This window comes from Anguilla anguilla, chromosome 15 (assembly GCF_013347855.1).
Source record: "Anguilla anguilla isolate fAngAng1 chromosome 15, fAngAng1.pri, whole genome shotgun sequence".
Lineage (NCBI taxonomy): Eukaryota > Metazoa > Chordata > Actinopteri > Anguilliformes > Anguillidae > Anguilla > Anguilla anguilla.
In genome coordinates, this window is record NC_049215.1 from 27,490,238 (window position 1) to 27,562,326 (window position 72,089).

Sequence of the window (72,089 nt, forward strand, 5' to 3'; positions counted from 1 at the left end):
ATGGACACATTAATTAATTGGGGAGGGGGAGGGGTGTATTGAATATGGACACATTCATAGTGAAGTTTGAGAAGGTAATGAATGGGAGGAGATCAGGGACGCTCTCAGGAAGTAGGGAAGCGATGCCTTTATTGAAGCGAGGGATACTTAGGAAATACTGCACATTTTCAGATGTTCCAGGTAATGAAGCTAATAATGGACCAGTGGGAAAAGAGACAACAGCCTTTGATTGTGTTGATCATGTTTGTAAAGCAAGTCTATGAGCCCCTGCCAAAAATTGAAAATGGGGTTCCTCCCTCATTAGTTAACTACGAAAGCACTGCAAAGCAATTAAAAAGCATCACAAAAATATTGTTTCTCTTTCGCAATGTCTGTTCTCGAGGCATATTTTCCTCTTGTAGTGATAGTTTAACACATAAATATTTTAACAGTGAAATCTTCCAAGGTGCTGAGAGCTTGGCAACAATGTTATGTTCTCATAAACTGATGCCTGCTACATGCTGCATTATTTCAATGTGAAAGAGCTTGTTGACATTTAAATTGGCTTGTGAATGTTCGCTTCATATTTATCCCTGGGGCTTTCAGAACTGTCTAACATTGTCAAATACAGCTGTAATGTGTTTAGCAGGCAGCCCTTTGGACAAGAGGTGCACAATGGCTCTAGGAGAGAGAGAGAGAGAGAGAGAGAGAGAGAAAGAGGGATATGAATTCATATTTTTTATTATTTATTCTATTTACAAGTATTGGTTGTCTATTGTATATTATACAATGCATTGGGTAAATACTCGATTGGCTGGGAGGTAAATGTTTAGAGTAACGTTAGCTAGTTTAGTTACTGTAGCCTATAGCTTGATTTAGGGTTCCTGTAATCTGAGAGTAGAAGAGGCGTATTGACCTTATACATGACTCATTTTGTTCTGTATCTTTGCGAAAAAAATTGCATTTATAGCTTAAACAAGTTTTGAATATATTTCAACAGTTGGCTAGCTTGCTATCCGGGATAACAAGCATGCTTCGAGACTATTTGGACCTAAAACCCAACTGAATTTTGGTATTAGCTAGGTAATGTAAGTGAATGTGTGTTCTATCCTGGTTGAGAGGGAATAGAAAGGCACTATGTCTACACTACGTCAACAAACCATTTTAAAATAGCAAGACAGAGGGAGATAAATTAGAGTTATAGTTTAATTAAATTTTTAAAAATAAGGGAATGACGAAAATCGCGAAAAATAGTCCTAATTGCATGGTATGAAAACAAGAAGGAACTATTTTTTTCCCCTGATAGAATCATCAAGAGAACTATCAACCAGAGATTTGCTAGACAACACTAAAACAATACACTCAAAGGGCCATGAAAGAATATTTCAGTTTCAGCTGATTAAGTTGATAAAAGATAAAAATAGAAAATATAATCATTGTTTGGTATCCATTGTATAGGCAGAAAATAATGCACTTTGGGGGTGGTAAGCTAACTCAGCTGTGCCTCAGGCCACATCACCACCCCCATCATGCATTGTTTTCCAATAATGGGACAACCCAGAGTGGTTTATTCCTTTCTTGTATATTGTGTTACCTTGGCAACAATGGTTGTTATCTATTCCATTGATTGTCAATAAGGCAATTTGAGAGAGATTGAGAAAGAGAGCGAGAGAGAGAGATGTAAAACCACCTTTATTTTCACAATTCTGCCACAAATACTAGTGATGATCAAAATATACTCACAAGATCACCCGATACCCCAGCACGGAAAACCTGTCTCCAGCCTCTAATTCTTCCTGCTGAACTACATACCCAGCTTGGCCTGCCAAAAATTTAATTGAGCAAGCACACTCTCCCCTTCTCTGACATCCTGCCCCCCCGCCCTATGTACACCTGCCACCCGAGTTCCCAAGCTTTGTACACCAACACCTTATTACCCCCAGCAGACCCTTCAACTTACCACACTCAAGAAACAGGTACTCTCCTGTTCCTGGCAGAACAAACGACCCTCCCTCCACAGTTGGATCAAGGTGTGCCACATGTCTATTTGTTTCAATGGCCCCGTGAATAATTCTGTACTGTAGATCAGCAGTTTGCTTCTGTATAGGAGGCTTGTACAGGGAGCACCAGTGTCCACTCAGTGAAAAGTCAGGCCCCTAAATCCCCTGGCCACCCTGATGGTCTCACCACCACGCCACCCCCCCCCCCCCCCCACCCACCCCAATCCCCCCCGCCCACAACCCCCGACTAAATTGGTCTGAAAGATTCCCACCAACCCAGCCGGCTCAACGGACCTCCATCCTCTTCCATTCACAATGTGACCCTGGCACCAAGCAGAGCATAAAGGAGAAAAACTCCAGTTTAGTTTCAAGAGGAGATATGATCACAGCACTATGAGCAAAGCCTGAAAAATGCAAGGACATAGAAACACATGCAATGCCTTTCTTTGCTCTGTGAAATCAATTCTACCACCCCCTCCTCATTCATGTACAAATAGCTATTGCAACATCATATTTTCTCCCTTCGAACATTTCCAAGTAACAGTAACCCACTTAAGCATCCCTGTCTCACGATTCTGATGTTTGCTTGTCTGTGGCAGGGCTCCTCTGACAAAGAGACCTCTGACTCAGAAGGACCTCCCTGTGTAAATAAAGGTTAAATAAAAAATTTAACCTTTCAAATTTCAAACCTCCCATTCTATCAGAAATCCTTGAGAAATGTGTAGCTCAAGAGCTTTCTTCTTTTATCCAGGCTAACAATATGTATGAGAAGTTTCGGTCTGGTTTAAGAAGCGCATTGAGACAGCCCATCCTTTAGTGTTGAATGATTTGTTGCTCTCACTGGATTGTGGCTGTATCTCCTTATTCGCACTACTTGATTTAAGTGGTGCCTTTGATACAATAGTCCATCATATTCTCCTCTGCAGACTCAAAAAATCAATTGGTCTCACTGGGTGTGCTCTTTTGTGTTTTAAATCCTATCTCTTTGAAAGATATTAGTTTGTGAGGGCATATATATACGGAGTTCTGAAGTGGAAACTTTGGAGTACCGCAAGGATGTGTTCTAGGTCCTTTGCTCTTCTTCTTTGTACATACTTCCCCTTGGGGACATCCAACTTTATATATCAGTTTATATATCAGTTAACCCAGCATACTAGAGGCCCATCTTAAATACATAAGCTTTCCTCTTATTGAATTCAGATAAGACTGGGATATTAGTAATATGCCTCAAATATCTGAGAGAGAAATTCTTAAACATAGACTTCAAATATAGCTGGCTCCCCCATCTCTTTTTTTTAACCTCATGTCTGCTTTTGGGAGGTTCAGACCTTTTTCATCCAATTTTTCTTTCTTCTGTATAGCATCTTGGTGACAATGTCTGTAAAAAACATTATGCAAATAATACAAATTGATTGAAACTGAAATTATACAAATTCATATTAATCATATCTTATTGAAATGCAACAAAAGTACTATGTGCATAACATAGCATGCAAGTTTTTCGCAAGTTGTGTAGACAGCGTTTTAGTACCCAAGGTATTACATCCACTGGGCTTGTAATAATAATCACTTGTATCAAATATGCACAGGTTCCTGCACTCACGGCACACAGAATAATAGTAAATAAATAAATAAATAAATAAAAGCTAGAACAGAGAGCAAATTGGCATTCACACAGTGCATCCATTTATTGACCTCACTGTAGTTTGTCCCACAGCTGTTTCCCCACTGTGCCATTTTCAGCTTTCCCAGTGCTGGCTTTTGCCTTTGCCCCGAGCGATCAGCTAAGGTTCCCCTCATTTCCCTATTAGCCTACACCTACCTACCAGCTAATCACCCAGGGCAATAAACCACTGCTGCTTTAATTCAGCAGGGCCCCAATACATTTTATTGCCCTGGGCAATTAGCTTAATTTTTTAACCCTTTGAAGAGTAGGTTTTTTTTATTAAAAATATTTTTTTCAAAATTCAGTGTTCTTGAACTCCATTGGTTTCAATTTGCCATAGTAATTTTACATCAGAATTAGAATATCCAATTAAGAAGATTCTAATCACATCTTTGCGTTCACACTCCTTAAAGGTTTAATTAATCACGAAGATGGTGTTACTACGAAACTGTGAGTGAAAGGTTTGCATTTGCCGAAAGCCTCAAAAGACAGTAGTTGCAATTGATCAGCCCTAACACTGACATCAGCCCAGCCTGCTCTCCATCAAGGTGTATCGGCACAGATCTTTGACAACTGCTACAACCCCATATATATCTACTGTACTTCAAACAACATGTACTCACCACTGGGCAGATTGCTTAGGATTCAGAGAGCCTAATTCATACTACCATGCTCAGTGTAATATACAAAAAAGGAATACCTTGTGTATTAAAAAGCATTAGACTTCATTAGAATCAGCAGACAGTAAAAATTAACATCAAATGTTCAAACTTGTTAGGCAGTCTTGCAATAGCTCCTAACATAGAAAATATTTTACTTTTTTTCAGTCAGTATGTTTACATGCACAGTTGAAATCGAGATATATTAATAGCTCGATTAGGCCAAAGATGAGATTTTTGCTGCCTTGTGCAGGGTTATTCCACAAAAACAGAAGTTCACTATCTGAAAAACGTTATTCATATAACCTTTAAAAACTTGGAGAGCAAGAATACAATTATTCTCATACTCGTATAGGTCCAGGTTGGCTACTAATTAAAAGGAAACAACGACAAAAAAAAGTTTTGCACTTCTGATCTAGTATCTTTACAGCTCATAAGATATCAGTGGTACATTGTCATATGAAGCAAACTGCAAAATACCCCTCAAAACTGCAAAAATATACAAAACCTGGTTCAAGGTAGCGTCAGCAGAATTTAATGTATTACTCAGTTAAATGAATTTAACTCCACTTTCTGCCAGCTAAACTAAGTGATTAGGCTGCCCTTCCTTTCATGCAGAAAGAATAAATCTGCAAGAATGGAATTGTACCTGAGCTTTGAATGGCAAAGGTATGATTTATTAATTATAAACTGCCAAGACTGAACCCTATATTTGAGAGAACGTGGCATTCAAGATCGAATAGACTGCATAATTTTCAGGTGACTGAGTTTAAGGAATGGCAAACCAGTACTCTTTCGAGCACCCCTAGTACACCCCTTTGACATAGTGGATGCAATAACACTTAAATTCCACATTGTAAAAGCACTTAAGTTTTCCCCTTTTTCCCATTATTTCTTCACAATGTTTTATCCTTTTCCCATCTATTTCTGTTTCCCTAGTACTGATCAATGTTGATATGTGTATTCTTGGCCACAAAAAATGTCATATTCTCCATTTAGTATTTGCATTTGGGATACGCTCACTCACACACACTCATTTTGATGGGGCTCACGAGCTCTCTCTCTGTCTCTCAAATTCAATTTTAAAATTCTTTATTGGCATGACATATTTTAAAATAAAATCTCTCTCTCTTTCTCTCTCTCAAGATAGTGGGCAGTGTGCTCGCAAATATGTTACTGGGATGCAGGTGATGAACCCATGTTGTATCATGAATATTTGGCTAGGAGGTGTTATTAGGTCTGTATCACTTTATAAAGAGGGGAATTTCGCAGATAGAAAGTAAGATATACGACAAATTTAAATAGGGAATGATGGATGGAGAAGGAGTATATTCCCACAAAGCTGAGTCTTATTAATTTCATGTTTTTTTTTTTATGTTAACAGATACTCTGTTCTTTGCCATCCAATAAATTAAGCATCAGCAACTCATTTAGAAGAATGAAGATGTGAACATTTGGTCATGGAGGGTTCACTGGTTCCAATGGTTTACATATCTAGGACGTTTTTGTTAGTAGAAGGTGCACTGATGATAACAATTATGCATAAACATTGTACTTATCCTTTCTGTATTGTGAACCTTGCTATGAAATTAGGTAGGCCAATTGACATCCAGGACTAAAAATGTCTGCATAATTATTTTTATTATAATGCTGAAAATATTCAGAGATGAGTCTTTCTTCCATTTACACTATGGGTGAGGAATAACTTTCTTACAAATGCAAAAAAGCATCATCTGAAAACTTTTCTCTACCCATAATGAATATGATAATGCTGGCAAGGCTGATGCAGGCAGTTCCATTTGAATCACTTTAAATAGTAAGTGGTGGAAAGACGTGGCACTTAATTACCACCAGTTTTAATTTTACCAATTCAAGAGATTAAAACAACAGCCTCGGCTAATGTGCTAGGTCTAGGAATGCAGAACCATGGGCAGATGGAGGGAAAAAAAGACTCAGTTTCCCATAATGCAGCACAAAAAGGTAGGGGAGAAGACCAAAATAGACCATGGCACAGCATAGACACACATACCTACTGACACCGCTACCATGTATATGAATATAGCCGTGTCTGTAAAGTAAAAATGTTGTAAATGTAAAGTAACATACTTCTCATTTGTCTGAGAAAATGTCAGTATTTCTATAATATGATATTATCTCCCCACTTTTCTGAGCATACAATATATTTTTCTATTTTTTTTACGTTGTATTTCAATAAATCACTGATGTGTCTGTTTTGCGGGCAGCAAATCAGACGTGAAATTGTTCCACACCATGATCACACCATGTCAGACCGCTAAACCTCTCACCTTTCAAAATGACATACTTCATTCCAAAAGGACATTTCTTTCTTTTTATGTTTATACATTTGTATATCCTGTGGTTTTAGAAGGACTTCGAATGCAGGGGATAGAAGTGGTCATGCTTTAAATGATGAAGTAGCTTCCAAAGAAATAACTTACTTAAAATGCTTTCTTGTGGATGCAGGAAAAAGATTAGGCTTTTGACACATTAAAATATGGTTAGGTCTCGCCAGTTATACCGAGAGTAAGACAACACACGGAGCTACGAGCCTTTTGGGGGGGGGGGGGTGTTCTCCTTTAAGCAGCCGGCACCCTAAAAAGAATGAAGTCCAGGCTTTACTGCATGAACAGCCTTTATGATAACGTGACAGAAGCTGTGACGGATGCGGCCGGCCGTCGCTTCATCACGTCGGGCCCCTCTGAGGAACGGCCCGTCGTAATATCTCCTGTGGAAGTGCTTTCCCGTTTACCGCCCGCGCCTGCGACTGCTCGCTCAGCGCCGGCCCTCCCGTGGCCGACGCCCAAATTAAACCGGCACAAACGCCACTGCCGCCGCCGCCGCCGATGGTTTACACGCGCGGCAGAAGCTCGCCGATACGTAGCCTTCGGGTAATAGGGTGGCTTTGGAAAAACCGTTTTCAAACTTTGAAAAGTAAGTTAAAGTGCACCCGTTCTATATATTAATTTTAATCGTGTGCTGTAATGAACTTTTGCATCACCCGCAGAACCCTTTGCACAGGCTTTTATTTCATAGTCGTTAATCATTTTCTGAGTTAATAACCAGCCATCAAACACAAGTCACAAGTGGGATCTCATTAGAACATACATTTTAATGATAATAAACATAATAATAACCTGTATGTAGTTGATATCCACTAGCAGCAAAAACAAACAAACAAAAAAAAAAGAAAACAACAACAGCAAATCCCTGTATATTCCATTCTAAAAAAAATGCAACAAAAAACAAAGAAAAAAGCAAAAACAAATTATATGTTGGAATATAAAGAATGTAAATGGCATCTCATTAGAACATGATTTTTTCTTTTCAGAATCTGCCTTTTGAAAGGCCCAGCGTAATGAGGCACAGCGTAATAATAACCTGTCTGTAGTTGACAGCTGCTATAAAAAATACCACCTGTCTTTCCTACTCTCAAATGAAAAACTTACAAACTGTAATTTTGAACGTCATAAAGAATGTAGTCAATGTGTGTTGATTATAGAGAACAGAAAAGCTACTGATGAATTAAAGCCCTAGCCAGAAGGATGTGCAGGCTGGACTGTGAGTTCAAAGTTACGTGTTACAGCGCTATACACAATCACAGAGCATTGTAAATAGCCATTGTAATGCATAATTTATATATCAGTGTATTATTTTATCATACATGCACACATTCTTGTATATTCTACTTTGTATATTCTACTTCAGGAAGCAAGGGAATTCCCATTTTATTAACACACCATTCTTATGACCAGATACAGAAGTGGAATCCACTGTGGTTTTAGAATTGTGGTGTAATTTTAATGTTTCTGGTGTAACGGTGTCATTTTTAAATAAATATCTTTTCTTCGGCCACACTCTCAGTGGTCTCCAGGCCCATGGCTGGACAAGTGGGTATCACAGAAGGCAAAGGCATTATTATGGGTCCTGAATGTCACTTAAAAAACTTATTTGACTTATGTTGTATTGTTCCTAGACGTGCTATTTTAGGATTTTTATTTTCACCAGGGAATGGATTCTCAGCTATAAGGGCAGGCCTTAATTTGGAAAAGCTAAACTAGGTAATGAATTAAGTAGCTCTCCTCGGCATAGCTTTTTTGGCTAATTTGGTTTAGTTAAAGAACTGAGTCTCAAAAGACAAAAAAGGTTGCAGGTTCAATCCAAGGTACTTAGCCTGAATTGTTTCAGTATATATACAGCTGGACAAAGACATACTATATGAAAGTATTTTTTTTTTAGTCTGAATAAGAGTGTATGCTAAATGCTAGTAATGTCATGTAATGAGTTTACTACTGTATTGTGTGTTTCAGTCTCTCTGTGCAGGTAACTGTATAGAGTCCTTACCATCACATGCTTCAGCTGAAAATGGCTCAACGGTAAAGGGGAAAAGGCGGGTATTAAATCCTATATTACCAGCATGACTGCGAAGCCCAACATAGTCGAGATCAAAGTGAAAGGAGCAAAGGAGCATGCCTATATCTGGGTTTCTTTATCAAAGTTCCATTCATCCATCAACATCAAAGGCCAGACATTCTGGAATCTAATTTAAATGAAAATTTTCCTTGTTAGCATACAGAGCATAAGCCTACAAACAAATATAAATAAATAAATAAATAAAAATGATCCTTGCTATCTCTTTGGCATGACCAAAACAGCCTAAGAGTGGCAGCCTAAGATCACTGTTCTCAGGTCCTGACTGTGTAAATGTAAATGCAAACGCATTGACAAACATGGAGCAGACTGAAAATCATAGGCCGTTTTGCACACTTCATGTTATTTGCCATAGTCTAGTGACAAATACAGGCAAAACTGTCATGAGTTCAGGTGGCTCACGACCATGGGCATACAGACAGCGATAGAGTATTCTTCTGAGTGAAATGGGAAAAAAATATATATTGGTTTAAGGTATTTCTTAAAGCTGCTATTCAACAGAAGACTTTTGCCATTCTAAACTTCTGACGAGCTCCTGCTTTCATGACTTCTGGGCAATTATCTGAGCCTTTGATTCCGATGACACAGGAGATTTAAAAATCAGACTGCGGTTTTGGTTAGATCACACTATAATGAGCACTGGGCTATGTTCTAGTTCATTGTAATGTTAAGAGGACCGTGTGAGATTTTCCTTTTGAGTGCCACTCTCTGGTGCCAACCCTGCAACTCAGCCTCCGCAGGAACGATCGGGGGTTTTTTTTTTTTTAAAAGGAATACACAAAAAAAGAGACACTTTTCCCCTTTCATCTTCCCAAGAACCCCACAAGAGAAAGTTCTTTACGAGAGAAATAAGTCTCCTTTATCACGGTGTTGTTATTTTCTCCTTTGGAAACGCCTCCACTCTGGACTGCCTGGAGGGACGGGGGGGGGGGGGGGGGGGGGGGGTGCTGTGAGTTGACCGCCCCATGCTCCTCACTCACACAAGCCCTGCAGGTCACACGTGTCATAGACATCACTCGCCATGTGATGAGTTTCCACAGCTGCGCAGAGGAGGTCACAGCCGGTGGAATGCATCTCTCCTCTTTGAGGGAGGGAAGTGGGGGAGGGGGGGGGGGAGGAGGGGGGACGGAATCCCAATCCATCTTTGAACGTCGTCACGCGTCACATCGTCCTGCCTGATCTGACGATGGGAAGCTGAAACGTGCTCAGATAAAGAGGCGTCTGAAAAAGGTCTGTAAAATGTCACATTTCCATTTCACACACTGTTCCCTGTGTGGCAGATACATCCCAGTGTTAGTATTCTCCGTAAATACTGGACCGTCACCGATAAACTAAATACGGAAATAGTGGCTAATTAGCAGCGTATCTTGACATCGATAAATAGAGGGATTTTGGTGGGATGTGGGGGAGGACAGACAAAAGCTGTAGACCTGGCTTAGCAGAGGCGTTTGCTGATTTGAGCAAAGTGGTGTGGTGGCAGTGCCCTGAAGTCTTACAGTGATTAAGAAAATTCTGAGTGATACTGTACCAGGGTCGAGACTCTTGTTGCTATGGCTGCACTGTTTATATTACCCTCTCCTTGACTTCTCCATGAGACATTTATCAAGGGAACCTAACTACTTCATGCTGGCCACAGTTTATTTCTGTGGGTTGAAGTTATTAACCCTATTCAGGAGACCGAGCTGAAAATAAATTTTAAAAAGACCCCTCCCCCGCCCCCCAGGGATGAAACTATTTGTGCATACTGTATGTGTACATATTAGAGGAGGAAATGAGGGGCAAGAAGGAATATGCACATGAAAAATTAAACTCAGGATGACAAAAGCATGCATGTTCCTATGAAGATATAGACCGAATACTGTAACTTCATAAATAATATGATGAATGTGACTGTTTTGAGCATGTTTAGCATAAATCCAATGATAACAGAAATGGCAAGGCTGGTATTGTCTGCCAACCAGCAGTAATGAAGTGGTAGTACTTGGTGCTTAATGTTCCGGAATGCTGGCTGTAGTCCGGAGAACGCACTGCAACATTACCCATTGCAGTTCTCATTTATAATCCTTTTCATGAATTGTTGCATCCTTAGACCAGGTACACCGAGAATCTACAATGAGTAACACACAAGTCAAACTTATTTGCGAACGATAATGAATTTTCCTCCTCTCTCCATCTGTCTAAGTCCGGATGTGACCAGGCGCTAGATGGTAATTAATGGCAGTACTGCGGTGATGTGCTTTAATGCATTGTTCAAACAGCATGCAAATCAAAAATATGCTCAGTCAGTTTTCAGTGCTTCTGTTTCTAATGGAAAACATTGCCTAGCCAGCCTCCTGGTATGAGCATTTATGTACCACTAAATGTTGGCTTCCTTTATGTTTGGCATCACTGTGGATAAACATAAAAATAAATTCGATAATATTTCTCTTACTTCACCACTGGAATGTTCGATTAACTCCTTCGCGTGGATGCCAAATCCAGCCAGTCGTTGCCCATTTATGGGGTGTCCTATTTAAAGCTTTATAACTCCATGTGTGAACATCACAGAGACTTAATAAGTGGCTTAAATAAAGAAAGACATTTGTACCATTTTCAATACTAATTTAGATTATTTTATATTCATAATCTAGGTAGAAATAAAGTTCCAAAAATACAACTTGGTGAAAATGCAAAAATGAAGTTCTCTGCATGTAAAACCAATGGTGAGGTTGTATATTTATTCCACTTTTAGTTGCAAATATTGATAGTATAATGACCTGGTATAATTATACAAGAATTCATCTTGTTTATTTGACTATTCAGTGAGCAGCATTTTTCACCACTATTCTGGCATACCTTCCGGCTATTGTTGGCTTTATCTTGTTGCTATGATGCACTACAAAATTTTGGTGGTGAAAGAATAAATTTATGAACTTCCTGATAGGCACTATTGTCCAGTGTGTTACGCTTGGGGCGTACAGTTGCAGATGCGACTGCAGGGAGGGGGTGCTTGTTAAATGGATGACCTACATTACAGTGGTGGCACTTAGAAACTCCGTATTTAACATAGTTGTCCTGTATCATCTACTAACAAAGCTGGAATACAGAGTTTGTTGTGCCTACTTATAGTTTGATTGCAGGAGAATTGACAGTCTGAGTTTAGCAATCTCATGACACCGGCGTCCTGGCCACTAGGGGGCTTGCACGAAGGGTTGAAAATATCTTATTTCCCTCTTTTTAGAGGAATGAAGCTTTAAAGGAACACGCAAAAAGATTCCTGTGTTTCATGCAATTGCTGCTGCGAAATGGCGAGTAAACTTTAAATTTGTGTTAAACCATTAACAACAACCCTAGTAAAAAGATGCTCTCTCAGTCCATGTACGTGATATTCACATCAATAAATCGGCACACAGGTGATAAGTAGCTGATGGAGGCAAACACCACTCCCCACTGACGCTGCAATGCAAGCTCTCTCAGAGGATGCAAAGCTCTGACTACATTAAGAAGCAATTTAGAGAAAAAAAATGTTTATGTTTAAGAGAACCTTCCATTTCTAGTACACTGCCATTAGTAAAATACATGATGAAAAATCTGAATAATGGAAATGATAAGCATGACCTCTCTAAGGAACACAGATGACTAGAAAATGGTCCAGAGAGGGAAGACACTAACATAAAATATAAAAGGGAAGCTGATTTTGGAGCCAGAATTCCAAGTGATGAGGAATAGGAAAATACATGTAATGGGGCTCATTAAAACAACTAACGCTAAATATTGGAGGAGTTTGCATGGACGATCCGTGTAAGATACTTCATGACACCACACATTCAGGCTAAATATGCACTAGTCTGGTCTAACATTGGTGAACCAAATGCAAACCACCCCCATATACTCTACTTGTGTTCGGCTTTATTGTTATTTCTGGGCGAAGGATGGCAGCAATATCTGCATAATTTTCTATCTCAGGTTGGATTTAAAAGCCTTTCTGTAGGAATTAAAAGCCAGAGTTTACACATTTCTATAGGCCGTAAAAGCCTAAGAGATACAGATTTTTATCACATTTTTACACATTTCTATTGGCATTACCTGTAGAAAGAAACTCAAAATTAGACAAATATCTATTTAGAATGTTTATAAATGACAGCCATGAAGAAAATCACTCAAAATCGATTAAAACCAGATATACCATCAATTGGTGTATGGAGCGAGACCTTGTGAAAGAAACATCACTAATGGAGAGGTTGACATTTAGAATAGGAAATTTTGATTCATTTTAGCAAAATATGAAGCGTATAAATATATGCATGCATAAATGTAATAATCGTTTTTTTTTACTTGTTTGTATATTACATAAATTACACATATATACAAAACGTATAAATTACCCCCCCCCCCCCCTTTTATGGCTGTACTGTAAATGAAGAAAATTCCATGATAAGTATAAAACAAGTACGTGTTGCTCTTTTCTTCATGCAGTTCTCTGCCAATGCTAGCCATCCTCTGGAGAGTCCATGGCAATATGAGCATTGTTTACTTGAAGCATTCATATTTGTTTTCATGCGGTGTAATATAACTTGGCCAGCTAACTTGAAAATATAAAATCACAGACAACACAAGTCTTATTTACAAGGAGGAGTGGACCAGGCTGCTTTGTTTGGCTTCCTGGTCAGGTTCCCTGCAGCACACTCAGTGTCAGTTCATGAGATAAAGGTTCTCCTTCGCCTGGCTCTCCCGTGGAGGTCCAGGTGCTGCCTGCGTTTGAGCCAGGGTTCCTCGGCGTCCTCGCTGTGCCTCTAGTGAGACGGATTACTCCCAGGAAGCCACCGGATAAATCAGACAGACGGCGCACTGGCGGGTGAAGTAGCCGGCCGTCTCTGTGTTTCTCTCTCTGCTTGTACAGGCTGCCTGTGGCCATAACAGGAGAGTGCAGCTGTGGGAAGGGGGGCGGGGGGCAGCACAACAGTGCCCCTGCTTTGGGCTGGCTGTGCACCCCGCTGCCACTGTTGCTGGGTACACATCTCCCGCCTGTGCTCTTCCTGCGGTGTGCGGACACTGGGGAGACCAAACGAATCCTCCCCGCACGCCGCCCGTCGGCACCCCACCTGACCAACCCCCCCCCCCATCATGTCCCCATGGTTCTGTAGATTGTACACAACTAAAGTGCGTCTCATTCCAGCTCATAGGGTGTGAATCTGAACCAGCAGTGTGGGTCCAGAGGAACAATTTAATGGGTACACTGAATTTTAGGGATTTTTTTTGTCAGGTTGTTTACATATATGCCGCAGTTGTTGATTTTTGATGTTGTTCCTTGCATACCTATGTAAGGTGTGTCACATTGGAGAATTTGTTTGCGTGTGTTGTTCACACAAATGACTCGACAGGGAAGATTTCATCTTACAGGTGGCTAACCTGTCTCACTCCACGTGTACCGGAATATCCATCCGGTGAGTTACGGCGCGCGTCTCCTTCATTCGGTAAATCAGCCGTCACGCTGCCGTCGATAAATCTGCAACCGACGGCTCTGTGACACTGATCACCGTTCACTTTGTTCCTATCGCTCCTCTAATTTAACCCAGGCGCAGTCAACTTCCTGCTACATCATTTCCTGGGCCAGTGATCTGACTAATGGAAGTGATGGGGGCATAACTATCGGCAGTTTGAGATTTCGGGTCGCCACCTGTTCAGCACCTGTCCCCGTGTCATCTTTCTCGGCTCCATGCATGCATGCAGTTTGCCATTCATTGTCCCATCTGATAAGAAAACTGGTTTCCTGAGCTCTGCTGATCCATGAAGCCTATCTGGCCTCCATGCTGATTAATATTAAAGGCTTGTTCTATTGCATACATATGCAAGGTATCTTGTTTCACATTGTTTCACATGAAAACACACACACACATGCCCATGCACCCGCACACATGCACACACGTGCACTCACAAACACACACACACATTTATGTGTAACAACCAATATTGTTTTGTTATATAAAAATGTATTCCTCGAGCACAATGACGACAATTTCCCTATGATACCATAACAATTTTACAAAACAAAGTGATCGAAAAGAATATAAATCAAACATGTTCCAAATCATATCTGTCTTGCGCTGTCCTTATTGCGAAGCGAGAGGGATATTTCCTCAATATCTTTTGGCCCTGGTGAGATTAAGGATTGCTCTAATAGGATTGTCCATTTCTCTAATAAAACACAGCGAGGCTTAACCATGCCCTGGGTCTCTCTGCCTGGCGAGTTGGGGTGATCACGACAGAATCACACAAAGCTGAGATAATCCCGTCCCCCGTCCCGCCACCCCCCCCCCCCCCTCTCAGGATGAAAGATTAGAGCTCTTTAGACATCAGAGTTTGCCAGAGGGCTGGTGAGGATAAATGTTTTTAATTAACCTAAACGGAATCACACATCCACAAGAAAAATTACAAAACGAAATAAAAATTTTTTTTAAAAATGTTAAAAAAAAAGAACAACGCAGAATAATCACTTTGTAGTGAATGAAATGTTCTCTTTCTTGGGTGGGATCTAGTTTTATGATACACTATTCCGGAAGATTACATTTGGACCCTTACTGAAATACAGCGCCTCCAGGGTCTAACAGCAGTGCATGGCCTATCATTTAGACCAAGAAACGTCCATTAATTAATCCAGTTTTTAATTGCTAGATGACTGCCGATTGCTAGTTTAACTGCAAGACTGCTGAAATGTTTTACCCAGATAAGTGTCACTGATAATGTCTGCACTTCAGTCTAATGAACAGTTACAGAAAAAGGTTAAAAAAAGTTTTTAAAAAGCATCACAATGTGATAAATTAAGCATAATCTCTAGTTAGTAATATATAATTTTATTGTATGAATTAATTTGGCATTCATTTTAATGCCATGGGAAATCCAATTATTACTCTTGGGGTTTATGTGGTCCGTGTATTCTCTCCCTTTTGCTTTTACAGTTTCCTTTAAAATTTACAAAATTGTTATGTTTTGACATACCATAAATTGATATGATGCCATATAAAATAAATAAATAAATAAATCCAACACAAAAATAATAGTTTCTCTCTGGACAATGCACTGACAATGCAAGAAGAAAATTTCTAGCAAAATATTATTTTTTATTTTTTAGTGTTTTTTTTCTCATTTCTCAGACTTCTAATTTTATTGAACCTCTTTTCTGTAAATGTTTTTCAGAAACCTCTTTCATTCTCACACCCTCCAAGGTAGGCCAAAGCACTTCAGAGTCTGCAATTCAAAGCTGCGTTTGTTTTCAAGAACAAAAAAAAAAAATTTGTAATGTAGAATTGCTTTGAGGGTTGGTGCCATGCCACGATAAATGTCTGTGCAGCACACAGAAGTAATAAAGGCCAAGGTTTCAAACAGAGGTAACCAAAACAAGGAATTATACCTTTACAAATATGATGTTAGAGATAAAATGCTTTCCTTACTGCTGTTATACATTCTTTATCACTGGTACACACCAGCAGTTCACATCACATCCGTGAAGCTATTAAAGCCACTAGATATCCCTCTTCTTGTTTAAGCAATTTCAGAGTTCCCACGCACCGCGGCTCAACCCAAGTTTTTATTTTGATCCACAATATGTCGATATATATCACAATGCAGCAGTGCAAGTGTAGTATATCCCATCCCATTAAAGCATCTCTGAGTAAACACATTCCTGTATCTCAGAGTGATGTAGAGGCCCTTGTGCATTTCCATGGTCAGATCAGTTCCTGCAGGCACATTTCTCAAAGCTAGCTGTAAACACTGGCTCGGTGCAGAGGCAACGGACGGCACTGCGTCAAGCAAGGACACGGAGACACTCAGAGAGGAACTGGGAAATTGGAAGAGTTTCTCGCTAAGTGTCAAATCATAGTGCAATCTTTTCTGGCATGGAAGGCGGGAAAAGAGATGCAGAGATAAGAGGGATAAGAGAGGGACTGTCCATATTGCCCTCTACGAGAGGACCAGTTCAGAGGATGGATTTGAGTCAGCTCTTAGATGCTCGGTGACTGGGTTAGCGTTCGAAACAATCTTTTCATCCCTCGCATTGATTCATTTCCATTCTGCAAGATAAAGCCCTCTCATTTATGCATGACAACACATGGCACCATGTCCCATGCATATTTCAGACTTCCCTGCTATGTGATGGGTTAGGCTCCCCCCTATGGACACAACATAAAACCAAACGGACCACTTCTGAGGCACTCTGAATTGGCAGCTGCATCATACTCGCCCGTGAAATGTTTTCTAAACTTGCCTTACACAAATAAGGATTAACGTACATTGAAAAGGGTACGACCAATTTGCGGAGCACAGTGAAACAGCAGTGTTTGAAGATCTGTCTGATAACTGTGTTTATCCATGTAGAAAGCGTGCCCTGTGTTGCAGTATGATGACACGCACACAAAAATGCTAAGAGGGAATTGTGCTATGAAGCTAAACATCAGTAGGTCATTGTTTGCCATTTGAAATGTCTTTGAGTAATTCAATAATTACTGGTGGACATGCGCACATTTGACATACTTTCTCTAAGTGCTGAAAATCTACAGGGTGTATTTGTGCATAATTGGACTGCCAAATACAGGAGGCACTGTAAGATGCTGTACTAGCTGATGGCTACACAGGGAATCTGTGAGAGGTTATACTTGCTCATAGCATTTACTAAATGCAAGAATGCACGATTCAGCATTGGAAAGAAATATTTTATATACAGAAAAATAACACTTTCCCAAATGATGCATTTATTTCCCAAAATAGTAACATAATGTCACAAGTATTCACCCCCTACTTCCAGTACTTTGTGGACCTTCCCTTTACAAGATAACACTGCTGGGTCATCTTATATTGTGTTTTATGAGATTGTAAAACATATTGTGGGGGATCTTAGCTTCTCGATCATAGCATCATGTAGTCTGTCAAGATCCTTCACTTCAGATCCCTTGGTCTGTGCTCGTGGACAAGCCTTTTTAATTCAAACCGCACATTTTCGATTGGCCAGCAGGCCATTGCAAAACGGTAATTTTGTGTTCAGAACATGGAAGTCCGCCAGAGTTAACACAGAGGTGGCAGTACAGGCCTTGGAGAATGAAAGGGTCTACTCTTGCCTACTGCTTCTCAGCAATGGATTTATCAGTTAAAGGAATGGAATTCAAAGCCAAATCGCCTTTACCGGGGGCCTGTACTGTATCACAAAACAAGATTACTGAGTTAGCTGTATAACTACACTGAGTAAAACCCGGAACTCCCAAATCAATCTGCAACATGGACTGAAGTAAAAAGAGCTGTTTCGGGTTTTATACGGCTAACTCAGTAATCCTGCTTTGTGATACAGGTCCCTGGTTTCTTGTGTTTAAATTTGTTTTCTGAAGGTGAAAGCAAACACCAGCAGACATTTGTTTGGGGCAGGGTGGCTGGAGCCTATGCCAGCATGCATTTGGCAGTAGGCAGGACGTGTCCTATTTTTTCCCCTTTATCTTCACTTTTGGAGTGTGCAGACTTGTGCACTACACTCTCTGTGCCATGCTGGAGGAGGACTGCATTTGAGTCAGTGAGACACCGAGATGGGACGTCCCGCCACGGCATGATTAATCAGCCCAGGCAAATCTTTTTGTTCCTGTCTGTTGCTCCCTTGTTCAGGGTCAGGAGGATAACAAGCTCCCAAGATTACTCCACCTGGAAAGATGCGGCTTGTAAATTAATTTCTATTTTTTATGGGCCTTTAGGGAGTGTTGTATGGCTTCACATTCTATTCATTAAAGCCTGGTTACCACGGAAACTAAATGGTTCTGTTAACACCCTGCCCTCTGAAGAGTGTTACATATATTAATCTAATATTTCTTTAACATAAAAAGCACATTATACAGAGTGCTATAATGCAGAGGTGTAATTACATTCACACACAGCACACTTCATCACCTTGCTTTTTATCAGGTGTGTACACACGGGTCACTTTGCCTGTAACTCGCATACAAATGGCCCCTAACTGCCTGGCGTCAAATCAAAGCAAGTTCTGTCTCTGTCTGCCACGTCTCCGTGACATCACGACTGTCACCCGGGCACCTGGGGATGTTTCGGGCACCGTCAGAAATAGAGGAAGTCTAGCCTGGGTTAATTGGGTTACTCTCCCGTGAGGGAGGAAGGGGGTGGGACAGTACGCGCGTGACTTCTGTTTTTGTGCCAGCATTAATGCGAGACGTGCGGCAGAACCGGGGCGATCTGATTGGTCGCTCTCGGTGATGCTCTTTAATGCGCGGTGATTAGCTTTTCTCGCAGCTGCAGCGGCATTCGCTTCGACCCGTTAAGCGGGGAAAAAGCAAAAAAAAAAAAGGCCATCGAGCTCCAATGAGTGAGCCTCTCCTGCTCAGGCTCAGGGTTAATTACACTTTAAGCCCGGAGATCACGATAGCCGGCCTGGCTGAAAGTGTCCTCATAACTCAGCTTGGAGATAAGGGCCTGTGTCTGCACTGGGACCTTATTCCAATTACAGGATAGGCCTTACAGGAAAGGACGGGGGGTCAGGAGCCGAACATAAATCTGAATCATGGAAGGCATGTACTCTAGAGCATTTCCAATACTGCCCCCGGCTAATTCCCTATTACAATCTTTATAACGTTTTAGTGTGGCACTATATTTTAGCAAAAATGTGGCCTGCTCACACCCCCATTTAAAACTGATATAATTCCCAAGACTGTGCTTTTTTCATGTAGCAATGTCATGTCAGTGCTAGAGATCTAAAATATTCTACATTTCATTGGCAGATTATCTATGGAAGCCAAGAGCGGCAATAGTTGCTATTAAAAAAAAAAAAAAAAAAAATCCCATTATCTCAAGATGACAATCTAGTTATCTCATTATCTCAATATCAAACAGTTTTCTCATGACCATAATTCAATTATTTCATATCAAATTAATGGTTTTGTCGAGGTCTCAGTTCCTGCTGTTGTCACATAAGAGGTAAGCCTAATAGTAGCCAAAGTGAAATGTGTAATTTACATTGTCAGAAGGAGAGAGCATCGTTGATCAACACATCAGATTTTATTTAATCACGTTCTGATACAGGTATATAAATTTCATTGTGCCTTTCTATTATAGATAACATTCCAATGAGTCTTCGCCAATTAGGCACCGTTGCAGTATGACAGATTCAAGATCCAAACCTGGATCAGCATACAATAATTAAATGTACTGTAAATGTGGAAAATGAATGTTACTTTGTTAATGAAGTCAAACAACAAGGTACATGAAAAAATTGCTTGAAATCAGTTAAATCTATAATAAATACGATATTTATGGCATAATCGTCAGGGAACTGGGCTTGCAATGCCAAATCTGTGGATTTGATTCCCAGCTAAGGTATTGCCATTGCACCCCTGAGCAAGATACTTAAATTGAATTGCTTCAGTAAATAACCAGCTGTATAAATGGATTATATGTAAAAAGAATGTAATCTGTGTGAGTCACTCAGGGTAAGAGGATAAATGTAATGTAAGTGTGCGTGTGGGGTTGTATGCTTTCAGAGAGCATTGTGATTCCACTATCCAGATAAAAGAACGAGTGATTCATATTCTTTATGTCATTTTCTTTCTTTTCTGGAGGCAAAAGGCATTTAATTCTTGAGTTTCATTCTCTTACACAAGCTCATGCTCAGTTCTGATTGTGGAAAATAGTCACAATAGAAGTGTTATAAAACATGATGAATGTGCAAGTGCATGACATGTTCACAACAGTAACTTGGATAATCATATTATAGAAAGGGAAGAATTATAGCGGCGGTGTAGTATAATGGTTAGGTAACTGTCCTCAAAGGTTGTGGGTTTGATTGCAAGCTAGGGTGCTACCATTCTGACCATTAGCAAGGCAGTTAACCCAAATGATTCTTTTTATTAAAAGATATCTAACAGTATGAATGGATTGCATGAAAAAACAATTGAATCTGTGTACGTCACTAGTACGGAAGCCAAAAGCAGCCGCTGTTGCTCTTTTTTAAATCACATTATCTCGAGATCATGACTTCATTTTCTCGTTATCTCCAGATAACAAAAAATGGCTCTCTCAAGATCATGCATTAATTAGGCTGCCTAACTGATTAAGACAGGTCATGAACCGTTTAACTGTGATGATGTCACACTTCAAGGTGACGTTTCTTATTGGGAGGATATGGCTCACTTAAGTGAACTTGCCTATAAATTTGTAGCCTGGCTAGTCATCTTCTTAAAAAGGAAGAAGTGACAAATTATGTAGCCAATGTTCTACCCTTTCATATGATTTCATGTGTTTCATACAGTAAGTGAAGATCGTGCTGCAAATCTTGGCATTATTTCAGTAAATATAACACCTCACACAAACACTGCCATAGCAAACCCACAAGCTCTGACCTAACAGCAGTGGTGACTACACAAAATGACCATTTATACAGTAAATCTGTAGGACTAATGCTAAATGATGTATGCTAATGCTTGGCAAGAACTATTCTTGATCAGTTCTGATGAATGTCATCTTTGTGTTTCACAATAATGAGACTATTACGTATACTCCAGTGAGGGAAAAATGTAAAAATGACTGAGCACTGTGCAATTAAACTGCAATTTAGGAAGAGCTCCCATTCCACAGGAGGAAGAATACATGGTGTGCCAAATCTGGCTACGTTTTTAAGAATCGTCAAACGAGATCAAATTATTGCAGGGTAACAAATTATTCTGTTTAATTAGTCTTCTTTTTTTACGGCGGCGCCATTTTTCTCTTCCTCTTTCAGAACTCAATCTGCGTTTTCATTTTACCTTTCTTTTTGTTAACGGCAAACAGAACCGTTTCCCGTTTCCCGTGAGCTGGACATTGATGCCGACTCTGATGAGTATTGACTCGTGGCAGTGGGCAGGGAAAGATTGATCTGCTTTGTTTGAGATAATGGCCGCCCTAGAGACACAGAAAATCACATGTTTTTAAGGTTCAGACCGCAGTCTGAGGGGGACCGCTGTGCTGACAGGGTCATTGGTGGGAGATTACGTTGCCATGGCATTGTCAGGGATGTCAGGTGCGGCCATCGTGTTCGAAAGTTGGATCCCCGCTGTGGTGCAGACCTGTACATTTAGGGCTGTACTTTGCTCAAACTTTATTGCATGCTGTGGTCTGGATTCGATCATCATTTGCCATTGACTCTATCTAACAAACAAATACAAGCGTACAGTCTGTAATCAAATAGCTGAATTGTGTTTGTGGAGAGAGAAAAAAATGAACATACTAACACTTATTTAATTGTGAGTTGAAGTTAGGTACAAATGATGCTTGAATTCAGGTCTGTGTTGCTTATAGATTAGTCTGTGTAATATGGTCAGGAGGATTATAAAACAGTTTATGTTATCTGTGAACAATTGCATCAATTTCTTTTAGGGCATGTCCTATGTTGCATGAGTATATCAGTCATTAAGATACCCTAATAAAGCCCACCAGAGCACACCTACTGAATACAGCACATGTTGAACTGTGACTGTGCAGAGCAATAAATACAGAATCCTGTGAACATCTATATGACTCATAATTTTTATGTGATCCATTATTTTTATGATGCAGTTTGAAAATGACAATAATTCATCAATTACCCTTAAATCAGTTTGAATTATTTTAAATGACATGCTTTTGTCATCAACTTACTGTACAAAATAATAATAATAAAATAACCAAAATGTCCAGAAAACGACAGGGCACACAATAATTCTCATACCTTGATTTTATGATAGTTTCATTAAGAGTTTATTAATCATGAACACAAATGAGTCTGGAGCCATTGACACCATACTAACTCAGGGAACGGCACAAAGAAATATCGAGATTAAAAAATAACATTTTTTATCCTAAATGCCATCTCGTCCTGAAAGATTGAATGCAGTTTTACGTTTTAATTGTTCGCACACATTTGCTAGCTTGTGAGAGAACCAGTAATAATAGATGCATTCCATTAATGGGGCGAGATATTACATCTTTCACTATGCCCTTCCGTATTAATGAGAAAACCATAATTGAAGTATGCCCTCCTTTTTCCTTTTGCAGTACAGAAGTGAGGATAATTTTCGGATGACAGCACTACCCATAAGTGATCTTTTTATCAATTTGAGAAAATGTATATTACCTGTAAAGTGTTCAAACATCAGTGCAAAGAAATGTGACTTCAAAATTTAACAGAAAAGAATTAGAGACTATATATCGGTGTTTGTAATGTCAGTTCAGTTTATGGAAAATGTCTTTAAACTAAAAATAAGAAAAAAATTGATTTTTATATCTTCTCGGATGGGAAGAACAAAATTGGCTAAATTGATTTTTGGGAGATGTTATCACGTTTTCATTTTTCATGTCAAAAATAAACGGGAAATTGGATTTGTGGTGCGAGATTTTACATTTTTCAAAAATGAGAGGTTGGGCTATAAAAAGAACATTGTCGATAAGATCTGAACAAGACTCCTGTTTCCATTCTGTCTAGGTATTTAGTGTTCTAGCTTCCATATTAACCTGGAAGACTGTATAAATAAGGCTAGAGAGCTCCACATGACAGATTCTAAATCAGTATTGTGGCTTTTATGGCATTACACGGTGCATTTTGATCTTACACCTTGATTCATTAAACAGAATGAAAGTGATATACAAGTTGTAGTCATTGCAATATGCCCAGGTTTGCGTGGTGTTCAGTGGATAACAATAAACAGGCCTTTCTGTTTGGAGTTTGCATGTTCTCCCCGTGTCTGCGTGGGTTACCTCTGGGTACTCTGGTTTCCTCCCACAGTCTAAAGACATGCAGGTAGGCTAATTGGAGACTCTAAATTGCCCGTAGGTATGAGTGTGTGGGTGAATGTGCGAGTGAATAGTGTGTGTGCCCTGTGATAGATTGGCGGTCTGTCCAGGGTGTATTCCTGCCTCTCGCCCATTGCACGCTGGGATAGGCTCCAGCATACCCTCTGAACCTGCTCAGCATAAACAGATATAGATAATGGATGGATAATCATATGAATCATTAACGATTGGGGCATATTATTATTATTATTATTGTTATTATTGTTATTATTATTATTATTATTATTATTATTATTATTAATACTAATAATAATTATAATAATAATAATAAAAATGACAAAATACAAAGTATAATAAGGTAAACAGATTGAAATGATGTAGTACCTTTCCTCCTACTACAGTGGAGAAGAAATCTCACTTCATCTACTACAGATGTGTAGAAGCCACCTGATGACACACAGTGGCTATTTTTCCCATTTTACATGTCAGCTGAGGTGGATTGAAGGGATCATTAAACCAGTCAAACTGGGCGATGATTAGATGGGCAGAAATAAAAGAGGCCATTAAGATATTTTAAATGGCTTTTCTGAAGTTTTCCAATCTACCAATGGCTTCAATTAGGGTTAAGGGCCCAAACTAGGGTTAGGGTTAGGAAAACCGTAAGTCTGACGGTAAAGGCAAGTTCACGGCTGTGTTCAGCAGCTTGAATAATGGTTAGGACACAGGTTTGTTAATGATTTTGAATGAGTCAAATTTTTTCTACTGTAGCATGGGTACCAATGGCCATAAAAGAATGTTCAATATATTCATATTTCTTCAAGAAATAAAAATGTTTTTAAAAGACCTGAAACATTATTTTTCATTTGTATTATTCTATTTTTGATATTTACCTTGTTTATCAATCAATTTTAAATGGGTTTTCTGAAGTTTTCCAATCTACCAATGGCTTCAATTAGGGTTAAGGGCCCAAACTAGGGTTAGGGTTAGGAAAACCGTAAGTCTGACGGTAAAGGCAAGTTCACGGCTGTGTTCAGCAGCTTGAAAAATGGTTAGGACACAGGTTTGTTAATGATTTTGAATGAGTCAAATATTTTCTACTGCAGCATGGGTACCTATGGCCTTTAACAACATGTGCAATATATTCTTATTTCTTCAAAAACTAAAAATGTTTTTAAATGACCTGAAACATTATTTTGCATTTGTATTATTCTATTCTTGATATTTACCTTGTTTATCAATCAATTTTAAATGGGTTTTCTGAAGTTTTCCAATCTACCAATGGCTTCAATTAGGGTTAAGAACCCAAACTAGGGTTAGGGTTAGGGAAACCGTAAGTCTGAGGGTAAACGCAAGTTCACGGCTGTGTTCAGCAGCTTGAATAATGGTTTGGACACAGGTTTGTTAATGATTTTGAATTAGTCAAATTTTTTCTACTGTAGCATGGGTACCAATGGCCATAAAAGAATGTTCAATATATTCATATTTATTCAAGAAATAAAAATGTTTTTAAATGACCTGAAACATTATTTTGCATTTGTATTATTTTATTCTTGATATTTACCTTGTTTATTAATCAATTTTAAATGGGTTTTCTGAAGTTTTCCAATCTACCAATGGCTTCAATTAGGGTTAAGGGCCCAAACTAGGGTTAGGGTTAGGAAAACCGTAAGTCTGACGGTAAAGGCAAGTTCACGGCTGTGTTCAGCAGCTTGAATAATGGTTAGGACACAGGTTTGTTAATGATTTTGAATGAGTCAAATATTTTCTACTGTAGCATGGGTACCTATGGCCTTTAACAACATGTGCAATATATTCTTATTTCTTCAAAAACTAAAAATGTTTTTAAATGACCTGAAACGTTATTTTGCATTTGTATTATTTTATTCTTGATATTTACCTTGTTTATTAATCAATTTTAAATGGGTTTTCTGAAGTTTTCCAATCTACCAATGGCTTCAATTAGGGTTAAGGGCCCAAACTAGGGTTAGGGTTAGGAAAACTGTAAGTCTGAGGGTAAAGGAAAGTTCACGGCTGTGTTCAGCAGCTTGAATAATGGTTAGGACACAGGTTTGTTAATGATTTTGAATGAGTCAAATATTTTCTACTATAGCATGGGTACCAATGGCTATAAAAGAATGTTCAATATATTCATATTTCTTCAAGAAATAAAAATGTTTTTAAATGACCTGAAACGTTATTTTTCATTTGTATTATTCTATTCTTGATATTTACCTTGTTTATTAATCAATTTTGAATGGGTTTTCTGAAGTTTTCCAATCTACCAATGGCTTCAATTAGGGTTAAGGGCCCAAACTAGGGTTAGGATTAGGAAAACTGTAAGTCTGAGGGTAAAGGCAAGTTCACGGCTGTGTTCAGCAGTTTGAATAATGGTTAGGACACAGGTTTGTTAATGATTTTGAATGAGTCAAATATTTTCTACTGTAGCATGGGTACCAATGGCCATAAAAGAATGTTCAATATATTCATATTTCTTCAAGAAATAAAAATGTTTTTAAATGACCTGAAACGTTATTTTGCATTTGTATTATTTTATTCTTGATATTTACCTTGTTTATTAATCAATTTTAAATGGGTTTTCTGAAGTTTTCCAATCTACCAATGGCTTCAATTAGGGTTAAGGGCCCAAACTAGGGTTAGGGTTAGGAAAACTGTAAGTCTGAGGGTAAAGGAAAGTTCACGGCTGTGTTCAGCAGCTTGAATAATGGTTAGGACACAGGTTTGTTAATGATTTCGAATGAGTCAAATATTTTCTACTGTAGCATGGGTACCTATGGCCTTTAACAACATGTGCAATATATTCTTATTTCTTCAAAAACTAAAAATGTTTTTAAAAGACCTGAAACATTATTTTGCATTTGTATTATTCTATTTTTGATATTTACCTTGTTTATCAATCAATTTTAAATGGGTTTTCTGAAGTTTTCCAATCTACCAATGGCTTCAATTAGTGTTAAGGGCCCAAACTAGGGTTAGGGTTAGGAAAACCGTAAGTCTGACGGTAAGGGCAAGTTCACGGCTGTGTTCAGCAGCTTGAATAATGGTTAGGACACAGGTTTGTTAATGATTTTGAATGAGTCAAATTTTTTCTACTATAGCATGGGTACCAATGGCCATAAAAGAATGTTCAATATATTCATATTTCTTCAAGAAATAAAAATGTTTTTAAATGACCTGAAATGTTATTTTGCATTTGTATTATTCTATTCTTGATATTTACCTTGTTTATTAATCAATTTTAAATGGGTTTTCTGAAGTTTTCCTATCTACCAATGGCTTCAATTAGGGTTAAGGGCCCAAACTAGGGTTAGGGTTAGGAAAACTGTAAGTCTGAGGGTAAAGGAAAGTTCACGGCTGTGTTCAGCAGCTTGAATAATGGTTAGGACACAGGTTTGTTAATGATTTTGAATGAGTCAAATATTTTCTACTGTAGCATGGGTACCTAAGGCCTTTAACAACATGTGCAATATATTCTTATTTCTTCAAAAACTAAAAATGTTTTTAAAAGACCTGAAACATTATTTTGCATTTGTATTATTCTATTCTTGATATTTACCTTGTTTATCAATCAATTTTAAATGGGTTTTCTGAAGTTTTCCAATCTACCAATGGCTTCAATTAGGGTTAAGGGCCCAAACTAGGGTTAGGGTTAGGAAAACCGTAAGTCTGACGGTAAAGGCAAGTTCACGGCTGTGTTCAGCAGCTTGAATAATGGTTAGGACACAGGTTTGTTAATGATTTTGAATGAGTCAAATTTTTTCTACTGTATCATGGGTACCAATGGCCGTAAAAGAATGTTCAATATATTCATATTTCTTCAAGAAATAAAAATGTTTTTAAATGACCTGAAACGTTATTTTGCATTTGTATTATTTTATTCTTGATATTTACCTTGTTTATTAATCAATTTTGAATGGGTTTTCTGAAGTTTTCCAATCTACCAATGGCTTCAATTAGGGTTAAGGGCCCAAACTAGGGTTAGGGTTAGGAAAACTGTAAGTCTGAGGGTAAAGGAAAGTTCACGGCTGTGTTCAGCAGCTTGAATAATGGTTAGGACACAGGTTTGTTAATGATTTTGAATGAGTCAAATATTTTCTACTGTAGCATGGGTACCAATGGCCATAAAAGAATGTTCAATATATTCATATTTCTTCAAGAAATAAAAATGTTTTTAAAAGACCTGAAACATTATTTTGCATTTGTATTATTCTATTCTTGATATTTTCCTTGTTTATCAATCAATTTTAAATGGGTTTTCTGAAGTTTTCCAATCTACCAATGGCTTCAATTAGGGTTAAGGGCCCAAACTAGGGTTAGGGTTAGGAAAACCGTAAGTCTGACAGTAAAGGCAAGTTCACGGCTGTGTTCAGCAGCTTGAATAATGGTTAGGACACAGGTTTGTTAATGATTTTGAATGAGTCAAATATTTTCTACTGTAGCATGGGTACCTATGGCCTTTAACAACATATGCAATATATTCTTATTTCTTCAAAAACTAAAAATGTTTTTAAAAGACCTGAAACATTATTTTGCATTTGTATTATTCTATTCTTGATATTTACCTTGTTTATCAATTAATTTTAAATGCGTTTTCTGACGTTTTCCAATCTACCAATGGCTTCAATTAGGGTTAAGGGCCCAAACTAGGGTTAGGGTTAGGAAAACTGTAAGTCTGAGGGTAAAGGAAAGTTCACGGCTGTGTTCAGCAGCTTGAATAATGGTTAGGACACAGGTTTGTTAATGATTTTGAATGAGTCAAATATTTTCTACTGTAGCATGGGTACCAGTGGCCATAAAAGAATGTTCAATATATTCATATTTCTTCAAGAAATAAAAATGTTTTTAAATGACCAGAATCGTTATTTTTCATTTGTATTATTTTATTCTTGATATTTACCTTGTTTATTAATCAATTTTAAATGGGTTTTCTAAAGTTTTCCAATCTACCAATGGCTTCAATTAGGGTTAAGGGACCAAACTAGGGTTAGCGTTAGGACAACCGTAAGTCTGAGGGTAAAGGAAAGTTCACGGCTGTGTTCAGCAGCTTGAATAATGGTTAGGACACAGGTGTGTTAATGATTTTGAATGAGTCAAATATTTTCTACTGTAGCATGGGTAGTTATGGCCTTTAACAACATGTGCAATATATTCTTATTTCTTCAAAAATTAAAAATGTTTTTAAAAGACCTGAAACATTATTTTGCATTTGTATTATTCTATTCTTGATATTTACCTTGTTTATCAATCAATTTTAAATGGGTTTTCTGAAGTTTTCCAATCTACCAATGGCTTCAATTAGGGTTAAGGGCCCAAACTAGGGTTAGGGTTAGGAAAACCGTAAGTCTTACGGTAAAGGCAAGTTCACGGCTGTGTTCAGCAGCTTGAATAATGGTTAGGACACAGGTTTGTTAATGTATTTGAATGAGTCAAATATTTCCTATTGTAGCATGGGTACCTATGGCCTTTATCAACATATGCAATATATTCTTATTTCTTCAAGAAATAAATATTTTTTTAAAAGACCTGAAACATTATTTTTCATTTGTATTATTCTCTTCTTGATATTTACCTTGTTTATTAAGGAACTTTGCCAGGACACCCGCGAATCCTTGACCCTTCTGCAATTGGCGTGAGCCATGGTCTCCCAGGTTATTTGTGAGGGGTGTGAAAACAACATGAAAAATCAACCGTGCTTAATATAAAGAAGGAGCAAAACAAGATCAGACCGCTCACATAATACAAAGAAGGACCAAAACAAGATCAGACCGCTCACATAATACAAAGAAGTACCAAAACAAAATCAGACAGTTCACATAATACAAAGAAGGACCAAAACAAAATCAGACTGTTCACATAATACGAAGAAGGACCAGAACAAAATCGGACAGTTCACAAATGGGCCAAAAGATAGCATGTCACTGAAAAGGAGATTGGAAGGCAAACACAGTTTTCAGAGCCTGTTTGCTGTTGTTTGTTCGATGCAGTTACTCGAATTGTATTTTCTTGCTTGATTCCACCATCTCCAAAATGCCTCAATAACAGCTCACGCAAAGCTGGCAGATCATCAGAAACAGCAAAAATCTAAAATATCCTTTATGGTACACAAACACTATCTGTGCCAGCACTAAAACTGAAATATTTTTAAAAATGCGAAGAAAGTGATCTATCCTTTAAATGATGATAAAATGTTGCATGTATATTGCACAGTAATCAAGGATGTAATTACTGATTAACTTCTCTAATTACAGCTTTCATGCTTTGTTGTCTTTCATAAAGTTTATTTATATTTGTTATCTTTCAGTCATGGATTTATACGGTTGTATGAAAATTTGTAATGACCTTAGATTACATCCATCTGTACATCACACAGCAAGATTTGATTTGTTGTTTTTGTTTTTAGATGCCATTGTTTCCTCCATTGTCAAAATAATTTTTTCTAATCCGTTCAGATAACTTGTTTCTTTTTTCCAAGACCCATTATTGCTGATTTCTCTATCTGATTAATCATTGTTTAATCACCACAAGCAATTACCATGCCATTAATTCCACTGGAGAAGCTGCAGACTTGTGCAATGGATTTTAACCGATTTTACCGGCTACAGAACTAGGCCTGTGAAAATGCAGGGGCCTCACTGTACAAGATATTGCTTCAGGAAGCCGCACTTGCCCTTAACTGCATTCAACTGTACAGTGGTATTTGTGGGTCTGGCTTTAACTGATTATTGTGCTGGGACAGAATTGCCTGACAATGCCATTACAAAACCACATTCATCATCTAGCTTAGCAAGTCTAGTGAACCTTCTCCTCACCAAACAAACCCCAAAACATAATTTTATGTGTTTGTGTTCGCAGAATGTGGGATTTGGTTTTGACAAATGACAAAATATGATTAACTTGGTCATTTTTTGTCATTGAGGACAATGAATTTGAGTACCTGCCACAGATACAAGATGTCTGTTGTTCCCTCATACCACAGTGGGAGAACATGCTGGAAGATGGAAACAAAGCTGCTTTTGGACAGGGGGTCAGCCAAATGAGGCGAAACATCGATCACGGTGTTTTCATTCCTCAAGAAACAAATGGGGTTTCAAACAGCGATGCGCCTTCGCTGAGACTAAAGCACTCAAAATGTGGAGTTCAAATTTGACCTAATCAATAACGCATTAATCTCATGTGGAGTAGATTAATGCCAGTAACACAAATAAAGCCTCCCTGGTTGCAGGGGTGGTCTTTTCTTGTATCATCTTGGCTTTTCTCTATTCAACTTTCATTTCAGAGTTCTTACACTAATAATGGAATATAATGATAACAGCAGAGGCTTTTCAGGATCTATTCAGTTCCCCAGTCTCACAAGCTCACATGTATTAGATATTTGCAAGGGCCTTTGTCCTCACATAACCACGACAGTAAAAAAAAAAAAAAGATGCTAAGAAACCCTCTATGTAGCATAATTTGCTACACCTGTCAATTCTATGTGCAGGGCAGAGAACGTGGGAGTGGATTAGCATGAATCCTGACCAAATGAAACCAAACTATTTATTTATGTATTTAACCAGATGGATGGGAGCGAGAGTTGGCAGGCTCAGGTCTCTTTTTGGAAGGAACAGGGGTGGGGGGGGGGTGGGGGTGGGGGGGGGGTTTGGGCTCCCCCCAAATTTTTACCTTGTTCTCGACAAAGAGATGAGTGCACATGTGGTGCACATGTAAAGAAGCCTACAGGCCTGAACGGTTGGGCCCAACAGTGAAGGGTTCTGCCAGTTCCAGAATGGTGTGGGGCCAGATTCTCCTGGTACAGTCAATGCTAATCCCAATGAATGATTCTGGGTGATCATCTTCTTCCCATATTGTAGCCTTCATTTCTTTATGGATGGGGTGTCATCCAGGATGAACATGCTCCTGCCTGGAGAGCACATGCAGTCACCAAATTGTTTAATGAGCATGACAGCATGATTCATATGCTATGGCCTTCTCCACCCCCCCCCCCCCCCCCCCAGTCTGAACCCAACTAAGCATTTATGGGAGCTCCTAAAACAATGCGACAACACTTTCCACTTCCATCAACAAGGCAGAATTTGAATGGCTTTCCCATGGAGGAATGATGCTGCATTTCTCTAGCAAACACCTAGATCCGTGTAGATTCCATGCCGTAGCAGATACAAGCTGCTCTGGTGGCCCATTGCCCTGTTAAGTGACTTTATATTCATGTTTACACTTTTTTTTTCTAATTCCTGTATGTCCTTGCTTCTGACTTCTTCAGCACATTGGCAGACTAAATGTCACAGCTGGCATATCCCACTTCATTTTATGCAGTGCTGAACAGCACACCGAGAGAGTCAATTCTCCAGAAACCAAGTTAATTAAAACAAATGTTTTACAAATTGACTCTTCCCATGTCCAATTGATCCCCCATGAATGTGTGCAGAAGAACTGAAGTCATTCTCAAGAGTAATAGGGAGGTACCCAGGATAAGAGATTTTCCACTTCTAAAAATTATCTGTAGACACAACTGAGCCAAGCTGGTAAAAAATATATTTTTGGAACTTTTATGTACATTACTTTATGGTTGTGTGAAAAACAACATTCTTGCAGAATTTTTGTTCTGTTCGTTTCTATCTGGTTTCCTGTTATGTTGTACTAAATAGGTCCACATCTCTCATTTTTTTCTGCAGAGAAATATTTTAAGGGCAAAATCGTGAGAAAATAAAATCAGTCCATTCCAACCTACAATATTTTTGAACATTTTTTACTAGCTAACAATATGGCTATGGGGTATTATTGTAGCTAAGTAGCTTTATGAAAAACACCAAGCAGTCATTACCATGAATCAGCAGGAATGTGCTAACATCTGTCCTGAATACCTTATACGTACACATTAGATGCCCATCTATAAATTAAAGTCTAGTCAGAGTCGGGGCTCTTGCTGCTTATCTCTTCGCAGGCACACTTTGCTTGTGAAATAAGAATGATTTGTCGCAAATACATTGGCATCCTGCCATCCAGCAAAAGACATTTCTCCTCATGAGCAAATTATCGGGCAGCACGATGTTGCTGTGGTCAGCACCGACGCCTCACAAGGAGGAGGTTCTGTGTTCGAGTCCCGCTCGAGGCCCGGGTCCTCTCTTGTATGTTGTCTGCGTGTTTGAGTGGGTTTCCTCTGTGTACTCCTCTGGTTTTCTCTCGCAGTCCAAAGGCTTGTAGCTCAAGGTCTACACGTGAAACTCCCTGGCTAACCCTGGCACATTTTCAGAAATGTTATAAATGTACAATGACCTTGTCAATTTGACGAGTAAATTAAATGAAGATCTCAGCCCCAAGTATTTCATATATAAGCCAACATGATATTTCATGCCAGTAAAGCATTTAGAATTTTAAATTTGAATTTGACAGAGCGAGAGAGAGAGAGAGAGAGAGAGATACTGTAACAGCTTATCTCTTTTTCAGCAGCTGAAGGTTATGTGTAACCACGCCTTCTTGTTGAGGGGAGGGTGATGATGTCACAATGGCCTGTCTTGTCAGAAAGGGTGGCGGAGCACCTCCAGCTGGCGCAGAGTGTCTTCGAGGGGGGACCTGGAAAGCTCGGTTACATCCAGGAACAGCTGGTGCATCCTGCTGCATTACCATGAAGCAGATGTTCCTGTCCTTTCCGCTCCCGTCACCCGTGACGCCCAGACACTCAGCTGCGGGGGCTGAGAGGAGATTGAGAGGGCTGCAAAGGGCCGCGGAGTGTGTCGTGTCACTCATAAAGACAAAAATAACACCACTCAGTAAAGGGTTTTACCGTTATCTCCTGGTTCTCCTGCGTTATTCTCCTGTACCTCCAGCTGAGAGGGCCAGATGCTTTCTGTGAGTCCAGTCGAACGGAAGTTCCAGGTGTTCTGGTATCAAGTCAGAGAGAAGCGTGACATAAGACCAACACAGTTTGATTTTGTTCAACAGCATATAAAAAAGATGAAAAAAAACGTTCATTCATTAAATGACAGATATGTAATTTATGAATCTACTATTTTATTTGTACAGATTTTTCTTCCATTAATTTGGTTTTTGACCATAGCATGCCAATTTTGCACTTTGAGTCTAACACAATCACTGTGATCACTGGACGTGCTCAAAGTTTTGATACAATAAAAGGATCTCAAGTGGAGACAAAGAAACTAAGAAAACAAATCAATACATATTGATGCTCTGTGTCAAACAGCAGGAGATACTCTTGCACTTTAGTATTCACTGAAAAATTACAGCCTAAAAAATGGTATTTATGGGTACTTGTTGAATTTAATTATTGTCAAATGCCATGGCATTCTAATATTACAATCACCAGTTATGATTTTTTTATTTATTTAGCTTGATTTATTTTAGGAAAAAGCTGATTTTCTGATTACAGAATGGGTAATTACTGGGTAATATTGGGGTAGAAATAAGTACCAATTTCCCTTATAGAATCTATTTCACCTTACTAAACCAAGGAATAGCTGTCTGATTTATTAAATACAGGCCTGGCTCAATCATAGAAAGGAGTATCGCTGCTTTGTATTTTATTGTGCTTATTTCCTAAGCCATTATGATTGTCTATATTTTTTGTTGAGCAAGAACAAGCATGAACAACATTTCCAGTCTTGAATATTTCTTGGTGCCAGTTATCAGCAAATTGCCTGACCCGTCTGGAGGAGTAATCTTGCTAAATGCTCAAAGTCAGCATTTGATGAAAGTGGTGGACTACTGGTCTGTAAGACATGTATTGACTTGATAGATTACAAGAGAGAAGCCAGTTGCAACAAATATCTTTGAAAGGACTTTGGATGAATGAGCTTGCCAATTTGGCAGGACAGAGTGATTCAGTGGTGGGTTTGACAACTTTTTTTTTTTTTTTTTAAAGAAAGCCCTAGTGAAAATAGCACTAAAATGGAAATCTGTACAGCTCAATTGATTCTCATACATTTGCTCAACATGCTGGCTGGTTTTGAAAGCGAGTATTTGAGTCTGACAAATCAGGATTAACGTATTGCCACTACAGAACTCAGGGTTGTGTTTTCAACCTATTCAAAAATAGATGCTTGGCAGGACAGTGGCCAAACTAACTAATAGATGTTAATAACTGAATGTTTATATATTTTTATTTTATATTCAGTATGTAACTGGAAAGTGTCCATTGTGAGTTTAAGAGCTGTTAAGAGAGGTGGCCTCAACATACCTGACCCCTCATGGGAAAAACTCAACTGTGCCTGACCGGTGTTGATTCCTGGAACCTAATTTATAACATACGGCTTTCATACCAAATTTTAGCACACATCCAGTTCTTAAATTATGTCTATGCATGATTTATAAAATGTGCTCAAATTTTACTTTTTTCTTTCTTTATTGGTTGCATACATTTAAAAAAATAGCTCAGGTCCAATGAGATAGAAATTGCTTTTCACTAGAACCCTGGCCAAGGGAATGTTTCATTAATAAATCAAAATATAAAAATGTTCAACTCCACATTGTGAACACCCTCAAATAGCTTTATATGTTGGCTTATAATAACTTATGTCAGCATTCAATTTGCTTGGATATGCTTGGTGTGCCTGGTCTCTAAAACCACGCTCATGGTGTTACGCTCCATTTGTGACATCTTATAACAGTGCCAGTGCTGCCATGGTCCCATGAATATGAATAACTTAAATATCTGTTTTTATAGTCTCTTCTGTAATGACTAACATTTCACAACTGTTTGCAATTTTTTTCCTTCATGCTGATAATTCTACCACATGCCAGAGTTTCAATCAAGGTCTCCTGTTGCGCAGTATATTCACATTTTTCTCCTGTGTTGCCTTCAACACAATATTTTAATACATTCGGCTACATTATTCATGTGGATGATAGCTTATAATTCAGTAAGTGGATTTTTATTATTACGCTTTATTTCTGGATGGTAATACAGTCCATATTCAATGCTAGTCGACATTAATGGCATTTTCTGTTAGAATTTCCCCCCAAATGATTCATGTATTGCTGTCAGTTTTTAAAAATGCATTTACAGTGTCCCTTTTGTGCACAGTTTATGCTCTTTCAACATCTCTCCTTTGAGAGATTGGGAAAATATCTTTTCTAGCGTTGCCAACTTTTTCCAATAGCAAGGAACTAATGCATGCTCAAACAATCACTGCTAGTCTCTAAATGAAGTCATACACAAACATGCATATTCATGACATCTCATTTGCATATTAAAAACATGGGTCTCACTGGTGGACGGTCAACTGTAGCTTCTCTCTGCACTCACTAACCAGCCACTGTGAGAAGTGAGCAGTAGAGCAATAGTGAGTGCAGAAAAGAATGCAGGCCCACTAAACAGTGTTGGTAACTGTTTTCCGAGGAAGCAGATGTCTGCTGAAAAAGTTGCTAGATTTGTCACTAGGCTCTTTTTTGAAATAAAGTCACAAAAGGGGTCTGAAATATCATTATCAGAAAAACAGTGTGATCTTCTCATCCCTTCAATGCTGCAGCACAAATACAACATACAGTAGTTTGTATAATTGAATAACACATCCTCACAGCCAGTTCTAGGTTTACAAATATCATGTTTCCATGGATCCAGTTGTACACACAGTTTGTGCTCAAGTCTATATGAACAATTGTCTTATGTTTAGATGCAAACACAGACCTGGTTATAGCTGGCTAATGGCCCATCATAGCTACAAACCTGTAACATATATGGCTGTGCTGATGAAACATATTCACTAATGTTACTGAAAAAAAAGTGTGAACATTTTTTCTTCTGTCCTGAAGATGTGCAGATGACAGATGAAACATAAACAACAGCTGGTGTTGTTGAACAAAAGCAAAGACCCATGAGCAAGGTACTTAACCTGCATTGCTTTCGTATATATATCCAGCTGTATAAATGGATGCTATGTAAAATGTTAAGTAAGTCATTTTGGCCGAATGCCTGTAATGAATAAACCAATGTGTATGATCTGCCTCTTCCTTCCTGCCCCCTTCAGCCAGGTACGAGGACCTTGGAGCCCTCACACCCTGTGGAGCTTTCACTAATCTGTGAAATGTCGTGAAAACAGGTAAAGTCAATCAATCAATCAATCAATCAATCAAATTTTATTTGTATAGCGTATTTTACAGCAGTTGTCACAATATGCTTTACAGACAACCCTGGCCTAAACCCCGACAGGAGCAAGCCTAAGGCAACAGTGGCAAGGAAAAACTCCCTGTGGCAGATGGGAAGAAACCTTGGAAGGAACCAGGCTCAAGGGGGAAACCCATCCTCCTCTGGTCGGCTCAGGTGCCGACTGGTGACCAACATGTCAGACATGTTGCCACTGTAAATGGGCGCCACCGACTTGACTCACATGGAACCTAGAGCAACGCTGACCATAAGAACCATGAAAAACTCCAGAAAAAATAGCTTCTCCGTGCAGAAAGTTCAGCGGACGAGACGGAGGAAGACCCCAGTTTGTGCGTGTCCACAGTTTCGACTCCCCAAGCGTATTCTCCCAACGACCTCACAGCAACAGCTGGAGATGCTACGCAGAGGAAGGACATCCGTAAGACTGACTAATAACCTAGGCAATAGCTATACAGTTAGCTTAGTCTTAACTGAGTTTAGTGTGATTCTGTTGTGTTTCCATTAGCCTTTTTTTAACTGATCATTTGAATGAGTTCTGTTGGCTGGGTGATTAGTGTAATTGGTACTGTATATTATTAAACCTGGTGTCTGTTTTTGATGTTAAATGAACATGAGAGCCCAGTCAAATTAATATTTCCTTATGCATAACTTTTTTCCATCCTTCAGGTTATCCATTAAATCTTTGATTTAATTATATTTGCCTGTTTACAAATTTATGGAAAGATATTTGAGATAATATTGATTTTATGATTACTTATTGCAGTTACACTGCTAAACCTACAGTTGGTGCCATGTGTGAGGACTGTTAAAACAGACACGTTTTAATAATCTATCTCCGTTATTCTATAATTAGGAGCAGTACAGTATATTCCCAACAGTATACATTTCTGTAATTTATTCAATTAAATATGGATATTTCCATGCAATTGCTTGTGCCCTGAACATCACAACTATTAAATATTCATGTGCTAAAACGGTAACCCACAGCATGACAAGGATTTGCTAATGTGTGGTGAGCATTCTGGCGCAACATGGCTGCCATGCATCACCCAGGTGGGTGCTACACATTGGTGGTGGGTGAGGTGAGTTCCCCTTCATCACTCTAAAGCACTGTGAGCGTTCAGAAAAGTGCTATATAAATGCAATGATTCATTCATCTAAAATCAAAATCAGTGTGTAATTCATAACTACAGTATAACCTGTTCGGAATATGAGTTTGTGCTATGGGTCAGGGTCCATATAGAAAAGCATAAGAAGGAAGTAATGGTGGCTTGGTTTCTGATATCCCTCTATGCTATTTGTCTGTGTATGACAAGCTGTCAACTGGGACCCTGAGTGAGATGACAGATCAATTCACAAGGACACAGAGCACATTGAGCTAAACAAAACAACACAAAAAATAAATAATTAATAAATAAAAATAACAAACACGAAGCATCAAACATTCAGAGATGTTATCAATGTCATAAAAGAAATCCTGCTGTGATCAATTATGTTGACTCAAACCAAAAAAGTATGGCAATAAAAATTATTTTGTATTGTTTCTGTAGTTATAGGTAAAAATAATAAATTTGAATATATTCAAATGCCTCAAAATGATATTTTATCTTTCAGATGGATGGGCAATCATGTTTATTCTTCAACCACAGTGAAATGAATGAAGAGAAATGTATTTGAAGACATTTATGATGAAATCACAATTTAAGTGGGAAATGCATACATAAGGCTATGGGCTTATGTCCAAAATGAGAAAATAATGCAAAAAAAATTGCATTATCTTTCAGATGGCTGAAATGAATCAGTAAAATGTATTTAAAGACATTTATGACGAAAAACATTTTAAATGCAAAATCAAAATGTGAAAAAATATCAAAATTCTAAATGTGTTATTTTTTTGTTGATATTAAAGCACAGTCATGTTTATTCAAAGACCCTACTGAAATAAATCAGAAAAAAATGTATTTGAAGGCATTTATGTTTTAAAACATTTTATGTGCAAAATCGTAAAAATACATAAGACTATAATCTTGTCCAAAATGTGAAAACATGTTAAAATTCTAAATATGATTTTTTCTCATTGATACTGAAGCACACTCATGTTTATTCAAAGACCCTGCTGAAATAAATCAGTAAACATGTATTTTAAGGTATTTATGTTTTAAAACATTTTATATGCAAAATTGTAAAAATACATAAGACTATAGCCTTATGTTGAAAATGTGAAGAAAATGTCAAATCTCTAAATATGCTATTTTCTCATTGATATTAAAGCACGATCATGTTTATTCAAAGACCCTGTTGAAATAAATCAGTAAACATGTATTTTAAGGTATTTATGTTTTAAAACATTTTATATGCAAAATTGTAAAAATACATAAGAATATAGTCTTGTCCAAAATGTGAAAAAATGTTAAAATTCGAAATATGATTTTTTCTCATTGATACTGAAGCACACTCATGTTTATTCAAAGACCCTGCTGAAATAAATCAGTAAACATGTATTTTAAGGTATTTATGTTTTAAAACATTTTATATGCAAAATTGTAAAAGTACATAAGACTATAGCCTTATGTTGAAAATGTGAAGAAAATGTCAAAACCCTAAATATGCTGTTTTCTCATTGATATTAAAGCACGATCATGTTTATTCAAAGACCCTGTTGAAATAAATCAGTAAACATGTATTTTAAGGTATTTATGTTTTAAAACATTTTATATGCAAAATTGTAAAAATACATAAGAATATAGTCTTACGTCGAAAATGTGAAAAAAATGTCAAATCTCTAAATATGCTATTTTCTCTTTGAAATTGAAGCACACTCATATTTATTCAAAGACCCTGCTGAAATAAATCAGAAAAAAATGTATTTGAAGGCATTTATGTTTTAAAACATTTTATGTGCAAAATCATAAAAATACATAAGACTATAGTCTTGTCCAAAATGTGAAAACATGTTAAAATTCGAAATATGATTTTTTCTCATTGATACTGAAGCACACTCATGTTTATTCAAAGACCCTGCTGAAATAAATCAGTAAACATGTATTTTAAGGTATTTATGTTTTAAAATATTTTATATGCAAAATTGTAAAAGTACATAAGACTATAGCCTTATGTTGAAAATGTGAAGAAAATGTCAAAACCCTAAATATGCTGTTTTCTCATTGATATTAAAGCACGATCATGTTTATTCAAAGACCCTGTTGAAATGAATCAGTAAAAATGTATTTAAAGACATTTATGATGAAAAAAATGCTAAGTCATAAAAATACGTAAGACTATAGTCTTATGTCCAAAATGTGAAAAAAATGTCAAAGTTCTGAATATGCTATTTTATCTTTCAGAAGGACGGGCAATCATGTTTATTCATCAACCACAGTGAAATGAATGAACAGAAATGTATTTGAAGTCATGAAGAAAACACCATTTCAGTCAATGTATATTCATATACATTTATAAGGTTTCCATACAATTGCACAACAATTAAGAAGTCCTTTTATTCAGACAGATTGGAAAACATGCTTATATATTTAGTAAAGAACATTAAAAGAACACCACAGTGTTTTAAGACATTTATGAAGACAATATGAGGTAATTCACACAAGACCCAAATATGTCCAAGAACTGCACAAAAATGAAAACATCCAAAATATGCTATTTTTTCATACTCAATTGCATACAAGTGAAAGGAGGATTCAGAAGGATGGGAAAACATGTTTATTCATCATCTACAGTGAAATAAATGAATGCAATTATTTTTGAAAGCCTTTATTGAGACATTGTAATTTCATGGGAACATTGAAATACATAAGACTTTAGTCCAAAAAAAACATGACATTGTTTCAATCAGTTGAATGAGAAAACATGTATTTCATTAACCGCAGTGAAATAAATCAATGTTTTTTTGCTCTTTGAACCCCAAGGTGATTTTTATGTTTTTTTTTTTTTTTTACTACCCTCAGTCCGTTACAGATTAAACAGGTTTACCCAATACATAGTACATCATGCAACCCCTAATTTTGTTCATGGGACTTGCATCTATCAAATGACAGACTTGACTATGACAAACATAGGCCTGCACATGATATGGAAGAATTGATAGGCCCTATTATAAGAGTAAAAAATCCTCTTTGATTGCTAGAAAAACAAACCCAAAATTTTGAGCTCAGGTATATCATCTTACATGACAATAATAAGTTGTATAGGAGTAGCCACATCGTAGAGTCATGTCAATAGGACATAACATTGCTTTATAATGTGTAAAAATGTTCTCAGAATACCTGGCGTAAATATGCTTTGGGAACGGAAAAATTAAATAAAACTCTTTTTTTTTTTTTACAATAAATAACCATGTTTAACAATAATAAATTATAAAACAAGAGTATATTTACATTAAACATAATTATGAGATGGCCACTTCCAGCAACAATGTAGTTTTCCCAGGTGGTCTCCCATCCAAGTACTAACCAAGCACACACTTGCTTAGCTTCTGTCATTTAGCAGGAGCAGGGTGCATGGTGTTATGGCTGCTGACTTCTGGTGTATGTGTTTAATGTAACATTCAATGTTTAGCATTTTCTCCTGTATAGATTTTATTTTTTTATTTGAACTGTGCAGTATTTATAATTACTGTAAACCTCTAAACTGTGACATATGTGTGTTGCCCATTTACAGTGCTTTAGTAAACAGTTATGGATACATTTGAGTGTTTTAATAAGCACTGGTAGAGTGGAAAATTATTTCAGTCTTTCAGTATGGTTATCATGGAGTGAGTTGTATTGTTTCTCTCTTTGATATATTCTTTTCACAGTGACTTCTGATGATAAATGACTGTTTCAGCGTAAATTACTCAAGTGCTTTCGGGACACATTGGTTTTGTTGAGGTTAAACTGCTTTAAAACACAACCACTTTGTAAGGAGGTCAAAGGAGTTTGGAAGACAGCCATTTTGTGAAAAGGTTAAAGGAGTCTGGGACTCAGCCATTTTATGAAGAGGCTAAAGTAGCTTGGAATATATCAATTTATGAAAAGGGGTTTTGAAAGAGGATTTTTATTTATGACTGCACCATATTTTTACAGCAATAACAGGCTTGTATTTCCTGCAATTGGACCACTTAGCAGCAGTGATTTCAATTTTTTTTTTTAAACACACATTATTATGCAAATAAACAAAGCATTAAAATCAGTATCCATTAGATGCTGATTTAATCAAACCACATCAACTGTAAAAACGACAAAGAGCGACTTTGTATAGCATGTGTTTGATCAGCTCAGCTGACCCGTGTGTGATTAATGGCAGAATATATTTGAGAAAAGCATGAAAAATAGTTTTTTTTTTTTCACCAGTTCTACAGTCTGTTACCTTTTCAGTAGCACTTCTGTCACATGCTATTCCCCATTCTACTGTAGCATCACCATTGTTAATGCAGATGTATATATTCCAGGAAAATGTAATATAATGTTAATTGAAATCTGCTTTGCCAACATATTAGGGAATATTGCACTGAGATAATTTTCCTCGTGCGCACATTTCCAACCTGTCTGTCACAGGTTTGGGGTAGGAGGTATCTTCTGCCTTATGAAGCATTGGGGAGTGTGGTATCTTTTGTCTGTGACAGGACTATGGGGTGCAATACTTACTGTTGGGTCCTCAAAGACTTCAGGGAAGTGGTATCATCAATCTGTGACAGGATTAGGAGATATTTGTCTGTGAGAGGGTTGGAAGATGTGGGGTGTGTCCCATTACTCTTCGCTCCTCACCACCTTTCCTCCACTCCCCCACTACCATTCATCTCCTACCTGGAAGTACGTGGAGGAGAGGAGGCTAGTTCGAAGCTGCTCTGCCAATATAGTTCAGTGCGCTTCACTCTTCCACTCCGATATTGGGACACCGGAGGAAGGAAGGACACAAAGATAATTTTCCAAGGCACATATGAGAGGAGGCAGTAGTGGAGAAGAGTGGAATACATTTTTTTTAATATTGGGATGCAGCTGTGGAGTTTTCCGCTTGTGACAGAGATGGGGGATGTGCTGTTTTCTGCTTGTGTCAGAGATGGGGCATGTGGTATATTCTGTCAATGACAAAGTTCGAGGATGTGGTATATTTTGTCATATATGGCTTGATTCACCCAACCTAGACAGTGCCACGCAACTTATCACATTCTCAAGCTGTCAATTACAGGTCTTACTCATTCGGTTCTGCTCCAGGAAATATGAATTGTTCCCCAAAAAAAATAAAAATAAGAACACTAATTGATATACAGCACACAGTGCCCTCCAGTATTATTTCAACCCTCAGCAAAGATGAGCAAAAATGGTTTTATAAAAATGAAAATAAATGATACAGGTGATGAGCAAATACTCGATCAACAAAATGGCATGAGGGTTTGGATTTCACCTCATGGCTTCTGAGCTGTGAACTCTTCCCTTTGCTGTTACCCTCTCTGCTTTCTAACCGTGAATAAAGCAAAAATATGGATTGACTGCCTGCCCTTCTTTTAAAAGGCTTGACTAACCCGTGTGTGAAGAGCACAGCTCTGTCTATTGTCCAAAGACTCTTTTGATGTCATTCGAATTATCTTTTAACCTCTTGAATGCTTTTAAAAAATGTTCTTTAATGTGTGCAGCACATTTGGGAATAGACTGCCGGTGTGGACTGTTTGTTTACATTACTCAGGACATCAAACTGCTCTCTCTTTAGTCAAACTCACAGCTCCAGATCAAACGCAGAAACAGGATATAAAACCATAACCTCTATATATTCATACAGACGGAAATCTGAATTTTGAAGGAAATTATTTGAATTTATACTAATGAATATTTAAAAGTGACTGAAGGTAAATTTGTGAACAGCTTCAGACCACATTGTATTTGGTTACTATGGTATGTATTGAGCATCAGAGTCAGTGTCAGAAACCAACTGCATTGCAATATCAACTTATATCAGTCTGAACATTTCCATCTGTTCCAATGTGCTGATTGAATGGGTGGAGTTCAACGTATTACCTGGCTCTTAGTTGGGTTCAGGTCCTTCATGACATCATGTAATGGCCAATAAATGTTTGTCGCATTGCATGTCTCCTCTCATACTTTGAGGCCAATAAAAATATTATTTCCCGGTAAAACAGCCACTTTGAATCTGAGCGCTAACATTCTTGAAACACTCCTTTGCCATAGAGAATCGTTGTCTGCATTATCAATATAGACAGAATATTATTCTCTCCTCGCAGGTTCAAGTTGTATGAATGAGCAGATTGCGAACAACCCAGGATAAAGTTCCAGGATAGGAAAACGAAGTTTATGTACATTACTGGCAAGGCCATTTCTTGTAAAACTGCACAGATAATAATTGATATAAAGTTTGTTACAAACTTGCATTGTTTATTTCTTTTCTTACAATATATTGGATATTATAATATATTGCATATTATTACTAGCATTCATAAAGACTAACAGTGGTTGGGATACCCTTTCTAATTTAGCTACATTAATACTCATTAAATAGCCAATGATTATTTTGTTAAATTTAACAATCGACTTATTAATCATACTACTTACAGCCATATACCTCTCAAGGTTAACGAAGAAAGAAAAGCTGAAACATTAACTTCAATCATCTCATCTTAAAAATTGAACTATTTAACAGTCTCAAAACTGTGTCTTTTAATAAACTTAGCAACAATGAAACTACGTATTTGTATTCTTAGGCTATATACTAAAATAGGCTATATACTAAGGTTAACCGCAAGAGGGAGCCATTTGCCTATGAATAGTGCAGAACACTCACCTTGAAGGTTTGAAGCATGTGCTAGAAAATATTCGCTATTACTGAGAAGTGAAGCAGGCTACAATAGGCTATATGTAGGGGCTCATTTTGCAGAAATCTTGCAGACAGAATAACAGAACCTGCGTTAAATGGTGGCATGCATCATTTTATTTCATAATCTATTCAATTGTAATGCATGGCTCACAAAGCATATATTCCATAACATGGATGCAAAGACTTACCTTGACCCGTCCTGACTCATCGTGAGACCTGAAAGTTCTGCTGGCTCTGATTCTAATTTGAGATTGAGTGGCACAATGAAGGAACATTGGTCTCTGAACCTTTAGTAAATGCTATTGCCCAAGGCCCAGGAAATTCACCCAGAATGGAAAAAAAATACCTTTCTGCACATCATTTTATATTAAAACATATACCATACACAGTCATGTCAAATACTGTGCAACATACAAGATCCAACACTAGTTACAGTGTATATACTGCTGTCAGGAAATGTAAAAAAATATGTGATTTATAAAATGGAACAAATATTAAGGATGGGTCACAGAAGGTCCATTTGCTTATTGAACAGAACATTACCCCTAGGTTGCCGTTTCACACAATGTGGTGCAGCTCGCAGCAAGGCATCCTAACAAGCATAGCAATAACGTTGGTTCGACATAACAAAAAAAAGTTACACAGCTGTTATGCATCACTGTGGAAGAGGTCCCACGAGTGCTACGAGTGTCGGTGTTGGCCACATTAATGCGAGCTCATGCCCCGCGATTACAAGCACTGGCTGGGAAACACAAAGCACTCGGGCTCTCTGTCTGACAGACGCATTGATCTGACAATTGATGGAGGGAGGCATTTTTCCTGTTGTCCCAGTGTGCCTTTTTTCAGGCTGTTAAGTTCTTGTAGTTGCTCATTAAACTTGTAGTGGCACTCAGTGCAAACCTTAGCCACTGTCATTACTGCAGACTGTCATTCAAACATTGTGAAAGGACTGAATAAACGATATATATTTGAAAAATGGTTCCACAAAAAAAAAAAAAAAGCCACCAAAATACCCAAGTGCTCACAGGGTATCTGCATAAAATTAACATTTTTACTACAGACATTTTTGTGAGGGTGCAGTATCAACTCGCACAACACGTCACCTGAAGTTCCTGTTGCAAATTCTTTAGCATACTGTTGCAATGTGCAATTTCCAATATTCACTGGACAAAAATACAAAAAATACCATTGTTGATGGTATTGCAGAACTATATAATGTTGTACAACTTCATACCGGTGTACTTACAAATAAGGTATACAGCCCAGCTCTAGTCTGACACATGCAGCTAACACAGGCATTGTTTTCCATACAGTACGCAGCATGGCATACTAGGCCTGCTGGTCAGTCCAGTCCTTACTGAAAGTGCTTTAGCCTGCGTGATGACAACAAAATGAACACTCCAAAAGGCAGTGGAAAAGCTCTCATATTCACAGATGGTGGAGGTGAACAAAATAGCTTTATGTAAAAAAATGAAAAATCATGAAATACTGTTGATGACAGCATTACAAAACCACATACTGTTTAGGGTTGCTAGATGCCCAATTTTGGACCAGAATTTCCTGTTTTTCAATTATTCGCACAGGTCCGTTTTGTGCTCCTGGGCAAACAATATAAACGTCAGTTTTGACATTTGACCATTACTTTGTAATGTATTCCAAAAGGAAGTGACAATACTCTCATACTGACAGATGATCAAATCACAAGTGAACAAAACAGGTTATGGTCATTGTTTGTTCTCACTCACATAAACTTAATTTAGTGGTTATAATAGGGAAGACACTGAGGAGCCAGTGTTTTCCACGTTTATCATTCAGAATCATTCTACTGCATAATGTAAAAACGTGCCTTAATTTTTAAAATGATTACATTACACAAACATAGCCATCTGCTTTAGCTTCTGTTAGAGCATCTAGATACAAGCGCTGGATTTGATTCCATTTATTTTGAGCGTAAGCCTATGACATCACGTCCTTCAGTGGGCAGCGCTTGCCTCTTTGCACTCTTTCAAATTGATAGTGGACTTTGCAGCAATGGGCGCTGATAAAAATATAATTTAACATTCTAAATTATTTGGAAAACAGGAAAAAACCCCACAAAAAAGAAGGATTTTATATTTTGGACAGGTGATAATGGCACATCTCGTGCACATGAACACTTGAAAGACTTCTGACTGACCCTCTAGACCACAGTAAAGTCGGAAATAGACTCACATTAAAAGACGAGCAAACTAGCTAGCGCTGGCACTGTCCGCCATTAAATGCCAAACTAACGTCTTCACCACAACATTCAAGCGGCTCACCCTCATTCTTTAGCTACCATGCATATTTTTAAACATTGGTCATATAATCCAACCATCTATGCATAAACCCCATCATTATACATTTAACAACAGGCATATAAACAGATGTCAGTTTGATACCACATACAGTTTATTTGACCTCTCCTTGAGGCACGATCAAATGCAGCTCACAAGCCACCCAAGGTTACAGCAAAAGCCTAAATGATTTGTGCAATTACATCCTACGTTCAGGATGTTCAGGTGCTTTACCTTTACCGTTTATTCATGAAAACCCTTTGGACAATACCAATGAGTAATCATCCTTTAGTCTGTTCCCATTCTATCTTCAGTGAGGACATAATGCATAATAATCGCCATTTTTGGCCCAAATTTTAAATGCTGCACAAACCTTACATGTGGTTGGTTGCATTTGGGTCAATGCTGGCCTATAATACAATTAGCATTGCCATAACAGAATCTTAAGTGCCTAAACTCAACCATATATGACCCGGAATCATCTGCTATCTGGGCCTTCAATGAGGGTCAATGTATAATTTCGTAATAATCCTGTACTTACTTCCAGCATCTCCACTGGGGGCAAAGATGCCATTGTGCAATAATCCTGTAGCCACTTTCCTCGTCTTCACTTTTGGTGACAGTGGCACTGTAATAATCCTGTGATCACTGTTGCTTATATAAGACCGACAATAAACTGTGTAGAACACCGGGGCGCCAGGAGCAAGGACACCGTTCACAGACAATTAGCTCTGAGGACAACTGGTGGTGAGGATTACACTACACATCGATATTCTCTTCCCTTTTGCCTCTCAGTCCCCCTCAGCCCCAGATAATGGGATTTACTCACACTCTTTGCTGCTCGGTCATGAAACTGGCAGGATGGCTAAATGCTCTTTAGAGGTTGAGTCCACCACACTTACTGGGAATTCAAACAGTGAACTATAAATTGACTAGGTTGCTACTTTTTAAGAGAGCTGTCATGATTGATAGATTGGATTTCACCTGCCATAAAAAAGGAGACAATGAATTTCCATTTAATGTCTTTGACTGAATTACGTGTGTCCAAAATGTTAGAAATACTATAACTTAATTTATTATAGGTGTAGTGTAATGTCTGTGCTGCCTCAGTTCCACTAAATTCATTGTCCTGTGACAAATTAATTTCAACCTTAAAACTACCATTTGATAAAACAGCAAGAGTGAAAATCAGGACTGTATCTACCAATCATAAGGTCCCATAAAAAAGAAAGATCAGCCACAAAGCTTAAAAATAAGATATTCACTTCAGGATTTTTAAGGAAACTTGGTAGTTATAATGCAGCAATCAATAAAGCAAGGCAATCTCAATTTTATAAAGTAATTAGTAACACTGAAAGCCACCCCAAAGTACTGTTCTCCACCAATGACAGGTTACTAAATCCAGACTTTTAGTCCTATATAAGAAACATCATTAAGTGGATTTTTTCACCCTTGGAACATAGCTAGAGTTAGACCCATTATTCAGTCTGACACTGAAAAATTAATTAAACATTTGTCTCAGGTAGGCTATATTTTAGTAATGCACTTTTCTTTGGCCTTCCAGAGCATTCTAAAGTATAGAAAGATTACCACTGGCTCAAAAATACTACTGGAAGGCCATCGACCAAAACAAAGAAATAATTCATATTACACCAGCACTTGAAGTTTTTCACTAGCTGCCTTTTTATTTTTAAATTATTAGCCAGACATCAGAATACAATATTGAACATGTTAATTATTGAAAAATGTTCAGATACTAAACTCCAGAAACCCAGGCCAGTTTTAGGCATAGGTGAAGCAGCTTGGACTACATATACCTGGTATGAAAGGTGCTATATGGATACATGTTATTATTATTACTAGGGTCTTGAAAATTGTTTCCGAGTTTCCACATTCACTATGAAAATTTGCCTTGAACCCCTTTGACACTGAAGTGAAAGATTTTGCTGGGATAGAGAATCAGCTGAGAACCTTCACTTTAGCACAAAAGATATCAGCCTCAATTGCTCCTTCTGTAGCAGCAAGCTTTTTTTTTAAGCTTCCTTATTTATAATGTTTAGGGGATCTATGTCCAATGTTTGAATCACATGGATGCTGGTAGAAAATCGTAAATACTGTACAATCTGATGTCTGTCTTAGCAACCAGTGCACCATATTTGTGTGCACCCTTGAGTAAACTCAGAGTATATAACCAGTGTAGCTGCAGAATAATTGTATCTTGACAGTAGATTGTTGTGTATCAGTTAATGCTGCATACTGGAGAAAAGATGAGCTACATGAGAAGGTAAAGACTATATTTTGCACTCAGTTACACTCTTTAATTGTAATGAATTGCTTATTGAAAAAAAATATTTTAAACAAGTAATAATTCATTTTCCAAAAAGAAATCATTGGCAGGCAACCTCCCTTCACAGGCATACAACTAATGAGTAGGGTTGGGTACCAAAACCAATATGGGGCCTGTTCCCGTAAGACTTATACTGATTGAGTGATCACAATGCAGATTTCAGTGCCACACACCTTCACTAGCTAACCTCACAGCCGCTCTCTCTGCTCAGTCAGTGACAGCAGGTACTGATAGCAAGCTAACTGAATGTTAAACAAAATTCTGAAAGTAAAACGGTATAAATTGTAAGTATGAAGTATAATTTAAACAAACTAATTTATTTCCCTTCATAATAATAGACATTCTTTAATATTGTTGCTTGTATTTTAAAGAAGGTACCAGCTCCAGGAGCATATCCTACTTGCCTAAATTACATCATGTGACCTTAACAAGATTCCCACAGGCTGTACATGCAGCCCGTGGGAATTGTAAAACAACTTTTTTTTTAAATTTATTTTATTTTTACAATGAATTACCCAATTTGTAGAATAAGGTACATGTGTACCAGAAGAAGTTTAGCAATATAGAGATACATGGTTGACTCATATATTCCCAACAGTTTTATGTGTCTTTCAGTGTACATGTTATTAACAATGCCACAGATGCTGTGTGACTTGAAAGGCCTCCCCTCACGAGTAGGACTTACTATTGGAAAGTAACCAATTAATTCTTAATCCAGTCTGTGGCTTCAGTAAAAATCAAATGTAAAACAATTAGAAGTTTGATCTGCCAGGGTCCCAGTCACGGCGTCCATCATAACAGACTCTCATTAGAGCAAATGCAATCAGAGGTTTATTTTTAGCAAATGCTGCTCTGGCTCTCGTGAAACACATTACATTTCATAATCACATCAGAAAGGGGGCTTGCACAGTTTAATAATTCTGCTTCTTACTTGGGTGACATCAATTAGGGGACTACAGTGTAATGGGTCTGAATCAAAGCTAATTACAGTATGCAGATTCCTAATTAAAACAAGGCAGAAGTTAATGAACAGTTGTATTCCCAGTGACAGTGTGACGGGCTCTCATCCATTAACATGACCTCTGGGACCGTTTCAGCAGCTGATTTATTTATTAACTCGATGGACATTTTTATATGAAAACACTAACTGAATGCTATGGCTGGTGTTTAGCAAGGAGGTTATTGGTGTGACTGAATTGCTTCCTTGAGCGTTTAATCCTATAAATCAGCCAGCCAATAAATGAATGCCTCTGGGCCAGAATGGAAATAGAATTTAATTCTTTCAATTCACAACCCATAATTGAATAAGTGCAGATAATAAATGTGACTGAAACTTTAGTGCTGCGGAGGATGTAATCTTATAAAACCTCACAATGTTATGTCAGTTTGCCCCACGTGGAACACCAGATGTCAGAATATGAAAGGGCAATCAACCTTTATACTAATCAGACTATCTAAGTTATGATATTCTCAATTCCAAACAGGAGCCTTGAACATGAGCTATATCATTTTGGAAGCTAAAAGATCTTGGGTATTATATTTATTTTAGATGCTATGAACCATCACAATAGGACTCAGAAGTCGTGTCCTCATTACCTTCGGGTTTGTTAGCATTTTCGAGACTTCCAGTTCAAAAAATAGACGCCGCTATGGGACAAATGAATGGCGATTTCCAAATTCCTTTAAAATAAATTATGACATTTGGACGTTTTTTTGTATATGAAAAAATAAAGTTTTTTACCCATTTTTTATAATCTCTGTCATTTTAAAAAACCAATTTCTAACAGCAAAGTGGTTAGCCACCCGAGCTGACCCGTCGCACAATTACAACATCACACACAGAGCTGTTTCGATTCACGCGCGAAAACCGTTTTCTTCCTGTTGTAATAAATTATAAATTTTTCTATTTTTTACAGTTGTATATATCGTTGTAAACATCTTTATTGTTACTATTGTTGTTATCATTGGTATTCTCGTTAGTGATTTCCTTACATCGCAAGAGCTGTGACGTAAATAACATGCGCAGCAGTGTTAGCTTTTTGTTAGCAAAATAATTGTTTCGGTTGAAAAACAACATCGGAATTCAGCGGATCCATTGCCATTTAAGAGAGAAATGTGTCTGGATAGAATCATCCAAGTTTTAAACGCCAGCTTAAATCACAGAATGTGACAGGCACGGTTATGTGAAAATCCATTCATTTTTTCCATAGAGAAATTTCCCTTTGTCCCGGAATTCCATATATGGGCAAGGTTTTTGCTCTACATTACATCAGACTTCTGAGGCCTATGACATACATCGTATCTGACTGATGTTTTTGAAACATCTAAACCATGTTTATGATTAATTAATGCAGGCCATAGACACATAGCTTTACATGCACACATACACACACACTCATGAAGGTGTACATTACACAAGCACACACACTATCTAAGGCCCTGTATGAATTATATTATATTGTTTTAAAAAGCTGTATCGATCCAGTAAGGTTAACTGTATCCCCAAATGGACACAAAATTATTTAGTTCAATGAAATATCCACTGTACCAAGTATTTGAACTTGCATATTTCTGTGAGCATGTCCATATATACATCCACTTGTGCATGCACTTTGAAATACTCCATTTTGTTTCCTATTCATATTGGATTGATATTCATTAGCAGTAATAGGCAACATAAGGTTATTATCCATAAATGTCAGCATGTAATTAATTCTGTCTGCTGAAGGCTTTCTCTAACTCATTATAGAAGCATGGCCGAGAGGCTGCGTTCGCATTCAAACTCACATTCATAGCTATATTTATTCAGTCAAAATCAATATGCACTTCATAATTGGAATGAATTTTTTTTTTTTTTTTGGGGGGGGGGGGGGGCAGAACTTCCTGTTCTGTTTATTTCTGTGTTTCCTAATGACTGGTGTAACCCTGTAAAAATGGACTTTTAAAGCTGAAAGAAAGATGAAGTGAATTTTCTCCCGTCCGTGTAAAGTGCATTTTGTGTGTGTGCACGCGTGTTTATTATATATATATACATAGAGAGAGAGAGATATAAAAATATAAATATATATGGAGACACACGGCTGGCTCTACAGGGAAAAAGAAATAGCTCACACACTACGTGAATCCATGCTAGTCGCTGATTTTCAGAGGCACATGCTTCTGGTTCAGTCTCTCCTCATTAACAGCCACAGTGGCATACATGTCAGCTCATTTCAAACAGTGCTGCAGCATTTTATAAAAAAACCTTTTGTCAGTTATGTAAATCTATACTGCTGTAAAACACCACGTGAAGTATATTTGTTCCAGTGATCTAGAACATAGTCAGATAGTTGATAAAAGTGATGTTTAAAAGATGGAGTCAACAAGATGAGGATAAAATGAAAACTGTCGAGTGGTTTAGCTTCCAAATTTGTATTTATGCAAATTAATATCTTAATTTGTGTACTTTGTTGAGTCTATCTTTGAGTGAAGGATTGAACCACAGCTGTAAACTAATATAATACAATTTTGAACATATAAATATGATGTGGTTACAATTGTCTGGTGACTGATCCAAACCCATCCTACACAGTTTCATCTCCACCAGTCACATAATTTCAAATAATCTGCACAAGTATTTGCCGATCATGATTGGAGTTTCGTTATTATTATTATTTTAATTCAATAAAGACCCAGTGAAATTCAATAAAATACAGACCCAAATATAACCGTTATAGATTCTGTATAGTAGAGGTTCATTTGTTTTTTGACTTGTGTGCATGTGTGTGTCTCTGTGAAGTGGCTATATTCATCAATTTTCATCAGCTTCTTCATTGAGCTTTTTTTAGTATCATTTGTTCTGAAACAATCCAGTTAAACAATTAGGCAGTAATTGCAAGTCTTTAAGAAATTGATTTCTTTGACCCGAGAGACTGTGCTTTACCAGCAGTTTGCATTATTCATTTCTTTTAACCATGGTAATAAAATTTCAATTTGAAATTGCGCAAAATAACAACATGTTCACTATACCATCTAACGATACTGACCCTGAAACATTATACAAAATCAATTGTTTGATTCACTTTACAGCAAAATCAATCTTTTAGTATACCACACTAATTATTCTACATAAAATATATACAATTAAAATGTGCAGACAATTGCAAACAAACAGTTCTAAATTGGAGGAGAATGTAGAGTAACAGGGGACTTGAAAAGGATGTTTAAAGGGATTGTGCAAACAGTTATCATAAAACTAGAGACTAGCTGTAACACACATTTATTAGGAAAAACATATATTCACTTATTTAAAAATATATTTGTAATATTACCTCCGTCTGTGTCTAGAGAAGAAATCAACCAGCCAACTTCAGTGGACCTGAAATATTATCATCAGCCTCACCTTGAGGATAGTATTTAATTTTGGCTTAGTATTTTTGTGTGTCTATGAGAGATATCAAACGTATTTCTCAATTCATTAGGTCTGTTTTACCGTGACAGAATTATTAAATAGAACGAAGATTATCTGTTGCCCTTGTCAGTGCTGCAACCAGCATAGCATAAAAATTAGAAGGTTAAGAAGATACATTGTAACTAAACTAAACTACATTAACTAAAGGAACATTTCAGTTTATCACTGTTTTTCTTGCTCATTTGGCTAATCAAAAAAAAAAAAAAAAAAAAAAAACGGAATTTCAGGAACATAACAAATCTTACAAAAATATTCCTTTACTGCATTTAGCTAGATTGTAGAGTAGCAAGATGAAACCTTATTAGCTTGTCCAATATATAAATAATTGCCTGCCATATACGTAACTACAATTCCTGGGATTCCGAAAATTTTTACCATGCATTTTGTTCATTAATAAGTTGTTAACAAGTGGATTAATTCCCAGATTGAGCAAATAGTAATGCCTACAGAGTGCACCATTTGCTATGCCTGATGATGTGATGTTTTACAGTATTAACAAGACCATCAACCTCTAATGACCATCCTTCTATGTAAAACAGTTTGTGAAGTCTCTTGAGGTTTGTGTATATATGTATACGGAAAAATGGACTGTATGAATTGCATTTTAATTAGATTTTTTGTGCTGAGTAATGTGTTCTGTGATTTGATTCAACACACACAGTGTGACCAATCCATTCAAAAGGAAACAACTGAGCAACAATTAAAGCCTGTCAGCCCTCTCTTAACTTACCTCTCCTCAGCTGAAAATTGGGGGAGGGGACACAAAAACAGTCGTTTCCTTAAAATGCTAAGATGGACAGTATATGCATGTAAGTACCATGAAATAAAATCCAAATGTCTTAAGTAAATAGCACTCTAACATTAAAGCACTTTTTGAGGGCACTGTAGATCTTTTGGGGGGCGCTGTAGAAGTTGGAGGGGTAGGATGCCCCACCCCACCCCACGCCCGGATCTACATGCATGTCTATGTAAAAGCTGAAATGTGTTGAATAATGAACGGAATGCAATGACACAATGACCTAGAGATTGATTTAATGACTGACTGCTGAAATTAGTTTTTTGTTCAATTGCGCCAACTGCCGTGTGTTCTAATTAACAGCTTATTAATAAGTTACTAACTCCTCCTCAAAAGCTATAGTAACAGAAGTCTGTACTCCATGTCGATGAATTCTATAGCATGTACATGGATGCTTCATGAATGCATCAAAGAAGACTGGAGACTACTTCTACTACTATTGCCTATGAGAGGACATTGAGCTATTTATTTATTTATAAGGTGTTAATTGAAATTACATTCTGCATGTACAAATGTGTATTGAAGTACACCCAGAATATGATTGCAATCTCAGAGGTGGGATCCTCAATTTCATCCCATTATAGTTAAGCAGTTAATGAACCAAACTATTATTATTCTTTTTTAAATAATATATTTTGTAATTGTATTTTTTTTTTCTTCTCCTTTTGTATTCTCTTCTATTGTCTGTCAAAACCTTCTTGTTGTGGACCCCTAAATGTGATATGTGATGTTTATCTAATGTTTTCTGGTTGTACTTGGAGAGCGATTAAAGCAATTAAATGTTGCCTCTATGCATTCCCTGGTAACTCCAAACAAGCAATTATAAAGCCAATTATTCGCAGATATCATTTGGTCTCTCATTAACTGATTATAACCAGCTGACTTTAAAGAGAACAACTGTGAACAAATTAAATTAAACAACAACTTCTGGTGTTTTACCATAAGCAAAATGGTTACAGCATAATTACCTCATTCAAAAGTAACCAAAGGAATTGACCATTCAGTAGGTCAATGAGATGCACTGCTAAGGATTTAAAGATCCTTTAAAACAGTGTGCCAACCTTGGGGAGCAAAAGCAACATTTTAGTATTGCCTTATTACAAGGCAATGATGTAAATAAGTCAATTACTTATCAATCTGTGCAGACACAAGTGACATCATTAGACTAAGTACATACAGTCTCTTCTCCAGGTCAAAACAGTGCAAGAACACCACACAACTATTGTGGTGGGTTTGCACACATTTAGACAGCGGGTTATAGTATAGTAAGACAAAAGTGTGACTCATACAGTACCATAATTAGAAACATGCATGAAACATTATCATGCATGAAACATTATTATTATACACCGTTTGTGTTCATGACTGCACAACAATTTCAGATATTAGACTGGTTTACATTAACTCGCGGCTTGAAATCAAATAATGTAAATGTTTAAATGAGATAATGAATACTTGTGCGTGGACACAGTTGCTTGAAATTACTGCAGCTGTGCTACTGTTGAAAAGTAATTACATCACTGGCATTTAGCAGATGCTGTTGTCGAGAGCGACTTGCAATGCAAACATTGGAGATCAGGGATCGAAGAGCAGCAATCCCCTAGAGGAGAGATATAAGAGAGACAGCGAATGCAGACTTGATTAACAACTTGCCAACAGCCCAACCGAACATTTACCTGAGTTATAAAACAAGAACAAAACTATGTTAGTAGAACAAGAACAAAGAACCACAGGCTCTGAACAAAGAGCAAAAGGCACAGGCAGAAATAATCTGCTGCACTGTCTAAGGTTGTCTGTCTCGCTAAGCGTTGCATAGCTAGATGGTTAGCAAATGCAATGTACTGGTGGTTTAAATCACCTCATTCTGTATCCACCTCACTGGCTCACTGTCCTTTACTACCGTTTGTATTAAGATCGCTAATCACCTGCCTTAGTAGGCTAATCACTATTTCTTCCTCTGCCACCTAAGCCCCAATGCTTTCCAACAGAGATCAGGTGAGAGCTCTGACACTGCCACAGGTTAACATAGGTTAGAGTGACCATATATTGGATTTCAAAAGGAGAGGACAGGGCAGGCAGATGCATCATGAACATGCTAGGCTATTTGTTTACATAGGTCTATGGAACGAGCAAAACCTGACCGGAAAATTTAGGATCTTAGAAACCAGGCCTGGATGGATATTTTCAGTCCCAAAAAGATGAATGGTCCAGAAAAAAAAAGAGGATGACAGGTAAGCCTGACCAAGCTGGAGCAGAGAATGGGGGGATGGGGGGAGGGGGGGGGTAGGAGTAGACAGGCATCCTCCACACAGGGTTAGCATGTTTTTGCTAATTGTAGGCCCAATTTCAGTTTGTCACACTCCTGCCTGATTTATTTAGCCTTCCAGCCAGACCCTGAAAAATGGATGGCATTAGGGAAAATCTATAGACACTTTCCTGTAGTGCTTTCACCACGTTGATGGTTGATAATTGTGGAGAGAACTACTTGTATGTATTCTTCCAACACAAACTCTGTCTGCAAAATAAGCAATCACTGCATTTCAGTGATTCAACAGACTACTCAAACTGATTCCTGGTCAGGATAATACAATAAAAATCTAATAGTTGACATCAATTCAAAGTTAGGTCACAAAAATCCAATTTTGTTGTTTGTTGTGTCAGGCAGAGGAAATTGCTCATATATTTTATTGTAGTAATATTTTATATTTCATAACTATACTTACAATGTCCTTTTGATGAAGTAAACCCTGTGCAAAATGGTCTCCAGTCCATTTGCTATCAGACTGCATAAATCATGTCCACAATAAGCCACAGATTAATGTGTCAGGTGACAGTTTTTTTTCCCTGAATCTTGTTGTGACCTCAAAAGATTAATAAGTTATCTGATGTAGACCCAGTCAACCATCTGAAGTGATTTCACTGTCTGCTGCTGTTTTCACTCATGATGGCTTCCTCATGCTGAATTTACATCAGCACCCTCACATGGCTAAAGGATTTTCAAATAGTTCTTTCTACAAGATAGAACTAAACCTGGTGCTCTCATGTCTAATTGGTGCCCATAATTTCATTCATTTAACAATGCTCTTTAATTTCAAAACTCCCTAAAAGGCAAATGCAACAATCTGTGGCTCAGTGTCTCATATTAGAAGATCTATGTTGAGAGTAAAAAGTCTGGAAAGGCATCTGCACTTCAAATGAGTTTTAAAAAGTGAGTTTCTTTGCATGGTTGAGTTTTCACTTTGAATCAACATCCAATCAGCGGCTTCCGTGAGGGGAATTCTGATATGTACAGTTTCTGGAGCTCTTTAGAATCACTGTCACAAGTCTCAGTACAAGTACAATTTAGCGACTATTTAAATTAAATTAGGTTATTTGCGATCAGCAAATAATTACTTATATGGCTGCTGGCAGCCTTGACAGTCAGTAGTCATATGACCTTGTGCTAAACTGCTGAAGAAAATCAGAGGCTCAGGTGCATCATTGTCCAGCTGGAAAAAGTACCCATGTTCTCTGGCTAACGCTACACTGTGTCAATGCAGGGCCAGCAGTGAAATAACATCATCATAGTTCAAAAAGACAAAAAATCAGATAGTGGAAATTAAATTTGCTAGACAGCAATCTATTTTGGTTTTCAACATTGCAACCAAAATCTTGGTTTTCAACATTGCAGATTTGATAGAAGACTTGATGACAAGCCAGCTATTACTAGCTTGCCCAGATAAGAAGCTACCCAGACAGGGAAACTTTCCACCTGAGGGGATATCAGCTGGGATTGATTAGTATTGGCTCATACATCTACATTTAAATTGTTTTAATGCTACTGCACTTCCTGCTGGTTTTTGTTCAGTTGATGTCAGAGTCATTTTGTTGTTCTGTTCAAATATATTTTACTTCAAATCAAAAGGGAATTAGGTTATATATATATATGTTAATTATGACTCAAAAAATATCTTTTTATAAAGTGTTAACATCTTAATTTCCCCCCCATATACTGAACTTTTCTATATTTTATTTAAATTGTCAGGTTTCTACTAACTTCAAAACCCTGTGTAGATCTTAGCTGTTTGATGAACCCCCAAGTTTTCTAAGCTGACCCACCTAATCAAAGTAGTCAAATATGAATAAAAAAGTGATGTGTTGGAAGTTAAGTGTGTACATATTAGTATTACAAATCCTGAAATAAATGGCATCCACAGCCACTGGCTTCACTGGAATCTATGATGCCAGTCACAATATATGTTTCTGAAAGGTTCTGACAATGTGCTCTTGTTCTGATTAGCTGGCAGTAAATTAACTATACATGTTTTCCTGGTAATGCAGACATTAAATAAATTATAACCTGTGAACTGCCCCTTGCAGAACTTCTGCAGACATGCTGTTTACATGCGAGCATTTTATGTTAAGGACATAGTATCATACAGGAAACTGAATTACATCACCTTACTGATCATCAAAAGATGAGTCATCGCTGTACTGAACACCACAAGCTCTACTGGCAAATGCCAGGAGATACCACTTTATCTCAAAATCAAAGAGTTTCAGTAGGAAGATAAAAAACCGTTGATAGACGTGGTCTTATCTTAACTAACAGTTGCTGAATTTCCAAAAGCCCCCACACATTTGAAAATGCAGATGGAAATAGAGGGAACAATATAATTAAAACAATATTTTAATTTGCATTTTCATGGTTGCACAACCAGGTTTTTTCTTTTAAAGGCTTTTCATTTAAATACAAGGCTTCATTATGCACATCTAGAATATGATTAATACCATATTTTAACTTTAACAGTACTTTATTTCTCATATGATACAGATTTCGCTGTGTGTCAACTATTTACATATTTTCCATTTTGGTTTAAAATGTGTTTTAAACGAGTCCGTTATTTTCTGATTTAATGTAATATTTATCAGCTTTGGAAAATGTATTTTCAGACAATCCTTGAACTCAAAGAAAGCTTGCAAAAGTGAATATCTTGAATGCCATAAATCCATTCATGGCACAGTTCCTTCACCTGCACCAGCCACACCAGCAGTTCTCATAGTCTAATCCTTTTAGCGCTCGCTCTTGAACCTTTGATTCACATCTTTGAGCCCTTGCACCCTAAATGTTTTTGGGTTCACCTACAGTTTCTGTTGCTGTCCCACAGCAAAAAAAAGGCCTGTCTTAATACATAATTAAGTCTTGTAATCAGACTTACAATCATATTTTTCCTCTCAAGTAGAGGAATATTAGCTTGTTTTAAGTTGTTGCTTGACAACTGAAATAAATTGGTAAATCTTGAAATGAGTCACGCTTATTTGTCTTATTTAGCAAAAAACTGTAGTAAGAAAAAAAAATTTTAGGCTAAAAGTAAGACAAACTTTTCACTTGTTAAGATTTAGTTTTTGCAGTACAACTTTGCCTGCATAGTGTGAACAGTCTCTGTTCACTCTTATAACCATCTGCTTCTCTGGACTGCAATATTATTATTCTGGTCAAGGTGCAGGCAGCCTCTTTGTCTTTAAACAGTAACCAGGCAAGTGCGGGATTGGCCCAATAATCACTACTCAACTCTGCTTTTTTCTCCCAGCTGGGTACATATAGGAGTAAAATGCCCATCTGGTGCCTGCTTCAAAGGTATGACTTCCCAGTGGAAATTCCAGCTTGGTTCTCGTTTGGTTTCAGGCTGGTTCAGCTGAAGCAGGTTTAGAGATGGTCAAAGTGGCACCAAGATAGTTGAGATATCAACCATGTTGGCATTGACCATGTCCAGCCAGTGAACCAGCTTTGTAAAGATAACAGTCCACAACCAAATTCCAGATGGTATCCAGCTGGAGCAGAAGCTGGTTCCAACTTGACTAGGGCTCTAAATTCTAGTGGAAGCACCAGATAATAGATGTAAAATAATGATGTGGTCCAACACTGTTTTTAGAGGGCCAGCCAATTTATGAACATCAGATTACCAATGCATTCCAATACTAAGTGCATTTTAAGATATTATCAGCAGACACTGACACAAGCCTGATGTTGTAATGCATCCCTTGTAACAACCTCATCTCGATGGTCGTGTTATCTATGCCTAAAAAAATCAGGCATGTCGCACAAAAAAAAAAAAAAACAGGCCCAAAAAAAGAACAAAGCATGACACCAGATTTTCCTTCCCCTTAAAAATGAAAAGAAAATATTAGAAAATGTTTATAAACCTACAGTTAGGATTCATGTTCGTTTACTCATTAGAGCATAGCTAGTGTTACAATATTTCTTACCATACAAAAATGAACCAAGACATTTTTCTATAGGAGCCATTTTCTTTGCTAGTGCTCTCTCTTCCCTGTTCATTACACAGCTTAAAGGTGGGTGAAATTCAGGTAATGCAATCTGTCCATTTATCTGATTTCAAAAATTGCCTATTACCAAAACTATTTTCATTGATATGCTCTGATGAATGCTGACTGAGTGAAAGAACATTCATGTGAAGCTAACAGAAAGTTTATAAATATTAAATAAAAATAAAAAATTCAATTAAATGGAGTTACCTAAACCTTTCAGAAGGCACCGAGAGTTTGAAAGCAGATGGTAAAACCAAGTGGCCTGCATTTTGCCATTAGTTAATAATGAATAATCATCCTCCTAGCGAAAAACCTTCTGTTCTGTCTATGTCTACAGTGCTACATTCTCAATTCATGCAGGATAAGCTACAGTATATTATCTATATCAAGGAGGTTTATAGTCAGATGTTTTACACCTTGTTAACATTAAGCATTGAGGGGAAAGCTATCACTTGCATATTAAACTCATAAAAAAAGTAAGCTGGCTTCCTCTTACGCAGTGGAACAAAAGCCTGGAGGGATTTTTATATGAAGAATTTTAAAATGAGCTGGTTTGGAAGGATGGCGCATGGACGAGAGCGCTTGAGGCAGGATGAAGTAAATGACTGAGGCTTGATGGTGTTCAGCCAGAGAAATAAAGCCGGATTGGAAAACAATGCATGTGCGGATGCTTTTCTTCTGCAGAGAGCTCGCAGCCGATATCCGAGGATGACCTAAAATGGACACCATGTTTTCGGTCGTACTGTATATTACCGAAATGTAAATTATTATAATTTTTTTTTTTGCTCATGAGTATAAAGACCTTGTTGTGACTGAGCTTAATGAGTGGAGCCTAAATCTAGCAGTTGTGCATTTGCTTATTCCTCTGGGGAGTAATTTGAGGCAGGCGGATATTGAGGAAGCTCATTTGAATTGAATCTTTATCAGCATTTCCACCCCTGCACACAGCATCATTGTTTGCTGAGATATCTTCACTATCTGTACACATCCTCAGGCAATTACAACCCCCCCCCCCCCCCCCCCCCCCACCCCCCCACCCCACCCCACCCCACCCCAAGCTGCAGCAGAGACCGACAGCATATCAAGATCTGATAATTACAGGGTTCTATCTGCCATTTTTACAGATATTGAATTTTACCCTTCGGAGAGTAGGTTTTTTTTTAATCCCCCCCCCCCACCCCCCATTATTCTACAACAGTGTTCCAGAATTCCACTGTTTTCAGATACTAGTAGTGATTGTTACATCAGCATTAGAATGTTCAGTTAAGAACAGTGTAATTACGTATCTGTGACCTCACACTTTAAAGGGTGTAAGAAGTTCTTGTCTGTTTATTGGCTTCATCACTTGGAATTACACCCAGATTGTAAACGTTTCATATGTTTTAATGCCACACACAAGTAAATAAATGATAAACACAGTATTTGTTTGTATACAGCTGTATACAGTGTCAGCAAAATTGTCACTTAGAAACCCTGTAATTCTCACGTCACGATATGTGCAAAGTAAATTCTTCTGAACTGAGACACATTGTGTCAGGTCTACAGGAGACCTGACACCAATCTGTGTGTTGCTGACATCTGTGTGCCTGACTCCTGTGGGAAAATATCCCACTGAGACACCAGGAACTCCAATTAAATGGAGTAAACTGCTCAGAGAAATATCTTTACAATAATTGTCCAGCATATTTCTGCTCCTGGCTCACTGCAGTTGTACACCCTGTTCTGTGGAGGGCACTGTCGAGCGCTGTGTGTTTAACAATACACAAATGGATTCACTGTGTTTTATTTTAGCTCCAGAAACCAAAACAAATTAGCAAGGCACCCCCAGAAGCAGACAGACACACAGGAAAAAAACATATAGAGGCAGAAAATAGTACAAAAAAACCATCTCAAGGACTAGGTAATGCCACAAAAAAAGACATCTCCAGGCGGCTGTTACAAGCATGTTTCTTTATATCAGCACACTTTTATTTACAGGTGAAAATTACAGTGGCTAGCTGTTCCATTGATAGAGGTGGGGAGTGCACTGCCTTCTCCCCTGGTAGAACATACAGAGTAGAAAAACACCAGAATTTTCTGTGGAGGTGATTTGGGTTGGGCTGGGGTGGAGTGGGGTGGGGAGAGCTGGGGGGCAGTGTGGCAAAGTCAATCCAAAAATGATACATAAGAAAGACCAAGAACAAATATCACAGCGGATTAACTCCGGATTCTTATTTACAGTCAAAAAAGCCTCTCATAGGCAGCAATGTCAATCTGCTCAGCTGGCCGTATAGACTTTGGCAAAACAAAATCCCCCCATAATTATTTATGTTCACTCATTCATGTGCATTGTCCAGGGAAACAGAAATAGGGAATACTATACCGCACATGCAGTGTGTAACGATTGTTCAGCAGACAATCCACGTTCTGCACATACACACACACTGTAACTGAAATATGACAATGTGCTGTCCAAGCTGTTAGAAAATGGTTTATGACTGTCTCCATGTCTCCTTGATCTGCCTAAAAAAAGACAATTATGTTCAGTGGCACCAGAGACCAAAATAGGCAGAGTAATTTGTGCATACATATAAGGTGATACATTTAAAAGCTAGTTGAATGGTATAATGAAAAGACTGGCTCAGCATTTTATCTAGATCCCATCTAGACAAAAGTTTTGATCCAGCCAGGGTCTAGCGGAGCCAATATAATATCCCCATCAAACCCTGATATTGTTATTGAATTATGAGTAAAGAGTGAAATGATCACCACTTTCAATCATTATGATTTGGATTGTGAAGCACATCCCCAGTAGAAAGAACAAAAGATTATTGTTACATTATCACTGTGAACATGCATGCACTTTGTTTTCAACACTTGCCTCAACACTTACAGTAAACTCATCATTGGCAGAACTCCACTTAAGTAAATCAATGTAAATTAATATTTAATGGTGTCAGACGTATGCATTGCGCTAAAATTGTGAGAAAAGTTGGGTATAATTAAATTCTCTGGGGCACTAAAGTGTTGCATTTAATTTGAGACTCTTCATTCGCGAACACCAGAAACACTTAAAAACCGGATCAAAAGTCACAATTAACAACCACGGATAATGACACAGACACTGTTGCCTGTTGATACAATACATATATAATTTCCAATATTTTTATTTTTAGATGTTCGCGCAACAAAGGGGAAAAAAAGAAAAGAAAAGAAAAACTGTCATAAATTCTGCACAGTTGGTTGTTTTGAATTTAGCAAGTATTCAATTTCAAAGTTGGCCTGGAGTCAGGCTTTCGTTCTGTGACAGCTGTAATTGCCACGAGACAAAGCCATCGTCAACAAATCAGACCGAGGGAGAACAGTTTTGACAATAGCCACACTTTCCCAGATGACAGAAAAACAAAGGTATTTGACATTAAAGGCTTAGCAATTTCTCAGCCATAGTCACAGTCCATCTGCTCTGCCCGCGGCAACTGATGGGCCACAACTGACACTGGCCACTCTCAGGCGACGCCCAGCCTGTTTGTGATGCTCGTATGGAATACCGGCACTGAACAATTTCAGTGTTTTTCATGCACCTCTAGTCATTGTTCCTTTTGAATCCTTGTTGATTTTCTCATTACTTCTAAAGGGTTAATTCAGTATGTGATTGGCCTTCACGCTCAATTGCTTTTAATAGCCAAAGTGTTACTTCTATTTAATATTGACATATTATTATGTCAATATTATGCACGCATACTTAATTACATAATGGTGACATTCATGTCCAATAATACTACCAGCCATTTTCTGTTCTCTGGAAAAAATAAAAAATAAAATAAAATAAAAAAATGCAGGAAGATGTGGTGGAAATTCTTTCTGAGTGAAACCACACCTGCTTACCAATTCAGCGCATGGATTGCACTGCCTGTTGCACCATCTTGATCGGTAATGTTGTGCAGTTTTTTGTTTGAAATATTTAGTCTGTCAATTTAGCCTATTTATTCTGCTCTGGGAGCAGAAACCCAAGCTTATAGTGCCGGCTGGTTTTGGTTTGTCTTTGCATTATTTTATTTTGCACCATGCCACATTCAATGAAGCCTCCTTGCATTTTGTGTTTGGATCAGTGTGACTTGAGCACCCGGGTTTACCCTGGTCTCCTCTGTTTTCACCTTGGCCGCTGCCCTTTTTTCTCTGACTGAAACTGACAGAGCTCGTATCGACCGGGCGCCAACCGCTCCATGTGGTCTTATTCCACAAATTGGTCAATATGCTTGTGAGGAGCACTGAAGATTTAAAAGAGGATTCACCATACAGGCTGAAGATGAAGAACGGCTGAATTATGTTCTGGCTGTAGCCTATTAATGTTCTCCTAGATATTCCATCCAGTGGGGAGGCTTTGGGGATGTAGCAGTTACTCTGTACTCAGACAGTTTATTGAACAGCGGCATAATAACATGGGGGGTGGGGGGATTAGTTTTCATCAGGCATGTATTACAAAGAGTTGCTAGTTTGGTGAACTCTGGCAAGGCTGTTTTTCTAAGTATATTTGCATTGCTGAATGGTAAGCATTGAGGAGCCAAATAAGATGGCTGCACAGGGCTCTCGATTTCAGAAATGAAAATGTACGACAGAATAAGCCCTTTAGCCTTAGTCTTACAGGATGAATGAAGTGCAGACACATTAGCCACAGCCCTTACCATTGTGCAAGGGGATGTGAATTTGTACTGCTTTCTGTCATCTACAGAAAATAAACCTGCATACACACTGGGTTTCAGCTGTGAGTGGCATGAGAGAAAGAAACTGCAAAAGCACCATTTGCTTCACATTTTCAGTCATTAGGTTGGGGATAATGATTAGCCAACAGGAGAATATACCCATATACCAAGCCAGCAGAAGACAGCTCACTTTACAAATCATTTTTAAAACGACTCACTGAACAAAATCCACCATTTTCCCTCTTACTTTTTAAAGTTTTTATGGGATTTGGGAACAGTGATGAATCAATTTTTAAATATATTTTATATATTCAGAACCACAATATGATGCAAATTTATTTAATAAGGGAGAAGTGAAAGATATTCCAAAGACTGACCTGTGAATTTTCAGAACTGCATTTTACTTTTTTCAATATACTATATATAATATATATTATGTATATTTTTTTTTACAATTATCCACAACCAAATAAAACAGATATCACAAAATAAGATGAATATGTGATCAAATTTACCAAGTATATGTACTAAAGAAAGGATACACACAGGAACATAATGGTGATGTACAACAGTGGTTCCACAATGTACTGCATCCTATCGATTCATAAGAAGCAGATATCTAAGAAATACTACATTTGATGACGTGCTAAACTTCCAACTCAAAGTGTCTTGTTCACAGGCAGAGAGGACCGTACCTAGGACGTAAGCTGCGAGACCTTCCCCGGGGACCGCTAAAAAACCGTGGCATCCAGGACATGATTTTTGAACGTCACACTCAGATACACGAGGCCAAAGACAGCGGCGAGGGCCAGCCGACGGGACACCATGACCTCCTACAGCAGTGACACAACGACCTACAGTACACACGTATTTACCATGAGCGACATTCCAGCACGGAACGGGTGATACCACAGCACACGCATGCTCTTTCTCTCAACACTCGCACAAACACACACACTCGTACACACAAACTTTACCCACACAAGACCCCCCCCCCCCCACCCCCCACCCAACATCATACCAGCAGAGGCACCAAAATGGCAGTATGAATGACAGAACAAAATACACAGCAGCACAGTATGAGAGGAGCAGAGTGTTCTCCCTCCAACCGGTGAAACTGAGGCCACCCATATCTGACACAGCTAACAAACGAGGCCATTCTGAGCAGAGGGACCATCAAGCGGATTGTGAGGACTCTTTCATTCTCCCCGTCTCTCTGCTGAGAGGACTGCAGGAGCAGGAATTTGCATCTGAAATTGCATATTACAGTTCATTTCATTTGCAAATACTCTTGTTCTCAAGCAGGATATATTTTTTAATGGAATTATGCAAAAAATAATAGTAATAATAAATCGGCAAACTACCACTCACTTCTCTTAACAACTAGTTTTGTGGCTTTACCAAATGGGGTTGGCTTGGTTATGATGTACGGATGATAATACAGAAAGTATTATCAAAAAAAAAAACGAATTGCCATCTCATCTCTCATTTTCACAAATAAAACAGTTTTTCTAAATGATGACATTGCCTCTATGCACAATTCGCACATTCTGTGAGATTGTGCATTTGGTTTCTGTATACATTTCCACTGATTGATGGGAGACAGGTCACAATATGGCTACAAACAATTGCTCAAAGTATGTGTTTGAGACATGTCAAAACACAAATCCTTTGCTTAATTTGTTTAGATGTTCTCAGTTTGTTTAGATGTTGCTAGGGAATGAAATGCATTTCCAGATGAATCAGAGTGAATTAAGCTGATGTGTTGGAATGCAACAATCTCTCCCTGTACAGTATGTAATGCCATTGAGGGGGAAGTTGAATTCTGTATTTATAAATCTGTGTAAGCACAGCAATAATTAATAAACAGTTAATAGCTAAGCAACAGATGATATGCTGGTTAAGCTCCATCTTATTTTATTTTGCTGAAACAATTATTACATGGCTATTGACTGAATTCTGATTAAACCTATTTCCAGGCCTTTAAACCTTCATTCTCCTGCTCCTGCTTGAAATGAAAGCTCTTAAACAAGACACACAGTCATGCCTCAAGCAGTTACCTCCTGATAAATGTAATCAGAATTTGACTTGTACTAATCCACTCCCAAAACCTTGTGGCTCCTCTGTCAGAATGCCCACAATGAAATATGCTGTTGAAGGCCAAGTAGCAAGTGGAAAAAAAAAAAAATCCACAATTTTCTGATACTTGAGACACGCAAATACCATCCCTTTCATTCAGTGAATATCCTTCCACACGATGCCACGTTCTGCAGTGGTGTGTGGGTGAAAAACCTCCACAAACCTTTCACAGATCTGGGCCTGAGCGTCTCTTCACGTGGAGAGGAAACACCGAAGCAACGGCAAAGGCTTATAGTTTTAAAAAAAAGAAAGAAAAAAAACAACAAAAACAAATCACTGATCAACGGGTGACATCAACATCTGGTGGCATTTTCCGAAAGAACATTACCAATTTATCACAAAACTATCAGAGTGGTCTTCATCCCAGTCATATTTACAAGTTGCCTCCTTGGTGCCCTAACATACTGATTATTAATGGAGGATTATAACTTCTTCTTCTTTGTTTTTCTTGTGTATTTCGTGGTTTTGGTCTCAGGGTAGCTTGCTCTGAATGTTTCTGTGTGATGGAGATGGCCTCCATTACGCTTTGCTGTCCTCCTCCTTGGACAGGATGCTGCTGTCGCCGTGGACTTTGATCTCGATGCCGTCCGTCTTGAGAGTCTCTTTGCCGTTCTCCTCTTTCAGGGGCAACTTCCTGTGGAAATAACATCCAGTGACATAAGAGAACGATGGCCATTGGCTGTGTGCGTTCACACACGGCACCTAATAACGAACTTCTTTGATCAGTCTCTGTGGCAGGGGTCCTCAATCTTACCCAGAAAGGGCCAGTGTGGGTGCAGGCTTTTTGTTCCAACCAAGCAGTTACACACCTGATTCTACTAATCAAGATTCTTTGCAAAGCCTCTAGTGGTTGATTAGTAGAATCAGGCGTGTAACTGCTTGGTTGTAACAAAAGCCTGAACCCATACTGGCTATTTCTGGATAAGATTGAGAACATCATCTCTGGTAGGACTCTGGTGAAAAAGTGTGGACAACAATCCACAGAGGCTGGTTCACATTCATTAGACAGCCCATCATGCTTGACTACAGACACTGAAGTGAAATAGGATTTCTAAATCATAGTCAGTTGCTTGATATTCATGATTTCACGTCCAAGAATTAAGTGTGCTTTCATGTTTGGGAGTATAAGCTATGCTATGATGACGTTATTTTGGGGCCTTCTCTTTTATGAAAATTATGTGTCCTATATTACTTAGACCACACCACTCCACTAATATTTCCCTTATCACCACAATATGATGCTTCCACTGTCAAATGATTGCATGCCCAATCCAATTATATACATAATCAGCCTTATCCAGATCTACTTTACAGTAAATTACTTACATGGTATCTTGTTTCACAGGACAAATTCTTAACTTTTTGAGCCGCTTCTCATTTGTAGAACAGCAATAGCTAAACTGGTATTTAAACCCGCAGCATTCAATGTACTACAGTCCTAGACTATTACCCCACACTGCAAAAGTGCTGGCTCTTTTCTTTTCTCACTATTGCTATGGCAATAAGCCGCTTCCCTCAGCTCGCATCCTAATGCCTCTCGGCCCCCTGTTCTCACTCCCCTGCAGCCGTACTACACCACACTGCTCCTCCACTCCCCTGACTCTCTAAATGAATGCAATTACACTATCACTTTCCTTAGTGCCTAACACTATGCCGCACGGCCGGGGTCAATTCCATTTCAGTTAAGTCGATCCAGAATTGAAATTCCATTCATAAACCGAAAGAAATCCTCTGTGCCAGAGGGAACCATTTGTCAATTCATGAGCTGAATTTCGATTAATTCCCTGAATTGGCTGGATTGAAATGGATCGGATCAGTCTCCTCATTCGTCTGCTTGACTCACTTACCTGGCTGCTCACCTTACTGAACTACAGCAGTGCATAAGACAATAGGGACTGGCCTTTTCCTCCCCTGCTCTGCCCTAGTGCTGCAGCGCTTGCCAAAGGCGGGTCTTACTCTGGTTCTGTGAGTGGTGTGGTCTCATTGGGCTCGATCACTGGGCTCCCATCATCGGGGTTAGTTATTCTCTCCTCTTCCGTTCGCATCTCAACGATGGGCTCCTTCGACCCATCGTTCCTGCTCTCGCACACATCCGCGCGCACGTGAACACGCACACGCGCGCAAACACACACACACGCACGCACGCACACACAAACACAACGCAGGCGTTAGAGATGGGGCTGACGGGGACCACACAGCACAGAGCAGAGACGGCCTCCGTTCCTCCTGTCATTGGCCACCGCACTGGGGGCCACGCAGGGCTCGGGCGATGTGGGGCTGTCTGTTATCTGGAAGCCGCTGAGCAGTGGAGCCGCGCTCAGCGTGCTCGCGGGGAGACGGCGGCCATTTTAACTGGGAGCCCTAATCGCTCTTAAAAGGAGCGGCGCAGCGGGGCTTTCGCGCGGAGAGAGAGAGGACGGGAGAGCGTGTCAGATGTTTGCGCTGGGGCACTGTCCTCATTCGCAGCAGGCTCTTTGATGCATGCTGCTTGTTATTTTAGTGTCAGCGATGTATGGGGCTCCAACACAGCCTTTCACTGCGACTCAGACACACAGATTAAGTTCCTCCGCAAGTCTTTCCCTGAGTCTCAAACTTAGATTCACTATCAGCCTTTCAATGTGACTCGAACAGGTTCAGTACCTACAAGTCTTTCCCTGATTCTCAAGCTCAAATTCACCATCAGCCTTTCAATGTGACTCGGACAAACAGGTTCAGTACCACTACAAGTATTTCCCTGATTCTTAAACTTAGATTCACTATCAGTATTTCAATGTGACTCGGACAAACAGGTTCAGTACCACTACAAGTATTTCCCTGATTCTTAAACTTAGATTCACTATCAGTATTTCAATGTGACTCGGACAAACAGGTTCAGTACCACTACAAGTATTTCCCTGATTCTTAAACTTAGATTCACTATCAGTATTTCAATGTGACTCGAACAAACAGGTTCAAGTCGTTCTTTGAGTCTCAAGCTCAGATTCACCATCACTATAAGCCTTTCAATGTGACTCAGACACTGATTCATTATCACTAAGGCCTCGTACACGGTTTCAGTCTTGATACCTTTTGGTAATGATTTAGTTGAGAGGTTTTCGCAACCTTGACCTGTTTGTGCACTCAAATGCATTAGGTGGTTCAGAAAACCCAGAATGCGCACCACGCAGTACAAAAAACAAAAAAAACAAAAACAAAAAAAAACAACATGGACTGATTTGTGGCTTTCCAGGTCTTTGCAACATGTCTCCTCCTCTATCTAACTGTGACCGACAAATCAAATATTTGACCTACAGATTTAATATTTTTATTACAGTAAAATAAACTAAAATGTCAAAGTATTAACTATGAAGAAATTCCCTCGGAACTCGCAAGCACCACCAATGGAATGGTTTATTTATGACGCAAGAAATGATTCTACAGGTAGGTTTCAAAAACTGTAGACATTAACTGCTAAAATCAATTCAGGGTTTTCAAAATGTTTTTGATCCTAAAAATCATTTTCTAAACCAGATAGTGTGGAATTTTAAATGAGGCAAAACGATTTTCGATATGTATTTTAATGCCAGTGTGTATGAGGCCTCAGACTTAGATGTGGCTTTTATATCACTTTGTTGAGGTTCAAGCAACAGTTCATCGAAAACTAGCAACTAGCTTTTTAAACCCGATGACAAAATTACATTTTTATATTCTCTTCCACTAGACATTTAGGCAAATGGGAATTGAAAGATCCACAAATTCATGATTATGAAAACATGAAATGTGATTCACTACCACTATTATTGTTTAATTGGAGACTAGTCAGTTTGTGTTATAGTTTAAATAGTGTGTTTGACTGATTTGGAGTGAGATTCCACCTCCCACTGAGTCTGATTCAATATGTGGTGTATACTGATGAAAGATGCCTTCAAACAGAAAACCTGGCAAGATGAGCAATGCACTCACAGGCAAATGGGTGCATGCATGCAGAAATATAAGTAGACCTGTATTGTTGTTAAAAAAAAGAAGTTGAATACAAAATGAACAGTGAGGATTGATGATCATAAATTATCACAAAAGTTGAGAAAAGGAGGAAGAGTTGAGAAAGATGGAACAGGAGGAAGAGAGAAATGAATGGGAGGAGGCAGTTGGACAGAATCATTTGACTTTGGGCATTTAGCAAGCAGAGCTACTTACACAGCTTTTTAATTTTTTTGTCATAACATCCATTAATACAGCAGGATATATACTGTGTACTTTGCCCTAGGGCACAAGGGCAGTGCCCTACCAGGAAACTGACCCTGCCAGCTCAGTAATCATTACACTACAGAGGAGCAGATAGAGAAAAGAGTAGAATAATTTGACGTGGAGATATGGAGGGGGGAGTGAATGCACAGGGGTGAAGATGCAGGTGCGGTGAGTGATTTTGTTCGGCGGGAACTGGGTAGAAGGACACGGTGTGGATGACACTCACAGGTAGGCGGCTTTGCCCTCCTCCATGTCTTTGCTCTTGCTGCTGGTGGCGCTCTTCTTGCCGCAGAGCTTCTTGGTGATGCACATGAGGAGGCCGCACTGCCTGAGGAAGAAGCAGCTGACGTCCACAGCCACCAGC

The 72,089-nt window shown here is 38.2% G+C and overlaps 1 protein-coding gene and 1 long non-coding RNA gene across 11 annotated transcripts in view; one reads left to right on the forward strand and one right to left on the reverse strand.

Annotated features, from left to right (window-relative positions):
• The first annotated feature begins 9,880 nt into the window (after positions 1 to 9,880).
• On the forward strand, positions 9,881 to 36,717 carry LOC118213865. Its single transcript, XR_004762530.1, has 4 exons — positions 9,881 to 9,983; positions 36,297 to 36,367; positions 36,512 to 36,583; positions 36,669 to 36,717. It is a non-coding gene; the product is annotated as an uncharacterized LOC118213865 (long non-coding RNA).
• Positions 36,718 to 62,450: 25,733 nt separating this feature from the next.
• Positions 62,451 to 72,089, reverse strand: part of LOC118214236 (neural cell adhesion molecule 2-like) — a 483,289-nt gene continuing 473,650 nt past the window's right edge. For 8 of the 10 annotated variants that reach the window (XM_035394023.1, XM_035394022.1, XM_035394021.1 and 5 more), the window contains 3 exons: positions 71,952 to 72,089; positions 69,458 to 69,577; positions 62,451 to 68,135 (listed from right to left, as the gene is read on the reverse strand). The exon at positions 71,952 to 72,089 is cut by the window's right edge. In XM_035394023.1, coding sequence (XP_035249914.1) covers positions 68,021 to 68,135; positions 69,458 to 69,577; positions 71,952 to 72,089 — 373 coding nt within the window. In that variant the 3' untranslated portion in view covers positions 62,451 to 68,020. The remainder of the gene's footprint in view (positions 68,136 to 69,457; positions 69,578 to 71,951) is intronic. The other 2 variants (XM_035394026.1, XM_035394025.1) reach the window with 1 other exon arrangement.